Source organism: Drosophila rhopaloa, unplaced genomic scaffold (assembly GCF_018152115.1).
Source record: "Drosophila rhopaloa isolate 14029-0021.01 unplaced genomic scaffold, ASM1815211v1 contig_203, whole genome shotgun sequence".
In the NCBI taxonomy this organism is placed as follows: domain Eukaryota; kingdom Metazoa; phylum Arthropoda; class Insecta; order Diptera; family Drosophilidae; genus Drosophila; species Drosophila rhopaloa.
In genome coordinates, this window is record NW_025335088.1 from 2,198,347 (window position 1) to 2,259,294 (window position 60,948).

The following is a 60,948-nucleotide window of genomic DNA, read 5'->3' on the forward strand; positions in this document are numbered from 1 at the left end:
TATGTTTTATAAATTCAACTAATTTTAGTTGATTAGAGATCCGATTAACATATAGTTATGCGTGAACCTTAATGGCGAGATACATTATAATATAATATTACTTCATTTCTATCAAAATTAATTAATTTGTTATAAATAGATATTAAAAAAAAATATATACCTTATTCTTTTAAATTCAAAACCAATGAAAGTTAAAGAAGTTATTTTCAAAAAAAAAAGTGTAGTTATCAGATAATTTATATTATCAATCTAAATCGTTCAAAGAATCTTTACAATAAAATCCATACATTTATGTCAGAACTTAGTTACAACTATGGTAACCTAGCATTAAAAAAATATACATATATACAATAAACAAGACGATTCTGCGTCGCTTACTTTTGTGCTTTTACTTGGCTTGTGCAATTAAGGCTTGATTTTATGTTTGATCGGCCATTACGTTTTTAAAATGTTGAATAAACGAGGACGGAAGCTAACTTCGGCAAGCCGAAGCTTTAATACCCTTGCAGACTTTGCCGAAATTGCTAAAACTGAAAAAGTAGCGAAAGGAATAAGGTATACATAAATAAACTAGATTTGCATCGTTTAATGTAAATTTCTTTTATACTGCAAAAATGTCATATAAAAATAGAAAAAAAGGGATATTTTCGCAGCCTTTAACAATGTATGTCAATAGCTTATATACTGCGCGAAATATCTTCCATTTTGTTCAGAATTAAAATGTCTCCAAGTAATTGTTCGCCGATGTTGTATTTATCTTTGTTTTATTACATTAATGTACATTTATTCTTATAAATATATTGAAAATAATTTATTTAAATATAGCTAGTACATTAATGGTTGTTTGTATTTGGAAATGCATATACACAATATATGTATGTACTTATTGAGATTGTGTACCCTAGTTAACTCCAGAATAAATTACATTATTGTCACCCTGACACATTCTCCCTAATTTTTTAAACAATTCAATTTTACTTACGTCTCTCCACGCCATGAGTTGCACCAGCTATAAATTTTAAACTACAGAGTATGGACCTTACAAAAATAATTAAATATATCGAATTACTACTATTGAATATATGTTTTACATTATTTGGTAATAAATAAATACTGAATTTCTGGATACTGTATGTATTTTTTTAAGGCAAAGAATATATCGGCATAGCTTCATTGTTTTTTCTAATATAGGCATAGAAATCGAAATGCAGTTGATTTTTAATAACTGCTTCCTATCTTGTTTACTTTCAAACGTTTTTATTTTCTTCACCAAATTTGTGGTGCATACTTTTCGTCTTAATTTTTGTTTAGGCAGCGATAGTTGTTCTGCCGACTTAATAAAGAGTTATATTTTATGACAGCGTAAACATATGACAGCTATAGGATATAGTCAACTCAAGGGAAGGATCCGAAATTATATAAAACCATCGCATAAGGCAAACATCAGCGAGCTATACTAAAATACCAATTTGGAAAATAAGATCTGTTGAGCCCGATGTAAAGGTAAATTTACGTGCAACATATAGTTAAAAAGTTATTTTAAGGGCTATTTACTTTATCTTGGCACCATTTCTCGAAGTAAAATAATTACAAGATTATAGCCAAATGTTAGTTAAATGTTCAGGTTTTTATCGCTTTTTAAAAACGCGACTGGCGATCTATTTATACCCGTTACTCGTAGAGTAAAAGGGTATATTGTATTCGTGCAAAAGTATGTAACAGCTAGAAGGAAGCGTTTCCGACCCTATAAAGTATATATATTCTTGTTCAGGATCACTAGCCGAGTCGATCTAGCCATGTCCGTCTGTCCGTCTGTCTGTCCGTCTGTCTGTCTGTCTGTCTGTCCGTATGAACGCTGAGATCTCGGAAACTATAAAAGCTAGAAGATTGGCATTTTGCATGTAGATTTTAGGAGTTCCTACGCAGCGCAAGTTTGTTTAAAAAAGGTGCCACGCCCCCTTTAACGCCCACAATCGCTTATATACGATTTTAAAAATTTAAATATTTCGGAAAAGTAAAAATGCAGTTTTATTGTGTTTATCAATACCTATCGAAATGTAGACGAAATTTTTCAAATCGTACCATTCGTTAAAAAGTTATGCGTGATCAAAGTTTCTATCTCCATCTCCCTCGCACTCCCTTTACCTGAGTAACGGGTATCTGATAGTCGGGGCACCCGACTATAGCGTTCTCTCTTGTTTTAGTCTCGAGTCCTTTAAGTTTTCTGATTACCAAACTTTTGATATGTAACACATTTTGCTCTAAACGTTCGCGTTTGGGAGTTATTGAGCATTAAAAAATGGAAGCACATATAAATTCTTTACAATTTACAGTTTATTTTATTTTAATGAGAAATGACAAAACTACGCCATGCCAATTTGATGATTCAAAATTCTTATCAGAGCTTTTTTAAGTAAAAGGGAAACGTATGCAAGGGTATTATCTACAAAAATATTTTTAAATTTGTATACCCTTGCAGAGGGTATTATAAGTCAATCAGGAGAGTCAAGCCTTGAAACTTTCTTAAAAGTTGTCTTTCTATTGCACTGCATTTTGAGCTGCATTTTGCCATCGTTTCTATGGTAGCCCTTTGATATTGTTGTCCCATTTTGACAAAACTAAAAGCGTAATTCTGATATAATAAATAATTACTATATCTTAAAGGAATATGTTGATAAACAGAAAAACAGCCAAATACAAATTTTATTTCACATTTTTTTTTGATTTTCCTATGGGAGCTATATGATATAGATGTCCGATCTTAATTTATTTAAAACCAAAATTCCGTGGTAAATATATATTACTAGCTGTACCCGGCGCGACTTCGTTCGCTTAAAATTAGTTTTGAGTACGGTTGTCAAGACTTTCCCAATTCCACACCACCCCTGAGGTAGAGAAATTGGCTCGTTTTTTTAATGTGGTATCTCCAATTAGACCTATTCCACTGAAACTTTCTAGGTTTAATAATGTTAATTAATATGATTACTTTAAAACCTCTGTGTAAACAAAATTTTTAGAAGATCCTTCAGGAGCGAGAATAATAAGGCTACTGGCAGAGCTAACTCTAGAGCATACGACATAAAATTGTCCGTGAGAGAAGCAATCTTCTCTAAGATCTAGTCCAGCCAGCTTCAAACTCTGCCCCTGCGATTTATTTATAGTTATTGCAAAGCAAACTTTTAGAGGGAATTGTAGCCTTTTAAACTGAAACGGCAGACTGGATGGTATTAATGGGATCCTGGATATAAACACTGTTTCCCCCTTCGCGCACCCCGTAAATACTGTTGCTTCGATTACATTCTTATGAAGACCTTTTATCTGCAATCGTGTCCCATTGCATAACTTTGGGGGACTTAAATTTCGCAATAACATTACGGGTGCTCCAATCCTAAGAGACAGATTATGCTGAGGAATTCCTGGAGGATTCAAGGAATTTAAAAATTCAACAGGGTAATGAACAGCATTATCAGCATCAGGAACAGAGTCGACCGATTTATAGGAGACTTCTAAACCATCAAATGAGTTTAGCAATAAATTATTAATAGTGGTTGCTCTTTCATTTTTCGTTATCAAAATGGCGCGCTCAGACAGCCAATCTAAGCTTTTACATGATATGTTGGAAATGTCAGGAAATATTTTGGATGTAAGGTCTTGAACGTTTTTGACTACATTTCCTAAGCGTGATGTTATAACTATTTTTGCCTCAACTGTTGGATGGACGCCATTCCCAATTTTTAAAAGAGTTTCGGCAAAAATTCCTGCAGAACTGTCTCCTTTTAAGTGCACTCGCATATTTTTCGTGACCGCTAGTTTTTTTATCTGTGGCCATAAAAATGAAGATTTTAAACAGGCCTTTATTTCGTCAGCTCTTGTACCTCTTGGCACAACAGGAAGGGTTTGGCGATAGTCTCCAGCTAGCAGGACTGTAATACCACCCATCAACATAGTATTCTCATTAATATCTTGTAGGGTTCTATTTATGGCTTCAAGCCCACCTTTATGTGACATTGTGCACTCATCCCAAACAATTAACTTACGATCTGTAAACACCGCAGCCATATTACATTGCTTTGAAATAGAGCAATGAGGTGTTTCTAAATTAACTAAATCCAAAGGAAGTTTAAATGTAGAATGAGCAGTTCGACCTCCATTGAGCAGGGTAGCAGCTATACCGGAAGATGCTACAGCTAGGGCTATTTTTTTTGAACTTCGAACTTTTGCCAACAATAAGTTTGTCAAGAAGGTTTTACCTGTCCCTCCAGGTGCATCCAAAAAAATATTTCACCCATCTCAGCCCCAACGCTTTGTAAAATTGTATTGTATACGACTTTTTGCTCGTTCGCTTATTATTAGTTTAGAGTTATGAAATTGGGTTGTCAGGACTTTCTTATTTCTTATTTGGGCGTTTTTTGAAAACCTTTGTGTAAACAACCTTTGTAGAAGATCCTTCAAGAGAGAGAATCAGAAGGATACTGGCAGAGCTATATAATAAATGAAAGTGGTCCAAGTAAAAGTCGTGAGCTAGTATACTTTTTATCAGTTACAATGTTATCAATGCAATTTTAATTTGCGCACAAATATGTATACTTGTTTGTAAATTGGAATTTGTTGTTTTCAAATTTCTTGTTTTGAATGAAACGAAAACCTTTGTACACACAGTAAAAGATTGGCATCCAATACAAAAACAGCAAAGTAACGTATTATTTTCAGATTCCACATTTGATCGATAAACGGGTATAATAAATCATTTTATTTGTATTTAAGCACATTATCTACTTTGGAATAGAAACATACACACACATTGTATGTATGTACATGTATTGTACATATAAGCAAATCAAAACATATCCAAATATACATATGTACATACGTATTTGGTCAAAAGTTCGAATCTTAAGATTAATATTTAACTTGGAAACATTTTGGCTTTGCTTACAGAATTTGTAGTAATTTTCTATTTTCTTCCATGGTGGAAATTAAATAAGGCTCTTACTTCTGCTACAAAATGAAAAATAAAACCTAAGCATTTGATCCACAGGACTGACTATTGATCGAAAATCCTATTGATCGGAGCAGCAGTTTAAGTTTTTAAAATCCAAAACAAATTTAACTAAAATTGCCTCTTTCCCCTCCCCTTTCTTGGCTGTTGCTCTCTCGGCCGTCGCTCTCTTGGCTTCTGGGTTTCGTTCTCTCGACAGGCTCCCGCAAAATGCAACGCAATGACTTAGAAAATCTAAATAAATTCGTTAAAAATACTTAAAAAAATGTTAAAAACTTGAAAAATTAAACTTAAGCATTTGGGCCATAGAATAACTATTGGGCGAAAAATCATCTTGATCGGAGCAGCGGTTTAGATTTTTTAAATCGAAAAGTTAATTTTAAATGTAGCCCCCAAATTATGGGGGATATCGAAATTTCTTTTAGATTTCTAATTAGGCCTTTTCAAAACCTAAAATTTGGAAAAAACCAAATATCGAAATTCCAACCACTTTGTAAGTTAAGCTTAAATACATAAACTTTTTTTTGCTCAGAATAATGGATGTTGGAACTGTTTGGGGCCACTGGGGGGACATATCGGATCTAAGTGGGCGCCCACGCCCCCAATGGAATACTGTGAAAAAATTTGGCTGCTCTTGCTCTTACGGTTTGGGCTGTGGCCGTATCCCCTTAAAAATCGGTCTTTCATTTTATAATCTTTAGGGATTAAAAAATTAAAAACAACAAAGTTATACTTTTTAAAATTGGTGTCCGATTGTTTCTATGGGACCTTTATGATATAGTCGCCGAATCCGGCTCGTTCCGACTTATATACTACCTGCAATAAAAATACAACTTTTGGGAAAGATTCAAGCATATAGCTTGGCTAGATCGACTCTTCTGGTGATGCTGAGCGGTATAGGTGTTGTAGGTTAATAAACCATAAATATAACATATAATTTTTATTTATCTTTATTTGTCTACCCTTGCAGAGGCTATTATAATTTAGTCAAAAGTTTGCATCGCAGTGAAAAGTATTTTTACATATTATTGATCAGCATCACCAGTCGGTTTTTTTGTTACGAAAATTACTTCTAGACACTAGACGCTAATCTACTTATGTTTATTTGTGAACAATTTATCAAAAAGCCCTTGTTTTTGAAAAATTGTATTAATGGGTTTCTTCGGCACGAATTCCACCAGCATGAACCCGATGACTGCAATAAGGCACAAATGCGACGAAAAACAACTAAAATGTGGTAACGCATTTTGTGTTCGAATGGTCGCAATTGTCCTGGTGTCGCACAATGAAAAATAAGTGAAACTCCTGTTTGCGATTTAAACTACATATTGGGGTGTCTGTTGTCAGAGCAGTGTTTCTTAGGAATAACGGTTTTAATTAAATTAAAATCGGACATCTATATAATATAGCCAGTGCTGCCAACTTATGAAAAAAACAAGAGAGAACGCTATAGTCGGGTGCCCCGACTATCAGATACCCGTTACTCAGGTAATGGGAGTGCGAGGGAGATGGAGATAGAAACTTTGATCACGCATAACTTTTAACGAATGGTCCGATTTGAAAAATTTCTTCTACATTTCGATAGGTATTGATAAACACAATAAAACTGCATTTTTACTTTTCCGAAATATTTAAATTTTTAAAATCGGATATAAGCGATTGTGGGCGTTAAAGGGGGCGTGGCACCTTTTTGAAACAAACTTGCGCTGCGTAGGAACTCCTAGAATCTGCATGCAAAATGCCAATCTTCTAGCTTTTATAGTTTCCGAGATCTCAGCGTTCATACGGACAGACAGACGGACAGACGGACATGGCTATATCGACTCGGCTGATCAAGAATATATATACTTTATAGGGTCGGAAACGCTTCCTTCTAGCTGTTACATACTTTTGCACGAATACAATATACCCTTTTACTCTACGAGTAACGGGTATAATAAGCTGTTTTAAACTGGAGAGAAAGAAAAAAAAGCCTGAAAATAATCAAAAAAAAGCGCAAAAATTTTTTTTTGTTTTTAATCTTTTTTAATTTTGTTATTTATATCTAATTCTTCGCTACTATCATTAGTTTCGCTAGCGCGTCAGTGTCATCGCTGCGAAGCCATGCTTTGAATTCGTCGCTTTTCAACCAAACATCACGCACTTTTGCTTATACTCTTTGGGCATTGTGAAATATGTGTAGATCACCACTTACGCGCACTTTTTATATATTGTGATGGTAGTTTAACGTAAAATGGCGATGGTAGTTTTGGCAAATATCGACAAGAACATGTGATGTTGCCACTTCTATTCACATTTGGTACATTTGTACGAGAGCTGGTAGGTGTTACCGCGATAAGCCTAGTACTCAGATCGACAAACGAGTACGCTAGCGTAAAAACTTTAATCTTTCCAGTGAGACCAAAATTTCGAGAGTTCATCAGAATTAAGCGTGTTACGGTCGTACTGTCAATCAGCTGGGTTTGTTGACAAGCAGTTAAAATTCAAATATCGTATTTGCGGGAAAGAGCCTTTAAAAGATATTATCAACTACCTTCGCAAGACAAGTCTTCCGCCGTACAAAGAAATTAATGAACAATACAATTTAAAATTAAAAGTTGTTTTATTTATTTAATGATAATTATTTGCTAATTTAAAGTTCATAGCTGCATTCTTATTATGGGTTTTCGAACAATTTTGACCTAAGAAACACTTTGCTCTGACAAAAGGCACCCCAGATAGTATTAATGTTATTTTGTCCTCACATGTAAACTCCAATAATCGACTTTTGCTGATATTTTAATTTGTCTCCTGCATTTTTTAAAATGTTCAGTGAGAAGAGCACGCCCAAATATTACATTTTTTAATCTTTTCGCTAGGGTTCACCCAAAGTTCATTTCAGCAGACTGGCAACGCTATGAAATTTTCTGGTATTTTTTTCGTCGATCTGAGGACCGAGGTGAAAAAAAACGTTGACGAAAAGTGAACGCCAGCTGTTTGCATCTCGCTCTCTCATGACTGGCGTACAGTTTTCGTGGCAGCATTAAAAAAAACGGAAAAAAGCCAACTGCTTTTTAAAAAATCCAGAATTCCCGCTTCCTGACATTCCCAATTTTTCCCGCACTTCGACTTTGGAAAAATACAGATTTGACGGGAAAAAAGCTAAATTGGCAGCACTGCATATTGCTTCCATAGAAAAATCGACGAATTAAAAAAAAGACAAAAAATTATTTTTTGCTGTTTTTCTTTTTACAAAAATATTGCTTTGACATATAGTAATTATTTACTATATCAGAATTACGATGGAAACGATGTCAAAATACAGCGCAACACCGACATAGTCGTTTTGTTATAACGGCAAACGTATATAAAGGGTATATAAACTTCGACTTGCAAAGTTTGCTTCCTTTCTTGTTTTCATTAGTTTTCAGTGTTGCAAAATTCTAATAGATTAAAAATGTTTTTTTTCAGATAGTTTGAGACTGAAGGTGGGCAAAAAACGAATTGGAAGAACAATTACCAAATTCGGAAGTATTAAATTAATAACTTCGAAAGTTGTATTTATTTATTTATTTTTTATTACTATATTTTAGAATTGATGTACCAAAAAAATTTTTATTTTATAAAATTTTACAATTTGTTAAGTTTTGGGTTGATAGCATATTAACATATAAATTACAGCTATGTGAATATTTTAGGATTAATAATAATTAATGGTTAATGTTTACAACTAAACTCACTTAAAACTTAACATGCAAAATTTGTATATTAAAATTGATCTCGAATTGTAAATATTTTCGTAGCTATGCTTTTCGGACGTTGATGCACTATGATCAGCGCAAACAAGTGGCCCTTACGACACCAAGCAGTGCTTGTTACGCGCGGAGCCTAATAGGCGTAAAAACGAGATCGCGAGAAGTTAAAAGCACAATGTAGAAGCGGACAAGACTAAGATTACAAATACGTACGAGACTAATACTAATACTAATTTTGTGCTAGGTAAGATAAAATTAATGATTTTAGGCTTGGCAAAGAGTCGGTAGTAGAAATAATGTGGTATAGTCTATTATAGTCGTTACACAGTATTCTAAACGGTTCATGCATATCAAAGTTAGATCTACAAATATTTAATGTAAGAGAAACATAGTTCCTGGTAATTCTATTAGGCACGGAGAAGCTTATGCGACCCAGTAACTCGGGACTCTCCACATCCCCGTGAATAAGTTTATAGATAAAAGTTGTGCCAAGCATCGTTCTACGGTTTACTAAGGATGGTAGATTAATTAGGAGAAGTCTACTAGAGTAGGATGGTAAAATAAGGCTTGCATTCCAGTTAAGGCCCCGTAGAGCAAATAATAAAAAGTTCTTTTGCACAGACTCTATCCGGTCTATATGTACACCATACTGAGGACTCCAAACTGCAGAACAGTACTCCAGGATTGGACGGACTAGTGAAATGAAGAGAGTCTTTGTAACATAGGGATCATCGAATTCCTTTGACCACCTTTTAATAAATCCAAGTACTCCCCTGGCTTTATTCACCATAGAAGTAATATGGTCACAAAACTTAAGTTTAGGGTCAAGGAGGACGCCAAGGTCATCGACATGCGTAATTCTAGACAACGCGAAACCACCCAGCGTATACGTTGCATATTGTGGGTTCACCCGAAAAAATGTCATTACTTTGCACTTAGCGCTATTTAAATCCAAAAGATTTTCACAACACCATGTTTGAAAAGCGTTTAGGTCAGATTGTAAGTCTGAACTGCTAGAAATTTCGTTATATTGCAGGCATAACTTAACGTCATCTGCGTACATAAGGACACGCGACTTTGTCAAGACTAGAGGGAGATCGTTTATAAATAAAGTAAAAAGAAGTGGGCCAAAGTGGCTTCCTTGTGGGACGCCTGAAGTAACTCGGATCAAATCAGAGTTTTTAAAGAGGACTCGTTGAGTCCTACCACTCAGATAACTTGAGATCCATGTTAGAAGATCACATGGAAACCCTAATAAGTCTAGCTTTAATACAAGTAGCGAGTGATTTACTGAATCAAACGCTTTACTAAAGTCAGTGTAAACTACGTCAGTCTGCATGTTCTTTCTAAAGCCATTTATTACAAAAGACGTTAGCTCCAAGAGGTTTGTCGTCGTAGATCTTCGCCTTATAAATCCATGTTGACATGGAGATATAATCGATCTACAAAGATGTTGCAAATGGGGTGTAATAGTGTTTTCGAAAAGCTTTGGGATGGCGGATAATTTGGATATGCCTCTGTAATTACTTGTATTGCATTTATTTCCTTTCTTATGAAGGGGAATGACAAATGACTCCTTCCAAATAAGTGGGAAATGAGATGTTTTTAAAGACAAGGTAAACAATTTGTACAGAGGTCTACACAGAGTTTCAGCACAGTACCTCAGCACGCAGCCTGGAACTCCGTCCGGACCCGGTGAATAGACAGGCTTAACTTTATGAAGATCCAAAAGAAGGGAGCTTTCGCTTAACCTCGGACAAAAAATCAAGTTCGACTTGGGTATGGCATTTGAATAAGACGGATTTGGACGGGATGAAACAGAATATGTTGTCTGGAAAAACTGGGCAAATAGATCGGCAATTGCCTGATCAGAATTTGCCGTAGAGTTTTCGAATGATAGTGATGCAGGGTAACAGGCGGATTTACGCTTAGTGTTAACGAAATTATAAAACTGTTTTGGATCTTGTGAAAATTGGACCCTACAACGAGTCAAATAGTTTTTATAACACCGGGCGTTAAGCACGATAAAATTTGACCGAGCCCTTAGGTACCGAGAGAAGGCAGATTGTGAACCGCACATTTTAAATTTATTGAAAAGTCTGGACTTAATATTTTTTAGGTGTGACAACTCTTTATTAAACCATGGAGGTTTATTTGAAATTGACGGATAGTATAACGGAACACACAGATAAAAGAAGGAATTCAATGCATTATAAAAGATATTAACGGCCTTAGCCACGTTAGTGCATGAATAAAATTCGGACCAGTCATAGCCGGATATAAAAGTATTTAAAAGATGAAAATTTGCCTTACGAAAGCAGCGGATTCGTTTAACCGACTTTTCGGATTTTTTATTCAGCTCTGTTCTTGCGTCTACAGTCAGCTCTAGAGTTGGATGATAAGGATCTTCCGGTTGTGTAAGTGGTGACGTTCTTGATAGGCAAACGCCTTCTGAATTTGAAACAAAACACAAGTCCAGTAAACGTCCTAAGGAGTTCTTAACATGGTTCACTTGGGATAGCGCAATGTCAAGCAAGCCGTCAATAAAGTCATGCTGCGCTAAAGGAAGTAAAATGTTAGAGTTTTCGTCAGGGGACCATGTCGCACTAGGTATATTAAAATCAACTAATACAATTAACTGATCTCGATCCGACAGTTTTTTGGAAATGGACTGAATAACGGAAAGGTGATTTGCGTAAATAGGGAACTCAGATGATGGTGGGATATATGAACAAGTAATATATACAAAACTACCGGGAAACGATAATTTTATACCTAGGAATTCGATGTCATAAAATTCTTCGAAAGTTAGTAATTCAGACGAAAAGGTGGAGTCGACAGCAATCAGGACTCCACCTCCCCGTCTGGTCTGACGATCAAGCCTATAAATTGTGTACTTACCCGGGAGAATTTCGGAGCAAAGAATATCCGGCCTTAACCAGGTCTCTGTACATACCATATTATTATATGGGAAAGAAAAACTATCCGAATACAATTTAGTCAGCTTACTAAGTAAGCCTCTTGTATTCTGATAGCAAAGAAGAAAAGAGGAGGCTAGTTTTTTGGGACAGAAGAGGATGTGGAGGGCGCTGGGGATGGTTCTTTAATGTTGTTTTCCATTTCCCCTGAACTATTCTTTTTTCTCTTAGCTTTTGCGTCCGTCTGTTTCAGCCGTTTGCGATCTCAGTTTAAAAGCTAGAGCTAGTTTAAAACTTTTTCAATCGTATTCTTTTTATGTGTACGCATACGAAGTTTGAAAACTGCGGAGATGGGGCGTTCATATTATATCATCATATCATACAGCTGTCATGGGAACGATCAGGTTCAAATTTAAAATTTAATCTAAATCGGTTGACTATATCCCATAGTTGATCCCATAGCTGATCATAACTGATCATGTGCAAAAATCCCTTGAGTTTTGATAAAAATCGGTTGACGCATATATACCGAAATTTCGCGCAGGCTAAACTATAGTTTCTTGAAAGTTTTAAAAATTAAAATGTTCGCTCCTGAGAAGGTATTAAAACTTCGGCTTGCTGAAGCTAGCCTCCATTCTCGTTATATCCTTGCTGAGGGTATTATAATTTCAGTCAAAAGTTTGCAACGCAGTGAAGGAGACATTTCGGAACGAGCCGGATACGACGACTATATCATATTGCTGCCATATAACTGAATGATCGGAAATGCCATAGCTTAATGTTAGGAAGTTGGTATTTTTATGAGTATTAAGAATGCATCATATGAATAATTTCGAAGAATATAATTTACAGAATATTCTGCAAGGGTATATCAACTTCGGCTCCGCCCAAAAATAGCTTTCTTTTCTTGTTTTTATTTATATTTCCCCTTGTTTCTATGGCAACTATATGATATAGTCGTTCGACTTTTATAAAATTTAACGAGGACGGAAGCTAACTTCGGCAAGCCGAAGTTTTAATACCCTTGCAGACTTTGACGAAATTGCTAAAAGTGAAAAAGTAGCGAAAGGAATAAGGTATACATAAGTAAACTAGATTTGCATCGTTTCAAGTCAATTGCTTTTATACTGCAAAAATGTCATATACAAATAGAAAACAAGAAAGGAAAGCTAACTTCGGGCGGAGCCGAAGTTGATATACCCTTGCAGAATATTATGTACATTATATTCTCCAAAATTATTCATATGATGCATTCTTAATACTCATAAAAAATCCCAACTTCCTAACTTTAAAAACACCAAAGTTATGGCATTTCCAATCGTTCAGTTAAATGGCAGCTATAGGATATAGTCGGCCGATCCTTATGAAATTTGGTAGGTCGGATTGATTAACCAAATATAAAACCCATAGAAAATCCCAGCTTCCTAACTTTACAAACACCAAAGTTATGGTATTTCCAATCGTTCAGTTAAATGGCAGCTATAGGATATAGTCGGCCGATCCTTATGAAATTTGGTAGGTCGGATTGATTAACCAAATATAAAACCCATAGAAAATCCCAGCTTCCTAACTTTACAAACACCAAAGTTATGGCATTTCCGATCAATCAGTTATATGGCAGCTATAGGATATAGTCGGCCGATCCTTATGAAATTTGGTAGGTCGGATTGATTGGCCAAATATAACACGCATAGAAAATCCCAACTTCCTAACTTTACAAACAGCAAAGTTATGGCATTTCCGATCAATCAGTTATATGGCAGCTATAGGATATAGTCGGCCGATCTCGGCCGTTCCGACTTATATACTGCGTGCAAAGGAAAGAAGGGTGTGTGCAAAGTTTCAATTCGATAGCTTTAAAACTGAGAGACTAGTTTGCGTAGAAACAGACAGACGGACAGACAGACGGACAGACAGACGGACAGACGGACAGACGGACATGGCTATATCAACTCAGGAGGTGATCCTGATCAAGAATATATATACTTTATAGGGTCGGAGATGTCTCCTTCACTGCGTTGCACACTTTTGACCAAAATTATAATACCCTCTGCAAGGGTATAAAAAGGGATACTTTCGCAGCCTTTAACAATTTTTCCTATCTCCTTCCTATAGACTTCCGAGCGGCAAGCGCTTTTACCCTAATCAAGATATGCGTAAATAAATAAGAATTGTAAAATTTTATGTTAGTAGCTTACACACTGCGCGAAATATTCTGATAATCATCAAATTTGGACCGATTTCACCCTATTGTTCCTATGGGAGCTATAGGATATAGACGTCCGATCGGCACGCGCTTTCACCTTGATCAATGTATGCATAAAACAAGAAAGGAAATCTAACTTCGGGCGGAGCCGAAGTTGATATACCCTTGCAGAATACTCTGTAAATTATATTCTCCAAAATTATTCATATGATGCATTCTTAATACTCATAAAAAATCCCAACTTCCTAACTTTAAAAACACCAAAGTTATGGCATTTCCAATCGTTCAGTTATATGGCAGCTATAGGATATAGTCGGCCGATCCTTATGAAGTTTAGTGGGTCGGATTGATTGGCCAAAAATAAAACCCATAGAAAATCCCAACTTCCTAACTTAACAAACACCAAAGTTATGGCATTTCCGATCAATCAGTTATATGGCAGCTATAGGATATAGTCGGCCGATCCTTATGAAATTCGGCATGTCGGATTGATTAGCCAAATATAAAACCCATAGAAAATCCCAACATTCTAACTTTACAAACACCAAGGTTATGGCATTTCCGATCAATCAGTTATATGGAAGCTATAGGATATAGTCGGCCGATCCTTATGAAATTCGGCATGTCGGATTGATTAGCCAAATACAAAACCCATAGAAAATCCCAACTTCCTAACTTTACAAACACCAAAGTAATGGCATTTCCGATCGTTCAGTTATATGGCAGCTATAGGATATAGTCGGCCGATCCCGGCCGTTCCGACTTATATACTGCGTGCAAAGGAAAGAAGGGTGTGTGCAAAGTTTCAATTCGATATCTTTAAAACTGAGAGACTAGTTCGCGTAGAAACAGACAGACGGACAGACAGACGGACAGACAGACGGACAGACAGACGGACAGACGGACAGACGGACAGACGGACATGGCTATATCAACTCAGGAGGTGATCCTGATCAAGAATATATATACTTTATAGGGTCGGAGATGTCTCCTTCACTGCGTTGCACACTTTTGACCAAAATTATAATACCCTCTGCAAGGGTATAAAAATAGGATTTGTCAATAGCTTGTATACTGCGTGAAATATCCTAAAAATCATTAAATTTTAACCGATTTTACCCTTTTGTTCCTATGGGAGCTATAGGATATAGACGTCCGATCGTCACGCGCTTTTACTCTGATCAAGGTACGCATAAAAAAATAAGATTTGGAAAGATTTATGTCAATAGCTTTTACACTGCGCGAAATATCTTCCATTCTTGCAGGCGGTTTTCAAACTTGATTTGCGTACACTTGTTTTAGGACGAATGTGAAAGTTTCAGATCGCTAGCTTTTAAACTGAGCTCGCAAACGGTATTGAAACAGACGGACAGACGGACGGACGGACAGACGGACAGACGGACAGACGGACATGGCTATATCGACTCCCCTATTGATCCTGATCAAGAATATATATACTTTATAGGGTCGGAAACGTCTCCTTCACTGCGTTACAAACTTCTGACCAAAATTATAATACCCTCTGCAAGGGTATAAAAACGTATTTTTGAAATAACAATGATATGCGTATATATTGAAAATCATCGAAATTGTCGAGTTTCCCATTAATTTTCGGATCTTTGTTTTTGCAGCTATATGATTTCCAATTAAAACTGTATTTTTGAAGTGGTAAAAATTACTATATCGGAGTATGTTATATGTTTAAAAACCACGATGCAATAATTTTTTTTGCAATTGATTGTATGGTTGTCATTAATTTAAAGTTGGTATAGTATTTAAACGGTTGATTCAGTACAATAGGCCCACTGGTGTCTTGTAGGCATCCCGAAAGGGCAACCGATTTAACCTTAAGACTATTGAAATGGTGTCTTAGGTGCTGGCATAGTTTAGAATAGTACAAGCACCAGATGTGAAGATTCTTTGAAACAGTGTTTAGAAATTTAAAAACTTCAAACATGAATCTATACATTTTATAAAAACTTATATCGTCTTATCTTACTAGAAATGCTCTGAAAATAACAACCGAAGGCCTTTCGTAAATAAGAACTTTACTGCCTTTTAATGTGTACTTTCAATAACTTGTTTATCAAAGAAATATATCATGTTCCAATGTAGTTCGCGAAGAGAGTAGTTTACGTTCCAGCTCACTTTCTCACAGTGCGCATGATCGAGCCTAGGGGTGGGGTATATGGCTTATGGTGCAGTACCTGCCTGTGGCAACCCTTAGCTCGGTGGTGGTGCGTTGTGGCCGTTCATTTCATTTCAGTTCAGTTCCGTTCTGTTTGGTTTGGTTCCGTTCAGTTCGAATTGGGTATAATTCGCGTGAGGCTGAGACTTCATGAAACGCAGCGGTCACATAACAAACTTTCGGAAAAACCACCCACATGTGTGTACATGTATGTACACACGTACAGGCGTAGAGAATTTTCTAGCCGAAGGTTTCAGTTGTGAAAACAAACGAGCCGTTGTGACTGGACCTCTAGGTTTTCATCATCCAGTCAAAAGCTGCCTTATTTTTAAAAATATATCCTGACTAGTTAGAGTGTCGAGTGTCGAATTATTTATTTTGCTTTACCTGAATTGAATTCGAGATATTCAAACATTTCAGTCAAAGAAGCGAACGAAATTATATTTGATTAACTTTCGAGTGGTTTGATTTTTAATAGTGCTTTGTTAAAAATTGTTTCGATATTCAAATAGTGGGACGAAGTCCATTTTCTAAAGATGTAGCTTAAAGGCTATTCAGATCTTAGGTAAATACTTTCAAAAAATCGTGCTTAGCTTAATAATAAAGGAATAACCATTTAAGCCAATTTGTTCACACGTTAATATGAGGAAAGTGCAAGCCACCCCTACCCTTTACCCCATGCGTGTGTGTGTGAGTACCAGAATATACTTACGTGTATCTATGTTTGTGTATTTATGAAGCAACCCTTAAGGTCGGCGACGATGGTAACGATGAAAAGTGTTCGGTGCAATTAATAACAAAAAATATATTTAAATGTAGCCTATTTTTAACAGCCAGAACTAAAATATTTAAGATGCTTCTTCTTAAAGGACAGTAATAGATAACATGTTTTTATTCTCAACTATTTTGGGGATATCTTAGTAATAGTATGGTGATAAAACTAATAGAAGTTATATAAAAAAATAAAATTAACATAATTCAATTTAATTTTGTTCTTTGCAGATCCATTCGAATGTTAACGCAACTCAAGCTACATCTCAAAAGGAATGGACTCTATAAATGAGATAATTGACCATCAGACATTCAGCCAAGAGCTAGTGGAAGATGCGACCGAGTTCATCACTGTTGGGCACCACCCGGAGAGTCAGTCCCAGTGCCACCATCAACAACAGGAAGAAGGGCCTGATAACGGCGAGGATCTGGCCATGTCCATGCAAACTATGATTGCGTGCTCGAGGGCAGACGGTTCGAGTGGGGAGAAAAAGAACCGCTCCTTAAATGGATCTGGGCCCGGATCGGAGTCCGATTCTGTTGTCATGGTTATTGACGCAATGGGCCACAGCAATAGGCAGACATCATATCAACTCGTGCCTCAGCAGCTTCAGCTGCAGCAAAAAACAATGCCATTGTCATTTGGACTTCTCCATCAGGACCGGCACCGACATCATCTGTGCCAGGAGCGCATGGTCAATAGCAGCCCAGTGGACTTTGTGGCGTCAGACATCAGCTTGGACAGCCTGACAGTGGACTCAATTTCACAGGCGGTCCTCCCCCAAGAAATAGGGGATGGGGAGAAACAGAAGCTTATCATTGTCCAAGACAAAAGTCTAGATCAAGCCAATAAGCGCATTCGAATGCACGTGGATGTTGCAAGCGTAAACGCAGATCTTGGAGTGGACGTGGATGATATGGATGAAATTTCTTCTGACGGTGTCGGCTGTGACGACGAAGGGGTTACTCTAAACCAGCACCACCAGCATCTCTTGGAGGAGCAGCAGCAATACGGCCTAACAAGTCATCATCCGCATCACCAAGCTCATGCCCAGACTCTCCATGGCTTGCACCATAGGTCGGCTCAGCTGGAAATGGGCCTTGGAGGACTGCATGGCGAGGTCCTTTCGGTTATCGTTCATTCGCAGGACAGCGACAAAGAAGTGGATGGCGAAGGAGGTGCGGACGGAGAAGGAGATGCTGAGGATGAAGACGATGATGATCGAGATTCGCGTAGTCGTGGGCAGCTGCTCAGCCACAGTTCGTACCAGACGCTAACTTCGGTCAATGATCGACTTTCACCGCCTGGCTTTAGACAAACATCATATGCCACGCTGACCCCCATCCAACCACTTCCGCCTATATCAACGATGTCCGAAAAGTTCGCCTACTCTGGCCACATCTCTGGAGGAGACAGCGGCGATACAGACGTTAATGTTGGCGAGGGAGGAGGAGGAGTGGCTGAGGGCAGCGGAGTTACCCATCAGTCCGCCGACGCGGTTGGGACTGGTTCGGGCTCTGTTGGTAACGTGGCTTCCTCTGGGTGCAGCAGTACCGATTGCAGTTCTTTCTCTGCTCTTACCATGCCCTTGGCAAGTGGGCACTTAGGTCTGGGCGTGTTAGGTGGTGCCCAATCGCCCTATTCACCCTATGAAAAGCTGGCCTCGATGATTTCACCTCCGCCCAATAACTACCTAGTCGCGTGCGATCTGCACCCCTCCGTGTCGGGACGTGTTTCAAACTCATCTCAACAGCATCTAAGCCATAACGGTCACAAAAAGGACTCTACGACACCTCACGGACATACCGATGTCAACGGAGGGAAATTTGGTTACTCTGGCCATATATCTGGAGGAGAAAGCGGAGACACAGATGTTACCGGCGAAAAGTTTTCCTATCCCGACCACATCTCTGGAGGAGATAGCGGCGACGCAGATGTCAATGGAGAGAAATTCGGCTATTCTGCCCATATATCAGGGGGAGATAGCGGTCCTGATGTCAACGGAGGAACGTATGTATACTAATAAAATAGCGCAATTATTTGTTAAAGGTACAAATGATTCCAAAATATCACCAGCGACTTATTACTTTAATTAAAACCCTACCTTTTTCATTTACTCAGTTTGACAGGCAGGTGTTAAAGGTCGGTGTATTGTTATAGATGTTATGCGAACTAGGATTCAAAATTATAAAATGTATCGTACCCCGCAGCTATTATTTGCGCCAGAAAAGAAGACATGTTCGACCTTATCTTTATATATCAATCAAAAACAACTCTTAACAAGAAAAGAAGCAAACTTCGGCAAGCCGAAGTTTATATACAGTTGATACAAATCGACTATCGAAATGATATTGTTGTCCGATTTTAATTTAATAAAAACCGTAAATAGATAATATTTAAATATTACCATATCCCAAAGAAGATAATGTAACAACAATGTAACAGGCTAAGTCGATTTTGCTATACATTTTTCGATCGTTCCTATGGCAGCTATATTACATTACAATGGTGAGGCTGTAATATTAAGAACTTGTGTTGTAACTGTTAGCGCAAACTATCCAATCTCTAAACAAAATTTGTCTGCTCGCCCTTAATTATGATAATTTATTCCGTCAGCCTTAGTATTTACGTAAGGAGTAACAAAGTCACATGTCCTAGCATCCTTTCTAACAAGCTTTCTGAAGAAAAATAGGCACAATTTATTTTTAAAGTCACAGTAAAATAGATAAATCATAATTTGTGAACCTTTTTTTAAAAATGAAACCATTTAATTCTTTTTTGCGACATTTATCATTAAAACAAAAATATATACATATACTATACATTTTTTTAAAACGTTTCACAAATTAATATTTTTTTGGCTGTGATTTTTAAAAATACACATATTTTCTGTTCTGACTAACTTAAAGTAGGAAGGACTAGCATGAGGAAGGAACGAAAAATATCGTAAAATATGCTAACCACTCTGAATAAATTTATTTAGTGAATAGATTAAAAAAATTTATTTTATTTAGTATTACTGAACTACTACAGCTGATGGGCCAAAGGCGTAGTTGTTATTAATACTTAGGTGCGATTAGGTCTGCAGGAAAAAAGAAGTTGCGATTGTGGTGCACTGTGCTATTTATGTATTACAATATCAAATGTTTTTTAAGGAACTGGCTTCAAATACATCCTGACCGTGAGGTACGACTTCATATGCCGACTGAACTGGAGGCAAGGTTCCACATGCCCTCAGATCGAAGGCTGCGGCTCAACATGCCGCCTGAGCGGGGGCAGCTGAACCGAAATCTTTCTCAAACCGCAGCTCCCATTTGCCCCCCGGATTGGAAGCCAGATGATTGGAAGAATGGAGACGGAACCATCGTTAGTCTGTCCTCCGATCTGCCCGTAGTCGTGTCCCTCACTCCAACCCCGCCTCCTATAACAGACGACTCGGCGGGAACCGGACTCAAGTTGAGTGAGCGACTGTCTCCGGGGCAGAGACCACAGTATTTCCTGGACAAAGGCCAAGAGGGCAGCAGTGTCGCTCCAGATCAGTGCAGTCCAAGCATCCACGCCATTCACCAGCAGCCCCAATCCGTCCTGCTGAACGGATTCCAAGGTGCCACCCAGCAGGCCAAAATATCGGTCTCCGCCTCGCCAAAGGCGTCGGTGTCAGCTGGAGGAGGGGGACTAAGCCGCGCTGGGAGTGCCAGTGACATGGAGGAGATCAACACAAAGGATCTAGCCCAGCGCATCTCGGCAGAGCTCAAGAGATACAGTATTCCACAGGCGATCTTCGCGCAGCGGGTCCTCTGTCGCTCGCAGGGCACCTTGTCCGACCTGCTGCGTAACCCGAAACCGTGGTCCAAGCTAAAGTCCGGCCGCGAGACCTTTCGCAGGATGTACAAGTGGCTCCAGGAGCCCGAGTTCCAGCGCATGTCTGCTCTGCGGATGGCCGCTGCCCAAATCCCCCAGCGCACGCCTTTATGTGCTGGGACGCCGCTTGGGTCAGCAGCAGGATCAAATAGTTCCACGGCGACCATGCCGACGGACTTGGACCTACATGTTGGGCCAACGATGACCCCAAGTGGTGAGTGCGATTCCAGATTCCACTACATCATATGGGTTTTTTACGTTGCATTGGATTGGGTAGACTTTTCAAAACTTTGGCTGGCATTATTTATTTAAGATTTCGCCATGGGTTAACTTAAAACTAAAGCTCAGAAGGTCAGTTGTATGTGTTCATGTCAACCATACAATTCCATACCTCAGCCTATCAAAACCATTTTTACATTTATCTGAGTCATTGTTGAGAGTGAAAGCATAGAGTAAGAATCTTTATAGAGGTTTCATTTGCTCTGCCCGCATTTATGCCAAAGCTCTGCTGAGAGCCATATTTGAAGCTAACTTCGATTTCTCACCACTCCTAGCATGTGGGAAGCACAAGCAATAGTATGGGGAGTTCTCGCACCAATCCTTAGGAATAAGAGCAATAAGTATTCACCACGGAATTCGATTCCAGTTCGATCGAACAAATGAAAAACTCTCTTTTTTTCCGTTTTCCCCTACGTGGCATCACTGGCAAAGTCACTTGAGAGCGCGGGCAGAGTAAATGACGCCTCTTTACAGATTCTTACTCTATGCCTCTATATAGATTCTTACTCTATGTCTATGGTGAAAGGGAGGTGAACAGTCAGTTTGCGGTTTACAGTTTTTTGAAATATGCAAATATTATATTTTGTTTCCATATTTAATTGAATATATTTTAATATCTGAATTATTTATTTCACATTTAAACCAAATTAAACTTTAACATAAAATGCACATAAAACAATCCTTTTTATCCAAAATGTGCACATTAGCTCAAATATTTGAACATAAATTCATACAATTTAATATGCACTGTATTTTTTGTTTTTGGATTCAAGAGCCAACCATTTATTTTTACTTTTTCATTTTATTATCAATGTACCGCAACAAATGGAATATAAACTATAATTTTTTTTTTTTTAATTTTATGCATGATTCTAAAAGTGTGTGAACCAATTTTTGTTTTTAATTCTTTATAATGGAATTCATTCCAAAGACGAACAGCTTCTGCTAATTTTGTATGGAGAAAACTTCACACATTAATGGTGCGATGCAATTAAAGACAAAAATAGTGCGAGTTTCTTCTTGTACCCTTGCAGAGGGTATTATAATTTCAGTAAAAAGTTTGCAACGCAGTGAAGGAAACATTTCCGACCCTATAAAGTATATATATTCTGGATCAGCCCTCTCACCAGGAGAGTCGATCTAGCCATGTCTGTCTGTCCGTCCGTCTGTCCGTCCGTCTGTCCGTTTCTACGCAAACTAGTCCCTAAGTTTTATGGCTTTCTACATAAAACTTTCCCAAAAGTTGTCTTTCTAAGTCGGAACGAGCCAGATCGGTCGACTATATCTTATAGCTCCCATAGGAACAATCGGAAAAATAAATTCAAAAAAATTATTACTTTTTTGTTTTTAATTTTTTTTGTTCTTTGAGACTTGGTAATATTTAAATATTATAAAATTACGGTTTTGATTAAATTAAAATCGGAAAACAAAATCATATAGCTGCCATAGAAACGATGGCAAAATGCAGCGCAAAGTTGACACAGCTTCTTGTTATACCCGTTACTCGTAGAGTAAAAGGGTATATTGTATTCGTGCAAAAGTATGTAACAGGTAGAAGGAAGCGTTTCCGACCCTATAAAGTATATATATTATTGTTCAGGATTACTAGCCGAGTCGATCTAGCCATGTCCGTCTGTCCGTCTCTCCGTCTGTCCGTCTGTCTGTCCGTCTGTCTGTCTGTCCGTATGAACGCTGAGATCTCGGAAACTATAAAAGCTAGAAGATTGGCATTTTGCATGTAGATTTTAGGAGTTCCTACGCAGCGCAAGTTTGTTTCAAAATGGTGCCACGCCCCCTCTGACGCCCACAAGCCACAAGCTGTGGCCACAGTTTTAATGCTATTATGAACATTTTAATTGATATGTATTTGTTTCGTCAATACCTATCGATTGGCCAAATAAAAGTTTGCCACGCCCACTCTAACGCCCAAAAACCCATTAAACGCTTAAGCCTGGCTAGCGCCTACATTTCCGCCTTTCATGGCCCGTAGCGCCATCTAACGGATGACTTTGGTACAGCTGGCCAAGGTGCTAATTCGAGCGGCGGAAAACATACCAGAAGGCATATTTATATTAAGTTGTTTAGCTGAGTAACGGGTATCTAATAGTCAAGGCACTCGACTATAGCGTTCTCTCTTGTTTTTAGTAATAAAGGCATAGAAATCGAAATGAAGTTTCGACTTCGGCTAGCCGAAGTTTGTTTCCTTTCTTGTTATACCCTTGCAGAGAGTATTATAATTTTGGTCAAAAGTGTGCAACGCAGTCAAGGAGACATCTCCGACCCTATAAAGTATATATATTCGTGATCAGGATCACCTCCTGAGTTGATATAGCCATGTCCGTCTGTTCGTCTGTCTGTCCGTCTGTCTGTTTCTACGCGAACTAGTCTGTCAGTTTTAAAGATATCGAATTGAAACTTTGCACACACCCTTCTTTCCTTTGCACGCAGTATATAAGTCGGAACGGCCGGGATCGGCCGACTATATCCTATAGCTGCCATATAACTGATTGATCGGAAATGCCATAACTCTGCTGTTTGTTTAGTTAGGAAGTTGGGACTCTCTATGGGTATTATATTTGGCCAATAAATCCGACCTACCAAATTTCATAAGGATCGGCCGACTATATCTTATAGCTGCCATATAACTGATTGATCGGAAATGCCATAACTTTAGTGTTTGTTAAGTTAGGAAGTTGGGATTTCCTATGGGTTTTATTTTTGCCCAATCAATCCGACGTACTAAATTTCATAAGAATCGGCCGACTATATCCTATAGCTGCCATATAACTGATTGATTGGAAATGCCATAATTCTGCTGTTTGTTAAGTTAGGAAGTTGGGATTTTCTATGGGTTTTATATTTGGTCAATTAATCCGACCTACCAAATTTCAAAAGGATCGGCCGACTATATCTTATAGCTGCCATATAACTGATTGATCGGAAATGCCATAACTTTAGTGTTTGTTAAGTTAGGAAGTTGGGATTTTCTATGGGTTTTATTTTTGCCCAATCAATACGACATATCAAATTTCATAAGGATCGGCCGACTATATTCTCTAGCTGTCATATACATAACTGAACGATTGGAAATGCCATAACTTTGGTGTTTTTAAAGTTAGGAAGTTTGGATTTTTTATGAGTATTAAGAATTCATCATATGAATAATTTTGGAGAATATAATTTGCAGAATATTCTGCAAGGGTATTTCAACTTCGGCTCCGCCCGAAGTTAGCTTTCGGGCTATATAGCCCGATCCGGCTCGTTCCGACTTATATACTACCTGCAATAGAAAGACAATATTTGGGAAAGTTTCAAGCAGATAGCTTTAAAACTGAGGGACTAGTTTGCGTAGAAACGGACGAACAGACAGACGGGCGGGCAGAATAAGAAGAATATATATACTTTATAAGGTCGAAAATGTCTCCTTCACTGCGTTGCAAACTTTTGACTGAAATTATAATACCCTCTGCAAGGGTATAAAAATATTATAGTAAGTGCGTCTTTTCTGTTGACCAAGAATGTGCCTTATTTTAAGTTGCAGAAGAAAATGTTTCAAAAAACAATTTATGTTATATTTTTATAATATTTTAAATATTATAATTGAAGTATTATTAAATAACCAAGGTTTTTGCATATTAACTTTTTTCAAAAATCATAAAAATAATAAATATAGAACAAATTTGTGTGGAAAACTGAGTGCGTCTAACCCAAGACCAGCAGTGTATATATTAAGTAAAACTGATCCTTGCGGAACTTTTCTGGTATGCGATTGGTATCAAGATTGTTTTTCATTTTATTTGCCATTATAAAATATTCCAGTTTCTTTTCCTTTATAGTCCGCATATTTTTGAAATAGTCCCATAAGAGAAAAAGTAACAAATTAAACAAATTCACTTATATAATTATTTATCCTGTTTTGAGGTCCTGAAGTAAATGGGTATTTTATTGACAAAGTTAACAGTGCTAATCGAGTTTCTTTTAGAAAAAGAAGATCTCAATTTAGTTTTATAAAAAAATGTAAAATAAACTTTTAAAATAATTTTCAAACAAACATTTTAGATTTGTCTTTTTATACCCTTGCAGAGGGTATTATAATTTTGGTCAGAAGTTTGTAACGCAGTGAAGGAGACGTTTTCGACCCTATAAAGTATATATATTCTTGATCAGGATCAATAGGGGAGTCGATATAGCCATGTCCGTTGGTCCGTCTGTCCGTCCGTCCGTCTGTCCGTCTGTCCGTCTGTTTCAATACCGTTTGCGAGCTCAGTTTAAAAGCTAGCGATCTGAAACTTTCACAGTCGTCCTAAAACAAGTGTACGCAAATCAAGTTTGAAAACCGCCCCGATCGGATGTCTATATGCTATAGCTCCCATAGGAACAATCGGATATAACTTGCAAGAATGGAAGATATTTCGCGCAGTGTAAAAGCTATTGACATAAATCTTTCCAAATCTTATTTTTTTACGCGTACCTTGATCAGAGTAAAAGCGCGTGACGATCGGACGTCTATATCATATAGCTCCCATAGGAACAAAAGGGTAAAATCGGTTAAAATTTAATGATTTTTAGGATATTTCACGCAGTATACAAGCTATTGACATGAATCTTTCCAAATCCTATTTTTTTATGCATACATTGATCAAGGTGAAAGCGCGTGCCGATCGGACGTCTATATCCTATAGCTCCCATAGGAACAATAGGGTGAAATCGGTCCAAATTCGATGATTATCAGAATATTTCGCGCAGTGTGTAAGCTACTAACATAAAATTTTCCAATTCTTATTTATTTACGCATATCTTGATTAGGGTAAAAGCGCTTGCCGCTCAGAAGTCTATATCTTAAAGGAGATAGGAAAAATTGTTGTCCCTTTTTTTCTATTTGCATATGACATTTTTGCAGTATAAAAGCAATTGACTTGAAACGATGCAAATCTAGTTTACTTATGTATACCTTATTCCTTTCGCTACTTTTTCACTTTTAGCAATTTCGTCAAAGTCTGCAAGGTTATTAAAACTTCGGCTTGCCGAAGTTAGCTTCCGTCCTCGTTTTTTTTGCATTATTTTTGGTATCTATATTTCCCCAAATAAGTTTTTTATTTTGTATTATAGTAAGCTCCGTACATAAATGTATATTCAAGCTTTGACAGGTATAAAAAGATTGAGCGATTCGAAAGCTTACCTTGTGTATGTACTATTTTATTTTAAAAATAAAAGTTTTTAATTTCTGCCTTTAACAATTCAAACCACTTCCTTTATTTCATTTAACAATATTCTGGAACATCGTTCATCTGCCGAATTTCAACTGGCACAGCTTCAGCTCCGCCCAGTGAATCTGTATCTTCGTCTGCATCCACACCTGTCATTAACGTTTCCGTTACCAACGTCGTTAATTGTCGTCGAAAGGAAGAGCCTCAGATCGAGCAAATGCCTCAGCCAAAGAAACCACGATTGGTCTTCACCGATCTTCAGCGACGAACATTGCAAGCAATTTTCAAAGTATGTATAAATATAAAAGCTCCAAAAATTAGTTTAGACTACCAATTTTTAAGGCCAAAAAAAGCATGTTCTTAAATTTATTTTTTTTATTTGACTATGGCAAATTTTACTCTTTGTAATTTTGTATTTAACATTTATTATCAAAACCCAAAAAGTTAAAACCAAGAGCATATTATATTTCAATATTTCACAATGTCCCCAAACATGGAAATTTTGTATTCTTACCTTTACATGCGGGTGAAGGGAAAATCAAATGCTTATTAGACTTTCACTTAGCTGTGCAGTGTAATTTTTCTTCGCTCTTTAATCGCACGCTAGGCGACGGTCTTCGGCTCGTTTTTTTTGTTTTTTATTTGTTGCGCGGTGTTTTTTAAAACGATTGGTCAAAATGGGACTAGGTCAAGATTTGTCACTAGATTTGCGAAAATTAATACTAAAAATTTCATCCAGGGAATCCTTAAAACGTCGTTGGGTCGACGTCTACAAGCTGTCATCGATGTTAATGGAGGACCCACTAAATATTAAAAAATTTTAAAACATAAGAAAAAAATGTGTTTTTTTTTTGACAATTCTAGGAAGTGTTCGAATAATTTTTGTGCGAGAAAAAAAGACTTTCTTGTTTAATTTGAGAATATATCTAATTTTTTTGTTAAAATATATGCTAAGAATTTTAATCTTTACTTTGAAATTTTACATTTTTGTTTACGTTATGTTTTTGTTGAGTTATTAATAAATCAAATTGAGAATCTTGGGAGTCCGAATAAATTTTGGTTGTTTTTAAAGAAGTATGCCCATATCTCGGTCTTTTGGGCTAAATTCTTGACTTTTCCCATAGCTGTGAAATATCTGTCACAGTGCCGATAAAACCCACCCAGGACTGTTTTAATTTGTAATAGCTTATTAAATATAGATGCGAGGGCTCGACCGAAATTTGATAAATTTGGTTGAATGCAAGTACCGCCACCATAAATGGTCCCTTGAAAAATACAAGCCTACAAACCGAAGTATATTTTATTTTTAGCAAAGCCAACCTACTATTCTTAACAATCCGCGTGTACATATATTTTATAAGGATCTCTGCATATTGTCGAGATTGGCATCTTGACAGTGTATTAATGGTGAAGGCTGCAATACTATCCCCATTTATTTCGTAAAAAAACTACTCAGTCTTTTTTTGAAATCCAAAAGAAGCAAAATGCTCTGATTGACATAGACTCTAAAGCCATATTAAAAGGGATTTTAAATATATATTCCTTTTAGGAGACCAAGAGACCTTCGAAGGAGATGCAAGTCACGATCGCGCGACAGTTGGGACTTGAACCTACTACCGTGGGTAATTTCTTCATGAACGCCCGCAGGAGATCGATGGACAAGTGGCGGGACGACGACTCCAAAAACACTATGCATTTAATGCATAACCGCCAGCAACAACAAGAAGAGCAGGAAGAAGACGAGGGCCACAGTCAGAGTCAGAACCAAGACCAGAGCCACAATCACAACCATAATCAGATTACGAGCAATAGTTTAACGCACGAAAACTACTCCAGCCTCCACACAACAGCCATGTCGCCGCTGGGAGCCTTTGATGAAGAGACTGATATGGACTTGGAGTTGGAAAGTCACGATTTTGATTTGGTGGACCCCGATGACCATGGGGATAACAACGACCCGAATGGTGACATGTTGTGACAGCATAGCCGAAACAGTCGTCCGAAGTGCAAGAAGCCCGAAATATTAACAAAGTGCGCCAGTACTCGCCCCTTCAACCGCCCCCACACTCAGTCTCACACGCACAGGACTCTTTCGAGGAGGGCGATGGAAGTCAATATTCGTCACATTTTAAGGAAGAACGAATCAGATTATAATGGTAGTAATAGAGAGGGCAGCTATCACGATGACCGGAATGAAGGACCGTTGAACTATTTGCTTGGAAACGAACAACTATCAGATGAGAAGATTCAAATGAAGCAAAGCTTTTGCCCAGGCATACACGAGCAGAACACCAATATCTTTATTGATGAAGTGGGCTTTTCCAATTGCTTGGATGACTTAAAGGTCATGATAGTTTGCTGAGCAGAAAAGAGTTAACAAATTTATGTGACTACTCTGAAATAGTTTAACTGCTCGAATGGTTCAAACAATAATTAAGTTAATACATTTTTGAGTTCCTTAGAAACCTGCAATAGTAAATTCTTACATTTTTTCTTGATCTTTGTTTTACGTTTTCAGATAGTTTAATTCTGTTTGATATAACAGTACGATTATTGTTTTTAATAATACGAAATTGATCTCGAATATTTGTTATTCCCATGCTAAGGGTGTTTTAAAATTTATATTTTCTTCACCAGCATTACTAGTCATATCGATTTAAATATGAATATTTTGTCAACACTATATAACTGGGCATTTGGCTCTATTTGCGTCATGAAAAATCTTGACATACGGTTATATTTAGGGAATTCATATTAATTAATTGTGATCGTTTTTTTTTTTAAGTTGCCTTCTTTACCTTATCCAAGATATCTTAGATAATGATAAAACCGCAATTTCTTAAGCTGGAGATAGTCAAAAGGTCGTTTCTAAAAGCACCCAAGTCTGTAAAAATATTGTATATAAACTTTTACTCATCTGAAACGTTCGTCACTTAAATGAATACAATAATTAATTATTTTGTTATATAATTATTTTGCTAAATAACTTGCGAATTAACTTTCGTTTTTTTAAAAAAAAAATTTCTTTAATCCCTCGGGCGACAGCTCGACATAACCCTTGACATAACCCCTTTTTGAGAGTTTATTACATTTTAACTGGCTAGATTAGTTTTGTGGAAGTATAACCCAATTTTGCTTCCACCATAAATACCTTTTCATTGATCGTACTACTTCAACTACTGCTCCTAACAGCCAATTTAATGAAACCGTGCTGAATATTACTTGTTGCGAAAAATACTGTGTACTGTGAATCAGATGTCTCATATTTTACGAAAACGCAATTAAAGTATTCACTTAAGTTGCAAAAGTTTCAAATGTGTTGGAGTGTAAGCAGTTCTTACAACAATTTCCATATCAAATATTTTGCTAGCTTACAAGACACCAGTCTATGTAATCTGTTGGTGGCATAACGCTTTATTTAAAATAATAGAAATTTACTGAAAAGTCTTGGAGTCATGTTACTCGTGTACAAATTTTTTAATCTTTGTTAATGCTATTCTTCAGTGATAATGATACACAACAAAATTCGTGGCGCAGCGGAATTGTTCGGATTATTATATTTTACTTGGGTAATTGCCGGCTGTTAGAAGCGACACCTTAACTATCTTTAGCTAAAAAACCGCGGCGTGAGTTATTAAAGTCAAATGAGTAATTAATTCTAATTTTCAACGTTGATGGCTACTATGGGCTATTTAACAATTAAAATATTGCAAATATCTGGTTCAGAATATAAAAATAATTTTTTTTACATAAGTCAATGATATTCATTATTTTCTCCGATTACGTTTAACAGTTTAAATGAATACCCTAAATTTATTTCAATCCCACAGTAGGTCTCTTTCGCACAATAAATCCAGCCACTCAGTTAAACTTAAGGCAAGCCTTCAACCTTTTTAGCTTTAACTAAATGGGAGTAAAAATGACACTGGCCTTGGGCAAATGGATAAGGCATCCTTCGCGAAGCATAAATGTGTATGTATGTAGATATATTAGTTTAAACACCATTAAAGAAATGTAAATGGAGAAACCCAATTTAAAAAAAAAAACATAATTAATAACTTCAAAATAACTGTATCTAGTCAAATTTATAACATAAAAAGAAATCAATTTACATAGTTCATGCAAATATTATATTTAGTATAGAATTATTTATTCCACATACACATTCTAGCACACTCATTCACATTAAAAAGGTTATGATGTACCTTTTGTATTTACCCTTTTTTTAATATAATATGGGCCAAATATTGATTATTAATGTGAATATATCAGATGTAACCGACTAAAAATCGTGAACCAATTGGGTTATTATATAAGAAACTGTAAATAAATTAAATATTTAACAAACCCTTCCAGTTAAGTTTGAATGGAGATATTCCATAAAAAACCCGCTTACTTCATGGAAGAAACCACAATAAATTATGATTCATCTTTAAACGATACCAAATGCTTAAACAATACTCAAATGTCATTATAGCAGGCATTATGTTAATATCTGTAGGGTATATTATGCAATAAGGGTACGCCTCTCGATGTATGCTAGTCAATTTAGTTTAAATAAAATTTAGCAACCTACTGCGAATGGAGGGTAGGCATGTTTAGGCACATTCATAATTTAAGTATTTATGTAAAAATCCAGCAATGCAATAATAAATTAAAAGCTAACTTAATAAGTAAGTACCTCTTTATGTATTTATGGAACCAAAGTTGCTATACTATTAAACATATTTATTTTAGGTCATTTATTTGTACTTAAAATAAGAAATCAAATTCTGCAGCTCGGGAATAAGGGCTTTCTAAGAAACCAAATCAATTTTTAATATATTCCGATATCCATTGAGATCGTCATTTCTATGCTGTTTTATACCCATTACTGATATCGTAAAGGGGTAATTGTGTTCATTAAAATATATGTAACAAGTAGAAGGGAATGCTTCTGACCCTATGAAATATACAAATTCTTGTCTGTCCGTATGAACGAAGAAAACTAGCTCAAGCTCCGGATTTAACACGCTGCGCAAGTTAATTTCCAAATTTGGCCGACCCATTCTAACGCCTCTGTCACGTCACTTTGAGAGATGGTTGAGCACAATTTTTTCCGTTTATATTTATCAACACACTAAAAATGTTATAAATCGGAAAATTATTTCAGAAGTTATTAGTAAAACTAGAGTCAAGCACATTCAGTGACGTCACCGCAAGCACTCATATATGTTTTTCACAAGAGATGAGGATTGTGACATAATGATTTTTCAGGTATGTATCTGCTTGAACCATATTTATTTTGACAAAAGGTTCTTCATTGTTATATATATATATATATATATATCAGCATGACTATACGAGTTTTCAGTCTGTCCGTCTTTTTGTATACCGTCTGCAAGATCAGTTAAAAAGACAAGAAGGGAAGCAAGCCGAAGTTTGTATACCCTTTCAGTTATTATAAAACGATTTCTCTACCTACATATATAACTAACAAGAAAGAAAAGCTAACTTCGGGCGGAGCCGAAGTTGATATACCCTTGCAAAATACTCTGTAAATTATATTTTCCAAAATTATTCATATGATGCATTCTTAATACTCCAAGCTTCCTAACTTTAAAAACACCAAAGTTATGGCATTTCCAATCGTTCAGTTATATGGCAGCTATAGGATATAGTCCGTCGATCCTTATGAAATTTGGTACGTCGTATTGATTGGCCAAAAAAACCCATAGAAAATCCCAACTTCCTAACTTTACAAACAGCAAAGTTATGGCATTTCCGATCAATCAGTTATATGGCGCCTATTTACGCCTATCAACTCAGGACGCGATCCTGATCAAGAATATATATACTTTATAGAGTCGGAGATGTCTTCCTGCGTTGCACACTTTTGACCAAAATTATAATACCCTCTTAAAGGATCGGCCGTCTATATCCTATAGCTGCCATATAACTGATTGACCGGAAATGCGATAACTTTGGTGTTTGTAAAGTTAGGAAGTTGGGATAATATCTTTTAAAGGCTCTTTCCGGCAAATACGATATTTGAATTTTAACTGCTTGTCAACAAGCACCGTAGCACGCTTAAATCTGATGAACTCTCGAAATTTTGGTCACACTGGAAAGATTAAAGTTCTTACGCTAGCATACTCGTTTGTCGGTTTGAGTACTAGGCTTTTAAGCCTAGTATCCAGATCGACAAACGAGTATGCTAGCGTAAAAACTTTAATCTTTCCAGTGTGACCAAAATTTCGAGAGTTCATTGGATTTAAGCGTGCTACGGTCGTACTGTCAATCAGCTGGGTTTGTTGACAAGCAGTTCAAATTCAAATATCGTATTTGCGGGAAAGAGCCTTTAAAAGATATTATCAAATACCTTGGCAAGACAAGTCTGCCGCTGTACAAAGAAATTAAAAAACAATACAATTTAAATTTAACAGTTGTTTTTTTTAATTTTCTGATAATTTTTTGCTAATTTAAAGTTTATAGCTGCACTTTTATTGTGTTTTTTCGTACATTCTTGACCTAAAAAACATTTTGCTCTGACAAGAGGCACCCCAGATAGTATTAATGTTATTTTCTCCTCACATGTAAACACCTGCAATCGACTTTTGTGAGTTTTTTGAGTTTTTCCCTCCATTTCTTATAATGTTCAGTGAGAAGCGCACTACAAAAGATTAAATTTTTTAATCTTTTCGCTAGGGTTCACCCAAAGCTCATTTCCGCAGACTGGCAACGCTATGGAATTTTCTGGTATTTTTTTCGTCGATCAGGGGACCGACGTGAAAAAAAGGCCCGACGAAAAGTGAACGCCAGCTGTTTGCCTCTCGCTCTCTCTCATGACTGGCGTACGGTTTTCGTCGATCTGGATACTAGGCTTTACATTTTTTGGTTTTCTGTTTGTCAACAAACCCAGCTGATTGACAGTAAGACCGTAGTACGCTAAGTTCGGATGAACTCTCGAAAATTTGGTCACTCTGGAAAGATAATAGGTTTTTCCGCTAGAGAAATCGACGAAATACATTCGTCAGCTATGAGAAAGAGAAACAGATCGACGAAAAAATACCAGAAAATTACATCGCGTTGCCTTTTTATACCCTTGCAGAGGGTATTATAATTTTGGTCAAAAGTGTGCAAGGCAGTGAAGGAGACATCTCCGACCCTATAAAGTATATATATTCTTGATCAGGATCACCTCCTGAGTTGATATAAGCATGTCCGTCTGTCTGTCCGTCTGTCTGTTTCTACGCGAACTAGTCTCTCAGTTTTAAAGATATCGAATTGAAACTTTGCACACACCCTTCTTTCCTTTGCACGCAGTATATAAGTCGGAACGCCCGGGATCGGCTGACTATATCCAATAGCTGCCATATAACTGATTGATCGGAAATGCCATAACTTTGGTGTTTGTAAAGTTAGGAAGTTGGGATTTTCTATGGGTTTTATTTTTGGCCAATCAATCCGACCTACCAAATTTCTTAAGGATCGGCCGACGATATCCTATAGCTGCCATATAACTGAACGATTGGAAATGCCATAACTTTGGTGTTTTTAAAGTTAGGAAGTTGGGATTTTTTATGAGTATTAAGAATGCATCATATGAATAATTTTGGAGAATAAAATTTACAGAGTATTCTGCAAGGGTATATCAACTTCGGCTCCGCCCGAAGTTAGCTTTCCTTTCTTGTTTTTTTTTGCTTTAACAAATATATTTAATTAACGTCGATCAACCAACTAAATGGTTATAATACATTGGGAATAATAAAGAACAAATAACGTGAAAACATAACAGAAGTGATTAACAAATTTTATAACAAATTAACAGTAAATGGTTAATGCTTAAGGACTTGAGTCATCCTCTTGTCCAGAGATAGGCGGGGTATCTTCGCTTCAGTCTTCGTCTACATGTCGGGTTGGCCAGGGAAGCTGCTAGGTGGTTGGTGTGGACAGCGAGTCGATCGTTGTACCGACTCGAGTGCGGGCTTGTCTGTTTCCTGACAGAAGGAATGTGGAGGTCATTTCCTAGGGCAGGATTTGCAATCCTGCGCAGCGCCCGGTTTTGGACTCTTTCAACTTTAGTCACATTAGATTCTGAAGCCTTGCCCCATAATTGGATGCAGTAAGTCATTGAGGGCCCCACAATTGATTTATAAAGCATCATTTTGTTGCGAGGGCTGAGCTTGCTCGTAGGCTTAGGCATCCAATTCAGCTTTCTGAGTTTAGTGCGACATGTGGCTGCAATTTTCTGGATGTGCCCTTTCCAGGTGAGCCGCTTGCCCAGGATCAGACCCAAGTACTGCGCCTGGGGTGATTGCGGGATGGTAATATGGTGGAGTTTAACTCTAGGAAGCACCTTTCCTCTTAGAGTAAAATTGCAATGTTGCGACTTTCTTCCATTAATAGCAATATTCCACCTGTCTGTCCACTTGCCGTACAGATCCAGGAAGTCCTGGGTTATCCTTGATGCCTCAACTCGGCAGGAGGAGTTCACAAGAAAGGCAGTGTCATCAGATCCGAAGTGTACAGAGTGTACATAATGGGACCCAGGACGCTTCCCTGTGGAACGCCAGCTCGAGCAGTTCTAATGCTTGACCCCTCTTACCACGACCATAAAACTTCGATCAAGCAAGTATGATTTTAATAAGAGGAATTGGTCGGTCGGGAGCAGGGACTTCAACTTATGGACTTCAACCTTGACGTCGAGGAATATAGCAGAACTGTATTGCTTATTTTCAAAAGCATTTAGAATGTGTTGAACGACTCTATGTGCTTGTTCTGGCGTCCCATAATGATGCCTAAAACCGAACTGGTGGTCGGGAATGGCGTCCTGCATGCTTCTTACGGCCATAATTCTATTAGAAATATCCTCTCGAATATTTTTGAGAAAGTGGTCTTATCGGTCGGTATGACTCGACAAGGTTCTCCGGTTTTCCTGGCTTTGGTATCATCGTTATCACTGCACACTTCCTTTGGGATGGTAAGTGGTGGATACGTAGCATTGAATTACAGAGGAGGACAAGGAACAGGATTCCTTTTTTGGGCAAAGCCTTGGCAATTCTGCTATCAATGCCATCGAAACCAGGCGCCTTACTGGGATGTAACTTTCGAATGTGAAGGCAGACTTCTTCTGGGCTAACATGTTGGATCGGAAGTGCATCCGGGGAAGGAGCATTAAGAAAGGCCAGTGTTTCTTCAACATCCTCGGGTCTCGCGAGGTCAAATGGCTAAAAGCGTTTCTCTAGTTCCTCCGCAAAAGCTAGAGAAATCTCTGAGTCAGATCTGCACCATGTATCGTCAGCTTTTTTTATGGGGATCTTTCGTTTCATATTTCGTGTACATTTCCAAAGGTTGAAACCGTACGATTTAATGGAATCCGCGTTGAGGAGCGTTTCATCAAAATATTCGCGCTTTGTTTGGTACAGAAGTTTTTAAAATCATCTTCAGTACGACGATATGAACTTTTGTCGACTGGATCCTGATCTTTTCAACCTTACCAGTTCCATTACCTCAGGTTTTAAAAGAGCCTGAGGTGGGTTGGAAGGGTTTGAGACTTGTCCACAGGTTGAGGACTCGGCAGCGATATGAATATTCCGGACAAACATCTCCACAGCGTCGTTGATGTGCTCAGGAGAGCTTAACATCATATTGAGGTTAACAAGCCGGTTGACTGCTGCTTGAAAGCAAGGAAGGCTCGCATTTCGAGGAAGGATGCGAGGCTTTGGAGCAAATTTTTTGCGCAGCGACTCTGAATTTGATAATCAATGGGATGTGATCAGAGCTAAGCTCATGACTTTCTGTAATGGAAAGACACTTAGACCGTATCTCGCCGTAGACAGCAAAGTCAATGGCTGTTGGTGTTCTTCGGCTATATGGATAATGCGTAGCCCCTCTGGTTGCAAGGACCTGGACATTGGATCTTTGAACCTGGACTTTGGATCTGGGAGAGCTCTTCCACGGGTGGTTGAGTTTCGAGACCCCCACAAACGGTGGTGAATAAAAATAATTTCTTGAGGATGGATTCCTTCTGTACGACGGGAGGCATACTTAAAATAACATAAAAGCACCATTACAATTAAATTAATATATAAATCTCACGCTCTCGGTATAGGAGCTATTCATACATAATAGATTCCTACTTGGGAGGAGCTAAGTTCATTCTTGACTGAGCGCCATTGAACTAAAGAGGCCATAAATGGCATGTCGGATTACCTCGTTTCCGAGGTATTTTATCCTAATAATGGCAAGTTTCCTGAGGCTTGGTGCAGAGAAACAATATTACATTATAATAAGTATTGCCTCAATTGCTTGGATCTTGACGCAAAGGTAATCGCTGCTAGAAGTGTGGAAGGAACCACCACGTTCTTTCATGTATGCATATATTAATTTGAGATAAATGGTTTTCTTGCTACGGCTGTCCTTGCAAGGAGAAATACTCAGGCCAAGTAAATGCATAACTTCGCGCAATCCGCATCCAAAAGTCCAGAATTCTTTTCTAAGCAATTTTTCGCGGGTATTTCCCGTTTTTAACTTTGAAAACTTTGTATCACCAATCCCGGACGCGTTACTTGTATGGTGGATGATGGTTATCCCATATTCTATAACCTTATAAAGGCAATTTATACTGCTCGGAAAAAATATCAACACTTTGACATCACCAAAGCAATAAAAAGCGGCTCTAGTAAGAGCTATGATACGTATTATTTTTGGTTTCTGAGCAGTAGCAGGCAATTTAGTTTTGCTACTGCTGCACGCAGCTAGGTCAAATCCACATGCAGTAAAACTATTTTATAAAAAATGTAACATGATCCAGTTTTCTTTGTTTCGGAGATATCGAGCTTTAAAACAATATGTGTCAACAACACATAGTAACGATTTATTTTAGTTTTTACATTTGTTGTGTGTGCATATACTAACATACATATTTAAGAACAATCTAATATGTACCTGCCAATGGTTTAATCATAAAACTTGAATTACACAGGAATATTAGTTCGGACAGGGTACTTTAGTTAAGAAGTAAGTTGGAATTCAAGCGTAAGCCGTAGTAAAAATTGTTGCTGTCTCACTTGCTCATGTAGGTCTTAGATTTAGTAACTTAAATTTTTGTTAACTTTTGTGTGCATTCAAAATGCAATGTTCTATATAATGAAAGCCAATTAATCTATCTATAATAACGAGCGATAAAATCACGATCCTGATATTGCATTTTGATTCGGTATCCCGATCTTCTTTCTTCGTTTTAAAATAACCTTAAACAATGCTGAGCCTTCACAGAGCTGACATATTTCAGAACATGTTCTCGTTCTCATTTTAAACAGATGAGGTCGCATTTTGCCCGCTATCAATCGTTAGGCTAGATGCGCGCATACTTAGCGAGGCCAACGACAAATTGCTGTGGTACATGACTTTGGGGGACAACAAAGTGCTATTTTCGGCATCCAGTGACGGTTTGTTGACATGGCAAAACGCGACCGATGGTAGGAGAATATCGGAGTTCATGCCCAGGAGACCGTCCACCGACAGAGCATTTGCATTTAGGGTAACTGTGACGGCGCTGCCTCCGTCGGTACTTTCGCTCTCAACCGGAACGCTGCCGCAAAGATGTGTGCGAGAGCTTACCAACTTGTTGCAGGCGGGGCATGACCGTGGTGTATTTTTGTCCCGACGTCGTAATATTTCGTAGGCGCATCTGCGAATAATTTAATATAATTAAAATTGTTATTTAATTTATTTCCCTGATAAATGGCATTGTTTAAAAATCTAAGACAATAACCCAATAAAAACAACTGGAAGAGCCATAAACTTATATATATGTACATTGTTATACCCTTTACTCGTAGAGTATGAACGTCGTGATCTCGGAAACTATAAGAGCTAGTGAGATATAGCATAGTACAAAATTTATTTTAGCTCATACATTTCTTGTGTTGCATTTCTACATGCAAAATGCCAATCTTCTAGCTTTTATAGTTTCCGAGATCTCCGCGTTCATACGGACAGACAGACGGACAGACGGACATGGCTAGATCGACTCGGCTAGTGATCCTGAACAAGAATATATATACTTTATAGGGTCGGAAACGCTTCCTTCTATCTGTTACATACTTTTGCACGAATACAATATACCCTTTTACTCTACGAGTAAAGGGTATAAACATCGACTGCAGCCTCGCAAAATATTTCTAGTGTTGGTTCACATGTCACAAATCGATCCCAGACTGGAAAGTTCCGTTTTCAGCAGCAACTCTTAAAGGCGTTTGCGTTCAACAAAGTGAGTGACTACTCTGGATTGGATCAAGGACCGGACAGAAAGAGGTTTAAGGCGCAGGCGCAAATCAAATGCCATTATTGCAGCAAAATGGGACATAAAGCGTTTCATCATACTGGCAAACCCTTGGCTGGACGGGAGAGGTCAGTAGTTACTTTGAAGCAAGTGGCAATCCTGGTCACATTGCATCTGCATGTACGAAGGGAACGACTTCGGCGAACAACTACAACAACGAGAAGCGAGTTGGAGCAAATGGGTGAGAGTTTTATCTTCTTCGATTCGAGTGCCAATGCTGTTTAGTAAAGGAAAAACTTTGCAACAAGCTGTTGACAACTGTAAATATTTCCGAATTTGATGTGGAACTCCTTTTTCATGTAGTAATGGATATTTACCTTAAGTACGATATTAATTGGTCGAGAAATATTGCAGCTAGATTTTGGTGTCATAATTGATGCTAACAAACTCACAATGTATATGAATCAAATTGTCAATGTAGTGAATAATGAAACTTTAATAAGCATCTTAGTTAGTTAGTTAATGTTAGTTAATATTAAGAACAAATTGCCAGACAGGCGAATAAATACAGGAGAATTATAAATTCGTCTAATTGATGAACATAAGACTGTACAAGGTCGTCCGTATAGATTAAGTGTAGAAGAAAAACAAGACAGAACGCTATAGTCGAGTGCCTCGATTATTAGATACCCGTTACTCAGCTAAACAACTTAATATAAATATGCCTCTTGTATGTTTTTCGCCGCTCGAATTAGCTCCCGATTTTTATGGCGAGTAACGGGTATAAAAACCAATAGTTAGGTACAAAATTCAACAAATGATTGAAAACAATGTCATCCGGCCAAGTAGCTCTTAATTCGATAGTCCTATGCTTTTAGTTAAAAAGAAGAATGGAATTGATATACTATGCATTGATTTTCGCAAGTTAAATGCGAATACGGTGTCTGATAAGTATTAATTGCCATTAATATCAGGTCAGATAGAAAAATTACGTGGTAGTAAATACTTTAGCAGTTTGGACATGGCCAGCGGATTTTATCCGATTATCACACTGATTCCATCCAGAAAACAGCTTTCGTGACTCCAGAAGGCCAATACGAATTCCTTGCTATGCACTTCGGTTTGAAGGACGCTTCGTCAGTATTTCAAAGAGCGATAGTACGAGCCTTAGGTAGATTTGGATATGGCGAAATCAAGCCCAATCCCAGAAAAATAGAAGCTCTATCCGCATTAAGTCAACCAATTACGCATTTAAGAGAATTTATAGATTTGGCTTCATATTTCCGCGATTCTTATACAGACGTCAGCGCGGATGGCTACGGTGCAATGCTCCTTCAGAGGATTGGAGGCAAATGTAGGGTGATCGAATATATCAGCAAGTATACATCGGCTTCAGAATCAAAATATTATTCATATGAGCTTAAAACTTAAGCTGTGTTTAGTGCTGTAAAACATTTTCGACATTATCCTATTCCAGAAGCCTCGAAAACGATAAACAAAGTAGTTGAGGTTCGCGTTGACTTGGCAGTAATCCCTAAAGATTATAAAATGAAAGACCGATTTTTAAGGGGATACGGCCACAGCCCAAACCGTAAGAGCAAGAGCAGCCACAGTATTCCATTGGGGGCGTGGGCGCCCACTAAGATCCGATATGTCCCCTCAGTGGCCCCAAACAGCTCCAACATCCATTATTCTGAGCAAAAAAAAGTTTATGTATTTAAGCTTAACTTCTAAACTGGTTGGAATTTCGATATTTGGTTTTTTCCGAATTTTAGGTTTTGAAAAGGCCTAATTAGAAATCTAAAAGAAATTTTGATATCCCCCATAATTTGGGGGCTACATTTAAAATTAACTTTTCGATTTAAAAGATCTAAACCGCTGCTCCGATCAAGATGATTTTTCGCTCAATAGTTATTCTATGGCCCAAATGCTTAAGTTTAATTTTTCAAGTTTTTAACATTTTTTAAGTATTTTTAACGAATTTATTTAGATTTTCTAAGTCATTGCGTTGCATTTTGCGGGAGCCTGTCGAGAGAACGAAACCCAGAAGCCAAGAGAGCGACGGCCGAGAGAGCAACAGCCAAGAAAACTGATGAGGGGGATGGGTAGTGCTGCAGGGAAAGGGGAGGGGAAAGAGGCAATTTAAGTTAAATTTGTTTAGGATTTTAAAAACTTAAACTGCTGCTCCGATCAATATGATTTTCGATCAATAGTCAGTCCTGTGGATCAAATGCTTAGGTTTTATTTTTCATTTTGTAGCAGAAGTAAGAGCCTTATTTAATTTCCACCATGGAAGAAAATAGAAAATTACTACAAATTCTGTAAGCAAAGCCAAAATGTTTCCAAGTTAAATATTAATCTTAAGATTCGAACTTTTGACCAAATACGTATGTACATATGTATATTTGGATATGTTTTGATTTGCTTTATGTACAATACATGTACATACATACAATGTGTGTGTATGTTTCTATTCGGAAGTAGATAATGTGCTTAAATACAAATAAAATGATTTATTATACCCGTTTATCGATCAAATATGGAATCTGAAAATAATACGTTACTTTGCTGTTTTTGTATTGGATGCCAATCTTTTACTGTGTGTACAAAGGTTTTCGTTTCATTCAAAACAAGAAATTTGAAAACAACAAAGTCCAATTTACAAACAAGTATACATATTTGTGCGCAAATTAAAATTGCATTGATAACATTGTAACTGATAAAAAGTATACTAGCTCACGACTTTTACTTGGACCACTTTCATTTATTATATAGCTCTGCCAGTATCCTTCTGATTCTCTCTCTTGAAGGATCTTCTACAAAGGTTGTTTACACAAAGGTTTTCAAAAAACGCCCAAATAAGAAATAAGAAAGTCCTGACAACCCAATTTCATAACTCTAAACTAATAATAAGCGAACGAGCAAAAAGTCGTATACAATACAATTTTACAAAGCGTTGGGGCTGAGATGGGTGAAATATTTTTTTTGGATGCACCTGGAGGGACAGGTAAAACCTTCTTGACAAACTTATTGTTGGCAAAAGTTCGAAGTTCAAAAAAAATAGCCCTAGCTGTAGCATCTTCCGGTATAGCTGCTACCCTGCTCAATGGAGGTCGAACTGCTCATTCTACATTTAAACTTCCTTTGGATTTAGTTAATTTAGAAACACCTCATTGCTCTATTTCAAAGCAATGTAATATGGCTGCGGTGTTTACAGATCGTAAGTTAATTGTTTGGGATGAGTGCACAATGTCACATAAAGGTGGGCTTGAAGCCATAAATAGAACCCTACAAGATATTAATGAGAATACTATGTTGATGGGTGGTATTACAGTCCTGCTAGCTGGAGACTATCGCCAAACCCTTCCTGTTGTGCCAAGAGGTACAAGAGCTGACGAAATAAAGGCCTGTTTAAAATCTTCATTTTTATGGCCACAGATAAAAAAACTAGCGGTCACGAAAAATATGCGAGTGCACTTAAAAGGAGACTCTTTTAAAAATTGGGAATGGCGTCCATCCAACAGTTGAGGCAAAAATAGTTATAACATCACGCTTAGGAAATGTAGTCAAAAACGTTCAAGACCTTACATCCAAAATATTTCCTGACATTTCCAACATATAATGTAAAAGCTTAGATTGGCTATCTGAGCGCGCCATTTTGACAACGAAAAATGAAAGAGCAACCACTATTAATAATTTATTGCTAAACTCATTTGATGGTTTAGAAGTCTCCTATAAATCGGTCGACTCTGTTCCTGATGCTGATAATGCTGTTCATTACCCTGTTGAATTTTTAAATTCTTTGAATCCTCCAGGAATTCCTCAGCATAATCTGTCTCTTAGGATTGGAGCACCCGTAATGATATTGCGAAATTTAAGTCCCCCAAAGTTATGCAATGGTACACGATTGCAGATAAAAGGTCTTCATAAGAATGTAATCGAAGCAACAGTATTTACGGGGTGCGCGAAGGGGGAAACAGTGTTTATATCCAGGATCCCATTAATACCATCCAGTCTGCCGTTTCAGTTTAAAAGGCTACAATTCCCTCTAAAAGTTTGCTTTGCAATAACTATAAATAAATCGCAGGGGCAGACTTTGAAGCTGGCTGGACTAGATCTTAGAGAAGATTGCTTCTCTCATGGACAATTTTATGTCATATGCTCTAGAGTTAGCTCTGCCAGTAGCCTTATTATTCTCGCTCCTGAAGGATCTTCTAAAAATTTTGTTTACACAGAGGTTTTAAAGTAATCATATTAATTAACATTATTAAACCTAGAAAGTTTCAGTGGAATAGGTCTAATTGGAGATACCACATTAAAAAAACGAGCCAATTTCTCTACCTCAGGGGTGGTGTGGAATTGGGAAAGTCTTGACAACCGTACTCAAAACTAATTTTAAGCGAACGAAGTCGCGCCGGGTACAGCTAGTAACAAATAATTGGCTAATCGCTTAACAACGGAGGGACTTAGGTATAGTTGATATCATGACACAATTAAATGGAAATGAGATGCAAGTTGGCAGAGCTAAAACTTATGAAATTAGAGCCGGATTGTTGTATCGCAAAATTCAAAGAAGTGGTAAGACTAGTTGCTTACCAGTGCTTCCGAGAGCCTTTAGGTGGTCGGTCATTAATCATGTGCACGAGGCTATAATGAATCTTCGATGGCAGAAGACTCTTAACAAAGTCTATGAACAATATTGGTTTGAAAGTATGTCAAAGTACGTCAGAAAATTTGTGGAAAACTGTAGGTAGGAGCTTTACTAGTGGTCAATTCCGTGACTTCTGTTCATCAAAATAAAATTTAGTTACATTTAATTGCAACAGGGGCAAGCAGGGCAAACGGCCATAAAAAACAGAGGATAGCGATTATAACTTTTCGATTGAGAGTGACTTAAAAATAAAGTGTTTAATAACAATCGTCTTTGACTTTCAAAGTGAACGGTCGTGTTTTTTTTCTGCGCTTCGAATTTTGCATTTTGTTTTCGTTTATTCCCATCGGTGGGTTTTATCAAAACAATTCTAATTCGCTTCCGGTTTATTTAAACATAAATTATAATTATAATAATTAAGTGTTTTAGTTTTTCGTAATTCTTATCTGTGTTTTCTTCTTATATCCCCGCCGTTTCTCTTTTGTGCATACACTTTAACTTATTTACGCTCCCGCTCTCTTGCTCTCTTTGCTTTTGAAAGTTCTAAGCGTGCAGTTTCTGCGCTCTTGCGGTACTTAGAACTGCTCGCTTATAAATTTCAATTTCGCTTTCTTGGTACAGTGGTAAATAAATAAAATGAATAATAAAAATTTAGTCTGCTTCTGCAAAAAATGCAGCCTCGTAATCAGGGCTGACCAGTCTAATATGACTTGCTGGCTGTGTGAAAATCCCAATTCCCAAATATTTGGAAGGAATCATTTGTTATTCCTCTTCTCAAAAAAGGTAACAAGTTAGAAGCCAGTAACTACAGAGGTATTTCTAAGTTGTCAGCTATTCCTAAGCTTTTTGAAAAAATTATTACTCCTCATTTGCAGCACCTTTGCAGATCAATCATTTCTCCGTGTCAACACTTCATTTGTGATAAAAGGCTTCAATAGTAGTTTTCAAACAGACGTCATTTACACTGACTTTAGTAAAGCATTTGACTCTGTAAATCACTTACTTCTCATTCAAAAACTTGACCTTTTAGGTTTTCCAGTTGATCTGCTTAAATGGATTTCAAGTTATCTATCTTTTTAAAAATTCAATTTCTGAAATTCTCCGTGTTACCTCCGGTGTCCCACAAGGGAGCCATCTGGGTCCGTTACTTTTTACATTATTTATTAACGATCTTCCATCAATTATAAGTCATTCTCGCGTACTTATGTACGCAGATGATGTTAAGTTGTGCCTGCAGTATAAGGACATTTCCTGCCATTTAGACTTGCAATCCGATCTAGATAATTTTCAAAACTCAAGCTGATGACTTTTTATCGAGCCAATCAGATATACGCGACTTACAAGTTAAGTGGCAGCTCTTTGGATAGAATAACTCTTGGAAACGATCTTGGCGTTCTCTTGGACCCTAAACTAAAATTTTCTAATCACATTTCGTCCATGGTTAATATCGCTAGTCCGTCCGATTCTGGAGTATGGGTCTCCCGTCTGGAGTCCACAATACGGAATACATATTGGTCGTATTGAATCTGTACAAAAAAACTTCCTTCTTTTTGCTTTACGGCGCCTAAACTGGGATGCAAATCTTATCTTACCTTCTTATTCTAGTAGACTTCTTTTGATTAATTTACCATCCCTAGCCAACCGTAGAACGATGCTTGGTACTATCTTTATTTATAACCTTATACATGGTGATATTGACTGCCCCGACTTGTTAAGTCGGCTAAACTTTTCTGTGCCAAGTAGATTAACTAGAAATTATATTCCCCTAATTTTAAATCATTGTAGATCTAACTATGCCTTGCATGAGCCTTTCAGAGTATTATGTTCTGACTATAATAGACTTTTTCCTGTAATATCAAATCTTGACTCTCTGCCGCTCCTAAAACGATTAATACTTGCTTCATTGGCACAAGATTGATCTAACTATTACTTTTTTCCCCGGACCTTTACCTTTATTTTCCTATCTCGCGTCTATCCTATCGCGAATCGTGCCGTACGATACACGGCTGCGCCCCTCGGTCGGTTGGGCGGGTAAGTGGGCCGTGGGACTCCGCGCGAAAAAAAAAAAAAAAAAAAAATTTTTAGACTTACTATACGTATTATAAAAGCTTACCTAGCATGAAGAATGTGTGCACATGGCAAAGCTTCTAAGTTTTCCGGACGAAGGCCAAACAACTCGCCACACGCACCACAGTTCAAGCCTAGCGCAGCATCCGTTTGATTGGCCAAACGAAAATGTGTGTTGTACTGATCCTCGTCGCCCAATGCGCGGTAGATTAGGGCCAGTCGACAACGAATCTTGCGAACCAGAAACTGGAATATCAGCAACACAAAAATAAGCTGAATACATTTTAGAATGAAACGCACGAGCAGACATGAACATGTTGTGCAATATAGATTATCAACAGAAGGACTTATTTAGAAGGTGCCAAATTTTGTTTAATTTTTTCCCAAAGATACAAGAATGTTATATCAAAGTTGCAAAGGCAATTTTACCAATTTTGAAAAGTATGAAAAAGATTAAATGTCACAGATGTAGGATGGACCGGATACCTAAATGAGCTTTACTACTTCAAGTAAATTACATTAGAAGAACATAAAACAGTTTTTTTTTAACTTTTTTTATTTCGCATCAGAAAATAACTACAAAAATACTATAAACTCGTTTACTCTTACCTTGGCACCAATTGAGCTTGCAACTTCCAGAAGTCTTGTGTTAAATTCCAGAGGTCTGCAATTGCAGATCTTGTTTTGAAGTCGTAGTGTTTCTAGGCAACGGGCTGCTCCGTCCATAGCCTCCATTTGCGCCATACGATCCCCTAAACTGGCTGACGTACCCATTGCCTGTTCGTATTGCCGGAATGCCCTCTGAAATTATATATTTGGCATTACCATATATATTTAAAGTATTTTCAACGTGTAACGAATAAAAAAAGCACCTCGAAATTAGATAAGAATGTATTGGAAATCGCATAAAATGAGTTGACAAACGAGATTTTAGATTGTCTATAGAAAGCATTCCTCGTTTGTTCGATCACAAGATTACTTTTCTCCTGTTACTTTAAAATTATTTTGAATTTGCTTCTGAAATTTTAGGGACACATTCTTGGAAAGTTTGGGTAGACAGATATGCAAAAAAAAAAACAGCAATCAATGCGTTTGTGCACTACTTACATCCATGTCCATTTGTTTTCGGTAAATGTCACCCATAACGCGAATACTTCGCGTATAAGTGGCCTGGTCTCCAGATATTAGTGACAGCTTTGTGGCCTCCTGAAACGAAGTAACGGATTACGTTGAGAACCTTTGAAATCAAGTAGGTGGACCGCCTTGATACTACCTTACAATAATCTTGTGCATCTCCGAGTTCGCCTTGCTTTCGCAGAGATACAGCCATTCGCAATAATGCAGCTCTATGGTGGCATGAGTTCAGGTCACCCAACTGTAGGGAACGAGATAAATCGTAGGCCTTGGAAGCGTACGTTGCACTCTTATCGTTATCCTGGAGGCGTCCAAAAAGCTCAGATAGCGCAACATACACTTGTAGCTCCAGGGAAGGATCTCCAATAGCGGTAGCAATCTTGTAAGCACCCTGCAAGCCTTCCAGTGCCCTAGAAAATCCTCCCATTTCTAAATATACTCGAGCAACCGTCAAATGGACAAGCCCACTCCGACATTTAGTGCCGCACTCATTGTAAAGTGAGTGCCGAGCATAACTTAGAGATCGCTCCAAACCGCCCAAACAAGCGTGTGCTCTACTGAGGTTTAAGTAAGTCTCAGCTCGCATATTTGGCGAATCCAGCTCCTCTGAAATTCTGAGGATATTGGAAATTGAAAGTTAATATTTATATATACTAATAATATTTGGTGTTAGATAATAATTGTTATTAAGGACAAAAACCTTTACTTCTGCCTAATATCTGTTTTCTTATCAACTATTTAAATACTGGCTCCACTTTATCAAAAAGACTTCTTTCTGTTCTCCCATAGATGCTATATCCATATACTTCAAAATGTAGTTATTTTTAACGATTTCAGAATTACGGTTTTACTTTTATAAAAGTCGGACGACTATATCGTAAAGATGACATAGGAGCGATCGGAAAGTATTACGAAAAATCAACCTAGCTGCATTGTTTTAAAGCATCGAAATATAGAATACTTAATTTTTGTAAAAGCTGTTTCTTGTTTAACCGATTTCGGTGTGCTAAACCCGAAAATGTGCCATCACGTCAAGGTTTTGAAAAACTAATTTGCACAAAATTGGAAAATCACAGTTTATTTTTACCATTTTTTAACTTTAATTCAATTACTGTTTTAAATGCTTCAACCGAGACTGTCTGTTCATATTTTGACAATTCATAGTTGACGCGAGTTTTTCAGCTTTAAAGTTACGGTTTTTTGTTTGGATTTGTGAATAAAAACGAACAACATCTGGGAAAACTACAGTAATGCTATAAAAAACGACTAAATTTTGATTTCTATGCCTATATTAAAAAAAAAAAATGAAAAACAAATAAAAACAATGAAGCTATGTTGATTTTGCGCTGCATTTTGCAGCTATATGATATTGTTGTTCCATTTTGACAAAACCAAAAGCGTAATTCTGATATTACTTTATCTCAAAGAAATATTATGATAGGTAGAAAAACAGCAAAAAACAATTTATTTTTCTACTTATTTTTTATAACTTTTCAATTTTTATATGGGAGCTACAGATGTCCGATTTAAATTTAATTAAAACCGTAGTTCCATAGTATTTAAATATTACCAAATCACAAAGAACAAAAAAAAAATTTTAAAACAAGAAAGGAAAGCTAACTTCGGACGGAGCCGAAGTTGATATACCCTTGCAGAATATTCTGTAAATTATATTCTTCAAAATTATTCATATATTCATATATTCTTAATACTCATAAAAAGTCCTAACTTCCTAACTTTAAAAACACCAAAGTTATGGCATTTCCAATCGTTCAGTTATATGGCAGCTATAGGATATAGTCGGCCGATCCTTATGAAATTTGGTAGGTCGGATTGATTGGCCAAAAATAAAACCCATAGAAAATCCCAACTTGATAACTTTACAAACACCAAAGTTATGGCATTTCCGATCAATCAATTATATGGCGGCTATAGGATATAGTCGTCCGATCCTTATGAAATTCGGTAGGTCGGATTAATTGGCCAAAAATAAAACTCATAGAAAATCCCAACTTCCTAACTTTAAAAACACCAAAGTTATGGCATTTCCGATCGTTCAGTTATATGGCAGCTATATGATATAGTGGCCCGATCCGGCTCGTTCCGACTTATATACTACCTGCAATAGAAAGACAACTTTTGGGAAAGTTTCAAGCAGATAGCTTTAAAACTGAGGGACTAGTTTGCGTAGAAACGGACGGACGGACAGACGGACAGACGGACAGACGGACGGACAGACGGACAGACGGACGGACAGACGGACATGGCTAGATCAAATCTCCTGGTGATGCTGATCAAGAATATATATACTTTATAGGGTCGGAAATGTCTCCTTCACTGCGTTGCAAACTTTTGACTGAAATTATAATACCCTCTGCAAGGGTATAAAAAGAGTTATATTAAAAAAAAAAACAACTTTTGGACGGACGAACGGACAATCGGAAGGAGGGACATGGATAGATCGACTGTCCCGGTGATGCTGATCAAGAATATATATACTTTATAGGGTCGGAAATGTCTCGCTCACTGCATTGCAAACTTTTGACTGAAACTATAATTTTATATTTTATTATTTTTTGAGTACGAATAATGCAAGCTCGAACAGCTGGCCTTATCACTTTTATTGACATCGACTATCGAAAAAACGCTTTACTCACATATTCTACTTTATTCTAAAACCCTTAAGTTAGTTAATTCAACAAACACTCCGCGACAGAACGAGTTATCTAGAACACGAAACGGAAGTCGACTGTTGGCATAATTAGAGGTGATCGTACCAAATCCTTTCTCGCTACAATCTCGAAACAAATTCAACACCTTAACCCAAATTAGAATTAAACAAAAGTATATATATCCTTGCAGAATATTCTGTAAATTATATTCTCCAAAATCGGATCGGTTGTCCAAAAATAAAACCCATACAAAATCTCAACTTCCTAACTTTAAAAACAACAAAGTTATGTCATTTCCGATCGTTCAGTTATATGGCAGCTATTGGATATAGTCGTCCGATCCCGGCCGTTCCGACTTATATACTGCGTGCAAAGGAAAGAAGGGTGGGTGCAAAGTTTCAATTCGATATCTTTAAAATTCAGAAACTAGTTCGCGTAGAAACAGACAGACGGACATGCTTATATACACTCACGACGCGATCCTGATCAAGAATATATATACTTTATAGAATCGGAGATGTCTCCTTCAGTGCGTTCCACACTTTTGACCAAAATTGTAATACCCTCTCCAAGGGTATAAAAAGCGTACCCAAGCTGCTGATGCCCGAATTCAATAGCCTCCCGAAATTTTCCCCAGTCCATATGGGCCTGGTACAAGTATCCAAGTAGCTGGAAGCAGTCTTCGCGTTGGCAGGTCCCTTTAAGTGCACTACGCCATGTACGGACAGCCTCCGTTTGATTGTTTTGCTCATATAGACGTCGTCCTCGCTCGATCTGGAGAACATTACTCAGATCACCAATATACCCATCCAATATACACATCCGTATATATAAGAGACTTACCTTTCGTTTGGCTATGTACTGCTTTAAGCTATGTTGACATGACAAAAAGCAACTGATTACAGAACCCGATCTTAATAGCCTCTGGCTAGCCCAGAGGGATCGGGATCCTACGTCTGGACTGGATCCATATCCCGCCAATCGAGAAAAGCTTTCATCTAATTGACATAAATCTGAAAAGCATTAATTATTTGTTTTTGCTCTTGTTGACATAACAATGAAATTAAACTTACACTTTATTAATTCACCTATTATATTAAATATAAATATTGTAAGCAATGCTCATCCTAAAGTTTGGGGCTTATAATTAATGCGCAATTAAAAAAAAACGAAGACGGAAGCTAACTTCGGCAAGCCGAAGTTTTAATACCCTTGCAGACTTTGCCGAAATTGCTAAAACTGAAAAAGTAGCGAAAGGAATAAGGTATACATAAATAAACTAAATTTGCATCGTTTGATGCCAATTGCTTTTATACTGCAAAAATGTCATATAAAAATAGAAAAAAAGGGATATTTTCGCAGCCTTTAACAATGTATGTCAATAGCTTATATACTGCGCGAAATATCTTCCATTCTTGCAAGTTATATCCGATTGTTCCTATGGGAGCTATAGGATATAGACACATCTGCGTACACATGTTTTAGGACGACTGTGAAAGTTTCAGATCGCTAGCTTTTAAACTGAGCTCGCAAACGGTATTTAAACAGACGGACAGATGGACGAACATGGCTATATCGACTCACCTATTGATCCTGATCAAGAATATATATACTTTATGGGGTCGGAAACTGCTCCTTCACTGCGTTACAAACTTCTTACCAAAATTATACCCTCTGCAATTAACTAGTTTTTGGACACAAAGAAGTAAAAGGTATTATTGAGAAATTTTTTTATACTAGTACTTTGTCCAAAAAGTGTACTTTTTTCTTATGACCATACCGACAGTACTTGTCCTAAAAGAAATATTAAGTTTGCATATCAAATTTTTTAATTGATATAAATCGGATAGTCTTTTCGAAAGAGAACCAGAAGAAGCGTTTTTGGCATGGAATTCGTTTCTACCGAGGTGCCTTATTTTCCAAGAGCTTTTGTAATCGCGCTTAAATTAAAATTACTTTATTTTATTTTTATCTTCTTGAAATTCGACACCATTTTATTGTATTTTCAATCCGATACATTTGTAAGAAAATCTTTTCGTTTCCAATTTAAAACAACTATCTTAACTTTGTTAGGACATGTATATTTAAAAAAGTTGCTCAACTTAAAAGCGCTTTTTGACCTATCTTCAGACCACTCGCCAGTGCTAATAACACTTCTTAAAAGCCCTGAAATAGTTGAACACCTCTTCAGGCTAACTTCGCACAGAACTAACTAGCTTAAATACAAAATCTCCAGAGTACTAGCAAATAAATACTATAGATCCAATCAGCAAATCGAACAGCTGGTGCGAAAAAAGATACGCATACGACGTGCTTGGCAGACCAGCAGATTTTCATATTCAAAGTAAAGCCTTTAAGAATCTTTCCCAACGAAATCGAAAAGTTATTAGGGAACTAAAACCAATAACGGCTCCTTGTTGTGACTTACTAACCCCAACAAGAGAGAACGCTATAGTCGGGTGCCCCGACTATCAGATACCCGTTACTCAGGTAAAGGGAGTGCGAGGGAGATGGCGATAGAAACTTTAATCACGCATAACTTTTTAACGAATGGTCCGATTTGAAACATTTCGATAGGTATTGATAAACACAATAAAACTGCATTTTTACTTTTCCGAAATATTTAAATTTTTAAAATCGTATCTAAGCGATTGTGGGCGTTAAATGGGGCGTGGCACCTTTTTGAAACAAACTTGCGCTGCGTAGGAACTCCTAGAATCTGCGTGCAAAATGCCAATCTTCTAGCTTTTATAGTTTCCGAGATCTCACCGTTCATACGGACGGACAGACGGACAGACGGACATGGCTATATCGACTCGGCTAGTGACCCTGATCAAGAATATATATACTTTATAGGGTCGGAAACGCTTCCTTCTAGCTGTTACATACTTTTGCACGAATACAATATACCCTTTTACTCTACGAGTAAAGGGTATAAAAATTCTAATCGAACTTCCAAACTGTGCTATGGAGGTCGTTTGTAAACTCTTTAATGGGTCATTTATCTTGGCTACTTGCCAAAGAAGTGAACAAAATATATTATATCTTTCGATATCAGATATCAGCACGGAAAAGACCACACAATTCCGTCAGCGTACAGACCAAAAGGCCTACGGTCTTGTTTGTCTAAATTATTTGAAAAATGGCGTTATAACGCGCATAATACCACACAATGTCATCCCGGCACACCAGTTTGGCTTCCGAAGAAACTATGGTTGAGCAAGTTAACAGAATAACATCAGAAGTACGCTCAGCTTTTGAGCATCGAGAATATTGTAGCGCTATATTCCTCGACATATCAGAAGCCTTTGACCGAGTCTGGCTTCATGGTCTCATGCATAAAATCGAAATTCATTTGCCGATCTACACTCACAAGCTCCTCAAGTCGTATCTCTACAATAGAGTATTTTCAGTGAGCTGCAGAATACTTGATTGAAGCTGGAGTTCCACAAGAAAGCGCACTTGGGCCTACCTTATTTGTGCTATATAATGCGGATATCAGCACGAAAGTTATGCTAACAACGACCACGCTAAAAATCTTGCTGTAGTGGAAAGGTGGCTATCTGATTGGCGTATCAAACTAAATAAGCTAAAGTGTAAACTCGTAACGGTTTCTCTTAATAGACAAACATGCTTTCCGCTTTTTTTGAACTGCGTAGCGTTCTCCTCCACGCCAACGAATTAACGAACCTCGGCGTCCACCTCAACATAAAAATAAAAGCAATACAATTATATACAATAAAATACTATTTATTATAATTTTTATTAAAATTTTTTTTTTTTATTTTCCTATGCGAGCTATATGATAAGGATGTCCGATTTTAATTTAATTAAAACCGTAATTCCAAAGTATTTAAATATAACCAAATCCCAAAGAACAAAAAAAATTAAAAACAACAAAGTTATACTTTTCCCCTTTTTCCTATGGGAGTAATATGATATTGTCGCCCGATTTGGCTCGTTCCGACTTTTTACCACCTGCAATAGAAAGGCAACTTTTGGGAAAGTTTTAAGCAGATAGCTTTAAAACTGACGGACTAGTTTGCGTAGAAACGGACGGACGGATGGGATGGACGGGCAGACGGACATGGCTAGATCGACTCTCCTGGCGATGCTTTACATAGTCGGAAATGACTCCGTTGCAAACATTTGACTGAAATTATAATACCCTCTGCAAGGGTATAACAAATAGTTTTATAAGTGATTTTATATGATTTCTGTAACAGGCCGCATCCAACACTATTCTCACCAAAATGGAATACTTTTAGCCTTTTTGGAATGCAATTTGTTATAAATAATCATGAAATTACATGTTCAAATTTTATATCGGGCATACCGTTTGAATTTTCCAACAGGTATCGTGATCCATCAGGTGATGTAAGTAAATGTGTTGCAGACAGATTTTGGCTAGGAGGGATGCTAAAAGGAAACAAAATTTGAATATATGCATGTAAATGTATTTAAATAACTATATAATTATACCTAAGCAGATCCTTAGAATCAATGCTCTCCCATGACATGACAAGCTCCTTTGTTCTTAATCTATTGGGATCGCACTGAAAATAATAAATAAATGATAAATCGTAATGATTGCTTTTGTCCTCATTTTTTGTCGGTTTTATTAAAAACCATCCCAAATGTTTTTTTAATTTAAGGATATATATTAATGAGATTCCTCAATTTTTGACAAACTATATATTTCTAGCTATTTCGGTGAGTAAAAGACGAGACCCAGTAAAAATTTATATGGTCCAAAAATTTGAAACAAAAAGAAACAATCTATCTTTGCTGTTCTTAAAAAAAACGAAATGTTCAATATTCAAATATATATTGTATGCGTATATGCTTAAACACAAAGAAGCTAAATTTTTCGACCTTCAATATGATAAATTCGTTAGATTTTTTCAAAATTGAAAACAATTGAATCTGATAGATTAAATAATCATAAAGTTTCGCGTTTTATAAATTCGTTAGATTTATACAAAATTGAAAACAATTAAATCTTATAGATTAAGTAATCATAAAGTTTCGTTTTTTATTAACCATCATGACAAATTTATAAGAATACGATATTTTTGGTGAAGGTAAGAACGCCCCCCTACAACACTGTATGTAAAAATAGGGGAAAATCGATTAAAAACGAAAAAAATTGCTGCTGGTTACAATTCAAAAAATTTAAATTTGTTTCTTAATTTTTAAATCTCGTATTTCCGTGGATTTAGTTGCTTAATAGTAAGTAATGTTTAAAAACCAATTATAAAAAAACAAAAAAGGAAAGCTAACTTCGGGCGGAGTCGAAGTTGATATACCCTTGCAGAATATTCTGTAAATTATATTCTCCAAAATTATTCATATGATGTATTCTTAATATTCATAAAAAATCCCAACTTCCTAACTTCAAAAACACCAAGGTTATGGCATTTCCAATCGTTCAGTTACTTGGCAGCTATTGAATACAGTCGGTCGATCCTTATGAAATTTGGTAGGTCGGATTGATTATCCAAAAATAAAACCCGTAGAAAATCCAAACTACCTAACTTTAAAAACACCAAAGTTAGTGCATTTCTGATAATCAGCTATAGGATATAGTCGTTCCGACATATATACTGCGTGCAAAGGAAAGAAGGGTGTGTGAAAAGTTTCAATTCGATATATTTAAAACTGAGAGACTAGTTCGCGTAGAAACAGACAGACGGACAGACGGACATGCTTATATACACTCACGACGCGATCCTGATCAAGAATATATATACTTTAAAGGGTCGAAGATGTCTCCTTCACTGCGTTGCACACTTTTGACCAAACTTATAATACCCAATGCAAGGGTATAACAACAAAGTTATACTTAAAAAAAAAATTGTTTCGATTGTTCCTATGGGAGCTATATGATTTAGTCACCCGACCCGGCTCGTTCCGACTTTTATACCACCTGCAATGGAATAATAACTTTTGGGAAAGTTTCAAGCAGATAGCTTTAAAACTGAGGGACTAGTTTGAGTAGAAACGGACGAAGGGTCGGACAGATGAACAGACGGTCAAGAATACTTTATATGTATACTTTATATATATATATATATTATATTACTTTATATGGACGAGAAACTTCCGTCTCCTTCACTTTTGACTGAACCCTTTGCAAGGGTATAAAAAGGGTTATCAAATTTTACAACCTATCGCAAAGCAACTAGTTTAGTTTTAAATACTTTTTTTTAGGAGTGGCAAATATTTTTTAACCATTCTAGTCAAAATGTAAGCACACTTTTAGCTAGTTGTACAACAGTTTGATTTTCATACTTGTTGACATTTTACGTTTCTACACAATTTAAGAATAAGTTTTTCAAAAACGTTTGTACTTGATATAAGTAACTGTTATTCTCGGTTTTTGACTAGAAGCGTTTATAAATTTAGTTTATTTTCACAAAAAACCTTTTAAAAACCAAAACCATTTTTTCTGCTTATAAAATTTGATTGATTTAAGGTAGAGCTTGCTGACCAAGATAATAATAATAAAATTTTGTTGCGCTTTACTTTTGTTTTTCTTGATTTATTATATTCAAATCAAAGCAAAAAGCAGCTGTTTTTTTATTGTGAATGATAAGTATTGTTTATTTATATTTTATATTTTCAAATGTGCAATATGAGTCCCTTTTGCTGTAATTTTTATAAAACAGAAAAGGAAAATTAATTTAGATAGCGCTCTACACAATTATTATCCTATTACACTGAGTTTCCTTGCGTACATATTTAATTATTAATTATTTAGTCTCTATAGCGTATTATATATGTATTAATGCCCAGTTAACTCGTATTTTGACGTCACTCCTTGTACCTTGAGCCAGCCTTAAGTCGTTTTTTACGCAGAATATGCGTTTTGAGTGACCTTGCAAGAATACCACTTTAAAAGAAATTTGCTGAACACTCATCCGTATATTTTTAAAAACATTATTTACGTACATATAGAACACTTAGTTCTGAAGGATTCTTAATGCATTGCTCCGAAAAATTACTATCCCTTTTATAGTTAATCACATCTCTGCAGAACCCGTACGAATGGGGATAAATCTGCTTTGACTTTGGGCGTCCGACAAAATACTAGTCCTGGTTAGACTGTAAAGCATAATTTTCTTGGTCTGATTGGTGGTGAGTTTCTATCTACAGCAGGAGTCTGCGCCGTAGTGGCTCGAGAAAATCATTTTGTTGTTGATTCGGTGGTACCATTTACAACCAGTCCTGGTGGGAACTGTGTATTCTAAACTGAGCCTGTATTCCGGACCCTTATTTCAAAATTGTAAATTTTGACCGGGCGGAAATACAGATATGGCTTTCACAAGTTTATAATATTTGTACTTAATATAGTCTAAAACCTTTACACGAACTTAATATAAGCATTTTACTCGATAAGTAACAGGCATAAAAACTTCTTTTAATAAAGATTTCATATGTAAAGGGTGTTGAACTTTAAATTTCAATAAAACAACGATGGATTATTCTATTTTTTTTTTTTTTATTATTTAACTTTGTTTTTATTTATTGAATCTTCTCTTAATTTTGAGACTAACAATAAGTTTACGAATCTTAACATTAAAATTTTACTAACAGTATAATAAGACTGCATTCTGGTTGCGCGTCCCTCAAGTCGGTCGCTGGGTGGGTAAGTCAATGCGACGAAGGCGTGATTGGTTGATCAACCTTGTAAGAGCTCTCGCCAGGTGGTTAGGGTGCAACGATAGTTTGGGAAAGTACTTTTCCTTCTGTTCTGCGATCACTTCTTTGACTGGTAGAATGTTTAAGTCGCGATGTAAGAGCTAGCTGCGCAGTTGCTTGCATCGGGCATTTTAAGCGGCTGAGAATGGCTGTATCATCAGCAAACGTAGATGTTGTTAGTCGTGTGCTTGTTGGGATGTCTGCTGTATAGTGGACTTGAGGAACTCCAGCTCCAATAGTAAAATCGTCAGTTATAGCAGTGTTGCATCGAACAGAAAATTTTCTGTCGTAGAGGTAGGACTCTAAAAGCTAATGGGTGTTGTAGGGGAGCGTTGTCTTGATCTTGTACATTAGACCTTCTAGCCAAACTCTATCAAATGCTTGAGAGACGTCTAAAAATATGGCAGTACAGTACTCTCGTTTTTCAAACGCGTTCCGAATTTCTGATGTTATCCGGTTGACCTGGTCAATTGTTCCGTGCTTTTCACGAAACCCAAATTGATATGACGGAATCCCTTCCTGGATTGTTAGGTATGTGTTTATCCGAGTCTAACGCATTTTTCAAAGAGTTTAGATAAGCATGAGAGTAGGCTTATAGGTCTATACGACGTGGGAATTGTGTGGTCTTTGCTATCATTTTTATAATCGACTTTTTCCATCTCACTGGAAAGTGGCCAAGTTTTGCGATGGCATTAAAAAGCTGGGAGCTCAATGATCATTTTGGGAGTTATGAGGTCGCAGCCCGGGGATTTTTTCGGATTCAGCTGATTTTTGATGATGTTAACGATTTCGTTTGGGCGAAACTCAATTGGCTCATGTTGAAGCTGAGGCTCATATGGTAAAGTCAAGGCAAGGTGAACGCACTAGTGGCAGGATTTGGTTGGAAGACATTTTTAAGGTGGTTGGCAAACGTGCTGGCTCTGTCTGCATCGCTGCGCGCCCAGCCGCCTGTGAGATTTCTAATAGGCATCACGGTTATTTTCGGTGAACTTAGAGTAGGGTGAGCTCTCCATAGTGAGTGTTTTGTGCTAGATGTTGACAATTGCTCTATGTAGCGTCGGTGGACATGTCCTTCTTCTTCGTGTAAAGCTTTTGTGAGTTGACGTGAGGCATATTTTAAGCTTTGCCTAGCAGATGGTGATCTGTGGAGTTGCCACTCTCGACGTAAGCGTCGCTTTTCGAGGACGAGCTGTTCTATTTGTAGATTTGTCTTCTTTTGGTTGCTTTGCGTACTTGTAGTTTGGGGTGTTGAAACTCGAGCTGCAGAGACGAGTACAGACTCCAGTGTATTAACAAATCTGTCTACGTTAGCTTCATCGTTAAGATGAGGACTTAGCTCAATGTGTGAGCTAATGTATTTCTTGTACTTAACCCAATTGGTTTTCTGTGATGTCAATTTCAACGATTGCTCCAATGCGCCTGGATGTCGGAATAGAATAAACAGGACAGGCGAGTGATCAGATGAAAGATCCGAGAGGCATTCGGCGCTTATCAGATTTTTAGGAATGTTTTTGGTAATTGCAAGGTCTATTAAATGGGGTAGTTTCCTTGGGTCTGCCGGCCTGTATGTTGGTCTGCCAGGAGAAACATAGTCCAGCTTGTTCTTGGCTTTTATAACTGCATTATAGAGCTGTTTTCCTTTTGGAGTCACGAGACGTTATCCCCAGTGTGTGTGCTTGGCGTTGTAGTCCCCTGCTGCTATGAAGTGGTCTCCTAATGAGTTGAAAAACTGCATAAACTCATTTTCGGCTATAGTAAAGCGAGGGGGGCAGTATATGGCGGCTAGTGTAAGTTGGTTCCCAGTATTTATTTGTATATTTATAGATGTGGCCTGTAGGTAATTTTTAGCAAATTTGTTATTATTATTATTATTTGTTATTTGAATTCCAGTCCCACCATGTGCTTTACCATCTGGATGATTTGTTCCGTAGAATGCATAACCTCGTAGTTGAAAATTGTATTTGTTTGTAAGGTGTGTTTCTGAAAGCAGCATTACGTCGATATGGTTTTCGAGTAGGAATTGAGCTAACTCAAGTTTATGCTGTGAGACGCCGTTAGCGTTCCACGTAGATATCCTTAGGGAAGTCATTATTTGAATTGTTGTGAAACCAGCATTTAAATCAATAGATTTTGGTTTCGCATTAAATCTTGCATAGTTGTGCGCATAAACGACATAAACTCCATAAGGCTTTGCTGCAGGCTGTATATCATATCTTCAAAGTTGCTTTTTGACTGCTCCGGGAATTGTTGCTGCTGAGCCGTGTTCGGTTCTTGGTATGCTGATTGCAGAAATGAACTTTTTGAGACCGGGTTAGCCAGTCCTGATTTTAAAGCGCTTGCGTAAGTCACATTTTTATCAGAGTTTAAGGGTCCTAGTGAGGATCTGTCTGCAGTCGAGAAAAAGACTTCAGGGTTTGACTGGAAGGTGTCATCTGTTTATTTTGGGTGCGGGCGGCAGTTCCTCTCTGGTGGATGCGACTTTTCAGCTCCTTATAAACAGGGCAGCCTCTGTAGTTAGCAGTGTGATTGCCACCGCAGTTGCCGCACTTTTTCGAGTTGCAGTCATCTTTGCTCGCTGGGCAGTGTGCGGAGTCATGAAGATCTCCACAAACTACACACACCGGGCGCAGCTTACAGTATGACCTTGTATGGCCATATTCTTGGCAGTTCGCACATTGTACATGGCCAGTGCGTTTGTGCGGTTCCTCAACTGTAATTCTGCGGTGCAGCAGGAACTGAAGATTGTAAATGGGGTGCACTTCGTATTTCTTTAGGGGCTTATTTTCTGGTTCGAGCTCAACCTTAAAGAGTGGCTGCGGCTTTCTATCCCTGATTAGGATGTTGAAGACTGTCTTAGCGTTAAATCCCTTCTCTTGAAGCGCCTTTGTTATCTCTGCAGGCGTTACGTCGGATCTTAAGTACGACTTGCAGGACCTTGCTTCTTTTTAGCTGATACGTGTAAAAGTTCTTTTTATTCTCGGAAAGATATTTCGATAATACTCTGTAATTATCTTCAGACTTCATTTGAATCTTTGTTTCTTGGATGTTGCCCTTTACTAGAGGTATTATGTGGAAGTTATCCTTTCAAATAAGCTCGATAATTTTGTTGACAAGAGGTTTTGGCTTCCTTTTCTCGACTTCAGTGGATTCGGCCGCCTCAACGTCATTGGCCTATTCCAAGATTTTAAATCGGTTTGAGTTCATTGGCGTTTCTAGCATTCTAGCTAGCATTGTTACGGGTTATTTTGCGTTGAGAATTTAGAGGGCTCAGCTTCCTTTTGATTTGGATGTAGCGATCCATACCAGTCTGCACAGCCGGCTTAGCAAATTCATTGATTTTGTTCTGTTTTTCGGGCAGCGCAGCGGCAGACGTATTAATATTTGCGCTGCTAGCTGATGATGTCATTAAACGCACAGTCGATACGGTTGCAGTTGTTGTTGTAGTTACAGTTGATGTAGTTAAAGAAATTGCGGTGCTAGTTACTGCTGATGAGCTTAGGTTATTGCATACCTGCATTGGAGCACTTTCAGCGCTCTTTGGCCGCAGAGGCGTCGATGGTAGCGAGGGGGAGCAAGAACGCGCTCTCTCGCTCGCTACGTTTAAGAACTCGGTCAAGTTGGGGGTAATTTTCCGCGCTTGATCAGAGCTTGCATTATTTTCGGTTGCTTTAAAAGAGAAGTACGCGTTTTTCTTTGTACTGAGAGCCGTCTCTCGTCTTGCTCACGTTGACGTTGTCTGCGAACGTCATTACGGAACGGATTATTCGATTGTCATGAATTTTTTTTTATTTGAAAGATAATTTTGTGGCATTACATTTTAAATATGATTTCTGGCTCGGATGTAGTCCAATTTGGACGTCCAATTTTCGATGACTTTTTCCAACATTTGTGGCCGTACATCGGCAATAACACGGCGAATGTTGTTTTCCAAATGGTCAAGCGTTTGTGGCTTATCCGAATAGACCAATGACTTTACTTAGCCCCACAGAAAGTAGTTAAACCACAAGATCTTGGAGGCCAATTCTCAGGTCCAAAACGTGAAATTAGCCGGTCAGCAAACGTGTCTTTCAGTAAATCGATTGTGGCACGAGCTGTGTGACATATTGACTGTAACGTTCTGGCCATCACCGTTTTTGAAGAAGAACGGACCAATGATTCCACCAGCCCATAAAGCGCACCAAACAGTCAGTTTTTCTGGATGTAACGGTGTTTTGACATACACTTGAGTTTTAGCTTCACTACAAATGCGGCAGTTTTGTTTGTTGACGTAGCCATTCAACCAGAAATG

General features: G+C 37.4%; 2 protein-coding genes across 8 annotated transcripts; one reads left to right on the forward strand and one right to left on the reverse strand.

Annotated features, from left to right (window-relative positions):
* Positions 1-16,143: 16,143 nt before the first annotated feature.
* On the forward strand, positions 16,144-30,841 carry LOC108044945 (homeobox protein onecut). Of its 4 annotated transcripts, none has more exons than XM_017124113.2 (5): positions 16,144-16,610; positions 17,048-18,827; positions 19,973-20,892; positions 26,269-26,453; positions 27,714-30,841. In XM_017124113.2, exons 2-5 carry the CDS (start codon positions 17,092-17,094, stop codon positions 28,140-28,142), a joined length of 3,270 nt encoding a protein of 1,089 aa, XP_016979602.1. In that variant the 5' UTR covers positions 16,144-16,610; positions 17,048-17,091; the 3' UTR covers positions 28,143-30,841. The 4 variants fall into 4 exon arrangements, with proteins under 4 accessions (XP_016979602.1, XP_016979603.1, XP_016979605.1 ...); XM_017124114.2 differs by having other exon boundaries at positions 16,144-16,253; XM_017124116.2 differs by having other exon boundaries at positions 16,145-16,243.
* Positions 30,842-36,979: 6,138 nt separating this feature from the next.
* Positions 36,980-56,056, reverse strand: LOC108044944 (43 kDa receptor-associated protein of the synapse). 4 transcript variants are annotated; one of them, XM_017124110.1, is made up of 11 exons: positions 55,911-56,056; positions 55,786-55,851; positions 53,439-53,512; positions 53,293-53,375; positions 49,800-49,969; positions 49,546-49,730; positions 46,424-46,898; positions 46,258-46,356; positions 45,760-45,951; positions 45,197-45,396; positions 36,980-37,838 (listed from the first exon to the last, which is right to left on the reverse strand). In XM_017124110.1, exons 3-11 carry the CDS (start codon positions 53,474-53,476, stop codon positions 37,460-37,462), a joined length of 1,821 nt encoding a protein of 606 aa, XP_016979599.1. In that variant the 5' UTR covers positions 53,477-53,512; positions 55,786-55,851; positions 55,911-56,056; the 3' UTR covers positions 36,980-37,459. The 4 variants fall into 4 exon arrangements, with proteins under 4 accessions (XP_016979599.1, XP_016979598.1, XP_016979600.1 ...); XM_017124109.1 differs by lacking the exon at positions 55,786-55,851; XM_017124111.1 differs by lacking the exons at positions 49,546-49,730; positions 49,800-49,969; positions 53,439-53,512; positions 55,786-55,851.
* Positions 56,057-60,948: the final 4,892 nt, after the last annotated feature.

Coding starts and splice junctions, on each gene's coding strand:
- LOC108044945 (XM_017124113.2), top strand. CDS start 17,092: ATGGACTCTATAAATGAGATAATTGACCATCAGACATTCAGCCAAGAG. Junction 20,893..26,268: donor GCCAACGATGACCCCAAGTG/GTGAGTGCGATT, acceptor CAACTGGCACAG/CTTCAGCTCCGCCCAGTGAA. Junction 26,454..27,713: donor CATTGCAAGCAATTTTCAAA/GTATGTATAAAT, acceptor TATTCCTTTTAG/GAGACCAAGAGACCTTCGAA.
- LOC108044944 (XM_017124109.1), bottom strand. CDS start 53,476: ATGTCATGGGAGAGCATTGATTCTAAGGATCTGCTTAG. Junction 49,970..53,292: donor CCTGTTGGAAAATTCAAACG/GTATGCCCGATA, acceptor AATGCTTTTCAG/ATTTATGTCAATTAGATGAA. Junction 45,952..46,257: donor GAAAACAAATGGACATGGAT/GTAAGTAGTGCA, acceptor ATATAATTTCAG/AGGGCATTCCGGCAATACGA.